The sequence below is a fragment of the Coffea eugenioides genome, chromosome 5 (genome assembly GCF_003713205.1).
Source record: "Coffea eugenioides isolate CCC68of chromosome 5, Ceug_1.0, whole genome shotgun sequence".
NCBI classification, from domain to species: Eukaryota; Viridiplantae; Streptophyta; class Magnoliopsida; order Gentianales; family Rubiaceae; genus Coffea; species Coffea eugenioides.
The window spans coordinates 44,985,358-45,055,732 of NC_040039.1; the positions used below are offsets into that span (position 1 = coordinate 44,985,358).

Genomic DNA, 70,375 nt, shown 5'->3' on the forward strand with positions numbered 1-70,375 from the left:
TGAGCTTATTGAGAAAAATATATATATATGTAAAGAAACGAAAAAAAAAAAACATTACACAATGAGATCAACTAAAAACGCATTAAATTTGACAAATTTCAATTAACCTTTGTCACAACCATCTACAACCTACCTCAACTCCATTTCAATGAGTTGCAACTCACCCAAATTGGCTAGACAACTTGTCAAAAGATTGATTGTTTACCGTAAATTCAACATCTTATTAGAGATTAAGAATTAAAAGTAGCATAAAAAAAACTTAATGCAATAATGGCCTAATATCCAGTTCCTCTCAATTAGTCATAATTCATCAAATTACGCAAGTAAATCAGTGTGATGCTACTTTAATTTAACATTGACTTGAGCAAATTTAACTTGTTACTGATCCAAATTTGACTTGATATCTGTATCAACTCACTTGAAGAAGAGATTAGAACCACCCAACCAGCAGCAGGACCACAATCAGCATCACCATTGCCAGACCGTCAAATAAACCAAACCAGAACAAGAGACAAATAAAACACCACCAGTAGAATGGTGGAATATTGGGTTGGCATCATCAACAACGTTAAGGAGGAGTAAAAGGCTACTATACCAAACATGAATAGAATCCGAACTCCAAAAGTCCACCACTCGTACATATCCTAGGCTACTCATTATTAAACATATAGACTAAGGGCGGACGCCCGGTGTCCACGTCGGACGTGGTCGTCCTCCGCGTGGCGGCTGGGGATTCGTTTGATGGTGACGTGGAACGAATCCATTGGCTGGCAACTGTTCTAGATGCACCGGATCCTTCCTCTCGCCGTGGGCCTACTTTTGTCTCTTTCCTTGGCACTGTTTTCTTCTGCCCTGCAGGTGGTTGGCTGAGCTCGTCGGTCACCTCTCTGCCACTTCGTCAGTTTCCTCTGTACCGACTCCACCCACTCGAAGCTTTTCCTCCTTGGGCACTCTTCTTTGCACTCCAAGTTTTACCTCCTTCTGCACTCAATTTCACCTCTCTGCACGTATTATCACCTCTCTGCACTCAATTTCCTTCCGTTTGTTTGGTGTTGTTTTGCTGGCCAGCTTTTCTTCCCGCTTCACTGCCCTGTCTTTTATTTTTACTGTTTGCCTGCTCCCTAGTCCCGTCTCCACCCACTCCATCCCCCACTTAGCTCTTCAGCCGCTTCCCCTCACAAGATACTGTTCCTTTAACTCTCTTACACGTCTTCGCCCGCCTACTCTGACCTCTTGCATCCTGACCAATTAGGTGGCTGCCATCATCAACCATGGTGCTTCTCCTCTTGCCTGCTCCTCCTCGCCATTGCCCTCTCCGCTTCACCAGGTGATCTCTCCTGCTCTTTCGTTGCTCTGCTTCCGCCCACCTCTCCCTCTGTCGCCCCATTTGGTTTTCGATTGCTTCCTCCCCCTCCCTCCTCCTCCCCATTTTCCATTCCGGCTCTAAGCTAGCTCTGCTGCTTAAACCCCCTTGCTTGGGAATAGCTCGCCTCAGTCTTTCACTCTCGCTTTTTCAGTCTTTTTCCCAATTTTACTCTAGATTGGACCTTCAAATTTTTGTAAGAAAAGTTTTAAATTTCTGATCTCTTGTTTAGTACTTTACTTTTGCTGCTGTTAACGATCTCATTTATGCTATATATTGGATAGATAGGGATCTCGTTTTTCTTCTAACAGATTGAGGGAAAAATGGAAGAAAAGTTGACGGGAAGAAGAAAAAAAGATTTAACTTTTCAAGGTTTGAATTTTTTTGTAGTTTATTTTCCAGCCATTTTTCTAATTTTACGCTAAACTGGACCTTCAAGTTTCTGCTTCCTTCTTCTTTTTGAAAAAGCCATGAATGCTGATACTGGCAGTCAATATGATTCCTTTACTAATTTGGAGAAAGAAGGTATCGCATGTGAGTCAGGGGAAAAGGGAGTTGCTGGAGCAATATATAATTTACATCCAATGGCTGTTTCTTCCCCTTTATCAGGTCTTCCTGAGTTTTCTTACCTTGGTTGGGGTCATTGGTTTACGCTTACAGACCTTGAAGTTGCAACCAACAAATTTTCCAAGGAAAATGTTATTGGTCAGGGTGGATATGGAGTTGTTTATCGTGGCCGACTGATAAATGGCTTTCTTGTTGCTGTTAAAAAAATCCTCAACAATATGTAAGTTCTTGAATGGGTTTATATATGGTCCTTCAAGTATTTTACAGAACCTGATAAATAATTGACAACGAGCCTTTTCTCTTGTTTCTAAATGTCCAGAGGGCAAGCAGAGAAGGAATTCAGGGTTGAAGTTGAGGCTATTGGTCATGTCCGGCAAAAAAATTTAGTTCGACTTCTGGGTTACTGTATTGAAGGAGCTCACAGGTACATTACTGCTTAAACCTATCTCATCATCTTTTCATTTGTGCATTAGATTTAAATGAGATGTAGATCAGCATTTTGTTTGAACCCTTAAAATTTACCGATCAGGTAGTTAAACCTCAAGGCATTTTTTGTTTAGCAAACTAACTTTACTTTACCTCTGTTGGACTTCCTTATGAAATTCAGGTTGTTGGCATATGAATATGTAAACAATGGAAATCTAGAACAATGGCTTCATGGAGCCCTGAGCCATCATGGTTATCTTACTTGGGAGGCTCGTATGAAAGTTTAGTGGGCTCTGCACAAGCGTAAGTCCATCTATAAACTTCTTCTTGTCTTTGAAGTTATTGTTAGGTTCCATTTTAAGTTCAAACGAGATATGCTTCTTGCATTCTTGCATATTTGCACGAGGCAATTGAGCCCAAAATGATGCATTGAGATATAAAGTCAAGCAATATACTCATTGATGATGACTTCAATGCTAAACTATCTAATTTTGGTCTGGCTAAGTTGCTCGGTGCAGGAAAAGTCATATTACAACCAAAGTTATGGGTACCTTTAGGTGGGTATTTATATCAGGTATCCGATCTCAATTGAACAAAGTCTCTTTTTCCTTACTGCTTTCTGTTTACAAGCTCTCTAATTAACCCAAACTCGACTTTTCTTTTTCTGACATTCTCTGTTTCCCCCATTTTTTAACCCATATAGATATGTAGCACCTGAATATGCAAATACTGGCCTCCTAAATGAGAAGTGTGATGTTTATAGCTTTGGGGTTGTGCTTTTGGAAGCCATTACTGGAAGAGATCCTGTAGATTATGGTTGCCCTGCACCTGAGGTATGATAGATAGCAATGTTCGAACATATATACACATGTTTGTCTCTAAATATCAAAAGTTTTGGCTGAAGAATTGGCATGCTTTTACTAAGCAGTAAACTGGATTGTTTAAAATTAAAAATATTTTGATTCAGATAAAAATTGTCATGAATCATATGAAACTGCAATTCACAATCTTGAGCCGTAATCAATCACAATCTGTACTTTATCTACTTTCCCTTCCTCTGTTTTCCAATGTTTTCTTGAACCTACAGTATCCAAGTTTGATATCAAAGTTTGGAAATACACATCATGATGATTGGCTCTGAGTATAGAAGATTTTCTCAGCATTATGAAAAAGATTCGTTTCTTTACTATCTTGATTTCTAGTCATTTGCTATTTGAAATTGACCAACTACGAGGACATCCTGCCACTCATATTGAAATTGACTGTATGTTTTGATTCAGATTTTATTTGCATAATTTCTACGTTCATATTGAAGCCTGAATCTTTTTCATCTAATAATCTGGTTGCAGGGTGTTCATCCATGCGATAAGAGAAGCATCAGTCAGTATCAGTGCCTTTTTCCTGCAATAGATTTTTCACTGGCAAGTGTTTCAAATCTTTGCTACCAGTCATTTAGGGTGATATAGTGTTATCATTGGTCTTGAATCTTGATTCATGTTTAAATAGAAAGTGATGAGGATACGTTGTGGAAGGCAAATGTCAGGGAAACAAAAGAAGAAGTTGCAGTTAGAGGAATGAACTTCAAGAAATGGTAAACCACTTTATTGTTATTGCATTAGAAGTTGAACTTTAATCGCCACCACAAGCTTGTGTTCAGGTGCACATAAGCTCACACTTATCATCTGTTGAAATAGATTGTAGCAGTTTCAATTTTGAGTAAGTAACCTCTGCTCCGGGGTACTTTAATAAAGTTTTTGATTTTTGGCCATCTTGGTCCTTGTTGCTTGGTGACAAACGCATATAATAGAATGGGGCTTAGTCACATGGTTGATTGGGAGTTAACCTTGGACTATGATGCAAAGCATGGCTTCTCTCTCTCTCAACCATTGTTAATTCAAGGGAAGATTAAATACTCATATGCATATTTATGAGTCTTTATACAATATAGCTGCATATCTATGAGTCATTGTGCAATATATAGATATAGGTAGCTATAGTTATGCCTTACTGTCTATTAGATATGTATTTGGATTGGCCATGCATAAAAACATGTGAAAGGTTCGACCCATCCACATGAATCATTTAGGAAGATTCTTGTGAATGAGATTGACTCTTTTCTACATTACCTTCTCTAGAACACTCTTCCGAAAAACAAATATCATGGATGCAGGTTATTGACACGAAAAGAGAGAGAGATGGCTATTGTTACCCACAGTGGATTCTTGTTTCATATGCCATCCACATTTGGTAATGACTGTCACTCTTCAGTCAAGAAATAAATTGCTCAGCAGCAAGTTCTCATACGATTAGTATCTATCTCCAAAAACTTTAAACTCCATTTGGATGATGTGCTATTGTTATATCTGATTGTATTTTGGCAGCAAGTCTTGATCAAAGCTTGTAAGCTGTGAAGCAAATCGGATGATAGACTATTTAGCTAATGTATGGGATGCTAACAATAGGATATCTTTTATTATGATGTTATACTCCACCATTTTTTAGTTGCAGCTAGATGGTTGTTTGGGGATTTTATTCTCGTTTTGTATCTCGATATGATTGTATATTATTTTAAAGTTCCTTTTATGCAACAAAATTTACGAAAACTGCAAAAGCTAAAACTATAGCTTATTTTCGCTATTTAATAAAATTACAAAAACTTCAAAGATATTGATGCACTTTTGTCTAACTTTTCATATTTAATATCTGAATTTGAATAACTAGACATTTATGGGCAAGATTGAAAATTACACCGCGCATTGCGCGGTGGCCACCACCTAGTAAGTCATATTCACCAATCAGTCCTCAACAGGCAAGTCTCCAAATTTTTTTGAAAGTTTTGTAGATTAGAGGGATTGCATTTTTTAGGAATTTTCTTTACTATAGCAACAGGCTCGGTTCTTATTTTTCTGGTCAAACCGGGGTCAAATCCGGTCAAATTGGATTTTGACCTGGTTTGACCGAGTTTTAAATTTTCTGATTTTTAGAGTTAATTCGGATCGGACTAATGGCCGGTTTTCGATTCGATCGGCCGGTCCGGTCAAAGTTTTAAAACAGTGTTAAAAAGTGGTCAAAAACTTGGGTTGACACCAAATTTTATTCATTTGAATCTATGAAGGAGGAAAATTTAACATTTTAAAAGTGAGTAGCAAAAAAATTCATTTAACAAATGTAAAGGGCATTTTGAACGATTTCTCCTCTTTTTTTCTATATAATGTCCAAATAATAGGAATCCAAATGAATCTCTCACATTGCTAGACGCATCAAGAACGAGGCTGGCTTGATTACAAGTTTGTCCATCAAACGCATTAACTGTTCTAGTGTTTAACCACTTATTTTATTACTTCTTCAGCTTTCAAACACACACTAAACCACCAGTCCTCAAAACCACTGTTTTCATTCAGTCCAAAATTCCAGGTGGGGCTTAATGCTTTCTCCTCATTCCTTTTCACATAATTCAGCTTCATTGGTCAGGACAAATCCCAAGTGCATGGATATTATTCCAAGTTCATAATTTTTTGTAGAGTAGAAGTAGTAATATTCCCAGCAGCAAAGCTAGAAATATTTGCCTTGGAAAGCAAATCTCTAAACCAATTGCTAGACACATCAAGAGAGATGCTGACTTGTATACTCTCAATTTGGACCATTCGTCACCGATATTGCTCAGATCTGTTTCTACTTCAGGATAAGAAATTCTTATTACATTTAATGTAAATTTGTATTGTTTTGGTGTAATCATGAATATTATACCAACTTACTCATATAAGTTAACAAATTCAAATTCATATCCAAATTGTACAAATTTATATATAAAAAAATTATAAAATTTATATCAATCAGTTTGTTCTAGATAGAACTCAACTTGTAATGCTTCATTTTCATGCGGCTACAAAGTGCATCTAAACTTGCTCAAAATTAGGGGCAAAATATGACAAGCAAGCGTACACTTTCTTCGTGTCTACATCCACTGTATCCATATGCGTACTCTTTTACTTCTACAAGATTTGGTTCTTTATGTCGAGGCATATTAGATGGTTACAAAACCGCACAATGCACGAGGCTGACGGAGCTTCTTGATTTGGTAGGTGAAACTGTGGCAGTGGTTGATTCACACTGTGCAGAGTTGGCAACATGGCATGGAAGTGCATAAAAACTTTACATTGATATGTTATTCTCAAGGAAATTTTTAGATTTCACAGGAGTCTGATCCATCGCAATGGTTAAGAATCTTTCTTCTTTTTTTTAAAAAAAAAATTTCCTCCCTAAAGTATGGGATCAATTTCTTGATATCAATAGAACTTTAAGCAATTGCTATCTTCCTGCTATGAGGGATTTAGAAATTTTCATGAATTTGAATTATCAGTAACGGCTATGTTAATTAATGCCAAATACTGCTAGACTATAAAGAAAGGTCCTCCGTGAGCCTTTGGCAAGAGTCTCGTGTTTCCCCTCCCCCTTTCCCTCTATCCCATATCGATTATGAGTGGTGTGCGTGTGTACTACTTAAGGTCCTCAGTGTAGCCTGAAAGTCAGCATGCCTTTTGGGTTGGGCTGTGGGTTTCCCTTAGGCAGTTTGTGTGTGTTGTTCCCTGTTGTTTGGATAAGAAAAAATAAAGAAAGGTGAAACCCATTTCGTTTAGGAGCTATTCATTTTCTCACAATGCACCCAAAATTTGCTGTTTTAGAATTAGAGTACTCTTTTTTTTTTTCACTCAAGCTACAACATCTATTACATATTCTATCTTATTTTAAGGGAAGCAAAGAACCCAACTTGGCTATCATGCGAGGAGTTAGAGGGAAAGACTCATCAAGATCAAAGATGTGTATTATTACACGTTCTTTGAATTTTTTTAAACTACAATCGCACGAGTTCGAATACTTGATCCATAACTCAGCGGGAATTTTAAATCTCTCATCGGTGGCCAACTTACTAAAGGCAAGTCAATCTATAATATAGGGATGTAGTTAGTGACGCCAAAGTAACTGAATTAGTCTGGAAAAAAGTAAAAAGGTTTTTAGTTTGAAAATTCAACATAGATAAACAATTACCATAGCATGTGATTTGGAAAGCTTGCACTCCCAATTGTGAAGGAGAGAAGGAAATTCAACCTAACAGATAACTGCTAGAGGACCTGAGTCAAGTAGAGGGCCTTTGATCAATTAGAGAAGCCCTCGCCTGTACTGCTGTTTCCTGCGCGTAGGACCGTCTCCTACTCCGAAACAGAGACAACTAAAATGTGATAACGGAAACTCTACAATACTGCTGAAATGAATTGATATGAAGCGCAAATCTAAAGGTAGCTCCAAATAGTCAAAGTGATACTAGTTGGACTCTAGAAAAAATGTTGAGAACTAAATAGGAAAAACCAATAATATAATATGCTGCACTAAATAAAAGATTTTTAATTAATCCTTTTAGCCTTGTAGAGTTTTGTAGTGTTTTTAACTAATCCATAACGCAGTAATCATGGATTTTCGAAAGAATTAATTTCAATAAAGCCCTCCAATTGCGAATATGTGATACTTGAGTGCTCTATAAATACTTTTTTCTATATGGCCCCTCGAGTTATGATGTGTATCAATTCGACTCTCAAATGTACTACTACTTTAGTTTACACCCTTTATTTCCATTCTTATTACTTAGTTTCATTATCAGCACTTAAAGAGCTTCTAGGAGCAAACATCATTAGGGTAGCTACCCCTCGTCTAATTCCAATTTAAGGGGCCTTAGGCCTCTCCTTTGTCCTTCAAAAAATAAAAAATAGAAAAAAAAGCCTCTCCTTTGTAACCAAAAAAATACACACACACACACACAATTGGTCAGTTTCACTATCTCAAATAAGGGGAAGCATATTGAAACGACTATTGATAGATAAGGGGCCAAATTAGTAGAAAGGCTAATAATATATGAAGGCATGGATTGGTGCGGTGCAATTATAAAATCTAAAAGAGGCAGAATTTAAAGTTGACAAATTGATTGACATTTTCACATTTTGGAGGATTCATTTAGACAAAATTACCCCAAAAAAATAAAAATCCATTCTCCAAACGTAATACTCTATCATGGCCTATAAATGTATGAAATGGCAGGTATAAACCCGTAGAGTGTGTTTTGTCCATTTCTTTTTGGGTCGGATTTTTTTTTTTTTGGGGTGCCATCAACAACGTGAATGAACTCAGAAAACCCCACGATAAAATGCAAAGAAGAAAAAAGGTATCCACTCGTGGTACTGAAGTCTCCTAGTTGTCCGTACTGGAGAGTCTAGACAACTCCACTTAATCAACGAGTCCTCAAATCTCCAACTCCTTTTTCCTTTCAGTCCAAAATCAAACACCTGGTGGGTCTTCATGATTTCTCCTCAATCTTTTTCACATAATTCAGAATTACCCATCAAGACAAAGCCAAGTAGTTTGATATTTTTCAAGTTGATAATTTTGTAGAGCAGTAGTAATGATATTACCAGTAGCAAAGCTAGGAACACTTGCCTTAAAGACAATCTGCAAACCCATTGCTAGACGCATCAAGAAAGAGGCTACCTTTCACCCTCAATTTAGATTGTTCATCACCAACATTGCCCAGGTCTAGTTTCTACTTGATGATACTACATCCCTTTTTGCAGCTCAGGTTTTTTAGCTATTTAGTTCTTTTGTTTTTCTGGGTTATAATTGAAATTGAATGATACTGCAAGATATCTTGATTGTAATGTTAATGCTCAGTAAATTCTGCTGCTGTAGAATCTTGTAAGTTGGTGTAGTTAGATTTGCTTTCCCCTTCAGTATTATCTTCTGATATTTCTTAGAATTGATCTTCTGATTTGTCATGAGTCGTCTGCATTATATTTGTGGAAAATAACAAGGAGCCCAGATATTCTATGAAGGATTGATGGAATGATGTTTTGGAGAATAATTTCAAAGCTGTAACATTATTTGAAGATAAATATATAATAAAACAATTGGTAGCGTTAAAGAGGAAACAAAAAGCATCGAGAAAGAATAAGGCTATTGTATTTTTTATTTGCTTTGGATAGAAGCCATTTGGAAACCATTGTGACTGTAACAAATGTATTTACTATTTAGGCCCTAAAGGACATCACGAAATGATCTGAAACATGTCACTGCTTTGTTTTTCAATGTAGGCCCTTGCTTGAAAACAAAGATTGTAGTTATAAGAAGTGCACTCACACGTTTGCGTGATAGCTGTAAGCAAATAATGACTCAGGGAACTTGATATTGCATTATTGCAATTTGAAGCCATACCTGTATTGTGTCGAACTGTAAGGGTAAAAGGGCGTAGGAGATCTGTAAAAGCTGAATCTTTCATCAGAGTTGGTGGAAGAATCTGTGAGTAGTATATTAGAATGATGCTCTTTCTTCTCTGCTTATGGGGATTTTCTTTCCTGCATAGACTTCACAGATTCTTTTCTGTTCTTGCATCAGGCAAACCACAGATTAACAACAACTATACAGAGGCAAATTTATGGACATGCGACAGACGTTGCAATTCGCCCTCTGAATGAAGAAAAAGCTGTTCAAGCTGCTGCTGACCTGTTGGGTGAACTCTTTGTTTTTGCGGTAATACTGAATTTCTTCTCATGTATCATTTTAGATTGGGTCTCTGAGTTCATTATTCTTAAAATCCTTTGTCTTGAACTTTTTTAGCGTGTAATTGATTTTTCTACCCCGTGGTTTGACTTGCTCTCAATTTGCTCTGGTGAGGATGTCCTGCCTTTTGGTCTATTGTTGTTAATAATTGTTGTATTAACAAATAACAATAGGTATGTTTCTTTTCAGTGATATTTAGAATTTGACCATGCTTGACTAACTCTGATGGTCATTGTGGGTAGTGATCCTGTCCACTTCAAGACATAAATGCCATCTTGCTTTATATTTGAGCAATTTTGTGCGTTCTGCTTTCTTTTGTTGTATTTAACTCTTTCAACAATATAAAAGTACCAATATTTTATGCCTGAAAGGACAGAACAAAACATGCTTGTCAGACAAGAAAGATTTATATATCTTAGAAGGATCTCACTGTTCTTGAATTTTTTCCCCTTTATGTAACTTTTAAAATTGAAAATATTTGTCATTAGGCTGTCAATGATTGTTCTACAATACGCTTAAGTTGTTCTACAACAAAATTTGTTGTTCTTTGTATTTAAAGGAAGTTAATTAAGAAGTAAAAGGTTTAATTTTTTATCACTACAAATGATGGTTGCAAAGAAAAACAAAAACTGACTGAATCAAATGGAGCACTTTTCTAGGCAAGAAGGAAGTAATAAGAGAGTATACCTATGAACAAATTCTATATATGGAAGTAAAAGATTTGCACCTACAGTGCAATGCTACATATGGTTAAATGAAAAATTAACCCTCTACGGACAAACTAATAACACGAAGAACTATGAAAATTAATTGAAGGTACATTTAAAGAGGAGAAAGGACCATAATATTTTGAGGGAAAAAATCAAACGGAGGGGAGGGCAAGAAAGTATAACAAAATCTTTTGGGGAAAAGTTAGGAGATAAAATAAAATTTATATAATGTTAGAAGTAAAAATGCAGTTTGTCAGAAGTTAGGGGCTACTGCTGCTGCTGCTCCCCCATTGCCTCCGCCACTGGTGATGGATGTTGTGAGTTGTGACTCAACTATATCCATGAATCACGTGAAAGAGTGCAACTTGTAGAATCAACCAACAGATGGCACTTAATTTTCGTGACTATATGGTGAAAAGTAGGATCTCTTCTGAAGGACGACATGCTTTATACTTGTTCTCGTTTGTTTTCAAGTAAAGGTAACAAATTTTACAGTTTTAGGCCAAATTGGAAATGGTGTATTGTTGGGTGCAAGTAGTAAGATTACCGTTCGGGAAACAAATTGTAACAAGCACAGTTGTTTGGAGGTGTAAGATGAAATTATTTACTTGTGTTATTTTGTAGTGCTAAAACTGGATGTGCATACTCTTTCAAGTTATTTGTTGTGATTCTCTTTCTTTGTCTTTCTGCTTAAGACACTATCTCATGGTCCATTTCTTTTTATTAGGTAGTCGGAGTGGCTGTTCTCTTTGAAGTGCAAAGAAATGCTAGATCAGAAGCTAGAAAGGAAGAAATGCGTAAACAAGAACTAGAGGTCTGTATTTTTTGTTCATGTAGTTTCTTTTTTCTCCTTTTCTGATGCTTTTTGTCTCTATTCTCTTTAAGATTTCTCTTTCAAAATAATTAGGCGGTATGTTCAATGGGGAAAATGATTGTCTGGACTTTTATGATGACCTATTATTAAAATAGTTCTCCATTTTGCTGTGATGAGTGCTTTTCTGTTGTCATATTCTGGTATACATCACTTTCCAAAGTCACTTGTTCCCTTTGAACTGTCTACATAAAGATAGCAACCGGATCAACTGCCAAAAAATGTAGGATATGGACATTCCCCTGATGGGATCCTGTAAATGTCCTACGCTTGTGAAATTCTAATGGTTTTGTGGACATCTCATCTGGAACGCCTTTGTTAGGTCGAAAAGAACATTATAATGAATTAAATGGCACACTGTAAAGACTTGTGAATATTTAAAAATCAAGATGGGACACATATCATAAAATTGTTTGTTTGAAGGAAGGTAAAGTGGATAAGGAGAATTGAATCTTGTTCTGTTAATGACTTATTCTTATGGTAAGTTCAATGTTCTGCACTGATCAATGCCAGTTGTTATTGTTTCCTTGTTATGGTGAGTCCTGTGTTCTGCAGTGATGAATTCCATTCGTTATTTTTTCTAATCACCTCATTTTTTAAATTTACCTGTTTCAATTTCACTAGTTCATCAAAGTCCTTTTTAAGAAGTATGGGATAGGAACACTTCCAATATCCCATGATTTTTATGGCTTACATGTGTAAGGCTATGACACTTGAAGGACATCTGGTGTGATATTTCTTTTGCTAATTGTAAAGTGAACATGAGTTGTTCAACCACATCGCTTGTTAAGAGACTTGTTAAGACTTGAACATGGCTCACCATTTTATCTGTTGAATATTGTAAAGACTGCCTATATTTAATCATTCTGATATATAGCAACTTGGAGTGCTCAGAAAATAAAAGCAACTTGGAGGACCCTGTACACTTTGATTTCCTCATGGTCTCATGGTGCATGGTCATTTGTGATAAAGCATAAATGACTGTGGAGACCATATAATGCATATGCTAAGAAAGTTGGTTGCCTTTTATTTGTACGACATGCTTGTAAACTATCATCATCTAAAGGTGTATATGATACATTTTTATTCACCTACATCATCAACTCATTGCTATACTGTAGAATGCTAAATTACCATCTAGAAACATTGTGCATCTGGTACTGAAACATTCACATGTCTGCTGTGAAATTTTAAGATGGCAGATTATCGTGGGTTTGTTATCTTCTGTTGCTTTGATTATTTGTGTCTGTGCAGTATGCTAGCTAGCTAGGTAAAGCTGTACACTATAGCTAGAAGATGCTTAATCATATCATTCACAGGGAGGAAGAGAAGTGCCTGTCTATGCGACATAGTTATTGTCAAGAATTTCTTGACATTATTCTTTTTGCTTTTTTTTATTTAATACATTGTTGAGCAATAAAGCAGTAGTTATTTGGTCTTTTTTTTTTTTTTGCGGTAGAGTATCAGAGTAATGTCCGTGAAATTATCTTTTTTGCTAACTTTGTGCATGTTCTCCACTAATTTGAAATGAAACATGCTTATTACTTCAATTAGTTTTTGAGCACACAGGAAATCATGGAGGTAAACATTTTTCTGCACAGGAGACTGAGTAGAGTGGAGGTTATTTCTCTCAATGTGAATTCTCTCTGCCTTTTTTTTTTCATATGAGAAATTAATTTGTCGTCATTCATATTAGGCATTGAAGCAACGAGATGAAGATTTGTCCAAAGAAGTTGAGATTCTCAAGTACAAAGTCGTGGAACTGGAGCACCTTGTTAAAGGACGGAGGCATAATATTTTCAGCTTGAGGCAAGGTGATAGCATGAATGACAAAGTTAAAACTTGATTTATTGTCGTCTCATGGCACTAAAAACCTGTACAATGGGAGTCGAAATACTCAGAATGGAAGTTTGACCAGAGATGCAAATTTTAGGCATTTCTGAGGATCTGTAGCAGCTCTTGCCAAACTAATATGTTAAACTGGTGAAGTTCGGTACTTGCAATAGGGAGCCGAAGCAGAGTTCCTTCTCTTTTGCTCTGCTATTAGCACAAGCACATTTAGCTGTACTCTATTTTATAGCATTTTCCTAATCAACCACCATCATCAGCCATGTTCTTCCTTCCACATTGAAATCCCCAACCAAAAACCAGAACCACTCCAAGCAATGGCTAAACAAAATATCCAGAGGGTTTATTTGCAAAAAGATCAGATTTATCAAGTTATCAGACCACTACAATGTAAATTTCGGGTACCAAAAATCTTTCTAGTAGTTGTATCACTGTATTTTGCTTCTGGCGGGCAAAAATACTTGTTTATGTATTGAAGCAGATAATAAGTTCTAAGAATAAAAGAAAAAGAGAAATCAACCTCAATTATTTAAAAACAATGCACTAGGGCTATAGATCTGGAAGTTTATTATCCCCCTTTCCAAGAGCGAAGGACAAAACATAACTCTTTGTCAAACTTGAGCCCTTTGTCCTTGCACTCCTACTGAGTTGTCGGATGATCTGTTATTTTCCATGTTGCTAAACTAATTTTGATGGCTGTGGATATCGATCTGTTCCTAACCATTCGACAAATGACAACATTTGCACTAGGACTGAGAATCAGAGAGTACAACTGATTGAATTGCTGTGGAATTGAGGCATTTCTTGAAATCTTATGGCCACTTTGAGCTGAGGTGAAGCCAATGAGCATATCATTGCACTTGAAACAGGGATCCAAAGCAGAGCTCAGACTGTTGTGCGTGCGCTGCGGCATGCGTCTGTAAATTACCACAGATTAGTTCATTTTGACAAATGAGAGATCTTCTCTTGACAACTGTTTCAAGAATTATTCTTGTTCAAATGCAATCCGCTAGCCTTATTGGATCACAGTATAATTCTATTGTTTGCATACATGCCGTTATATAATTTCATCATTTGCAAAACCTCCATGTACTTGTTCAACAATCCTTATCATGTTCCTCACATAATCAGAATAAATAAAGTTGGTAACAGCTAGTCCTGAAAGCAAGACTTGGAAATTTTACAACAGGTTCAAATCTCAGAGTAATCTCAACATGGTTAGAACAGGATTCATCAAAATCCCCCAAACATTAGAATGTGGTCTCAGCTCACCGCTTTGCAACTCTTTTCCTCACTGCTGCACCATTGTCGATTCCCGCATGTGGACTCATCATTGGACGCATGCTGATTCCCATTCCAATTTCCAACACACACAGTTGTCTGCTTGCATATGACACACTGTAAAACTGTAACTCAGGTCAGGTGTCCTCATGGAAATACTTTGGTCCTAGTCCCTGCAGCATAGATAACAGGCACCATTTGCTGCTCAAGAAATAGGCAGTCATTTGCTGAATCAGGAAAAAGGAAAAATAGTAGAACAAAATCAAGCTACAAGGAGACGAAAAGAATAGCAGCAATTTGACCTTCCCACTGTTACTCTTCATCCTCCTTTCTTTCTTCATTTTCATCATATTTCCATCTTCCCCTCAAATCTCATATATAATCTTTTCTTGGTGGTAAAACCAGAGGCTTTATGTGATTGGGCAATTTATAGGCAAAAACTAGTAAATTAAATTGGTGTTTTTTCCCCCCCAATTTTCTGATTTTAACACCATATGTGATTGGGCAATTTAATGTCAATTTGACTCTGTCTGTGTATAAAAGGATTTGTCAATTTGACTCTCTATGTGGTAATTTGACACCATTTATGGTTTTGTTGGAGCAATGAAGCTGCAACAACTGTAAAAGAGCAATTGAAGGACGAGTCAGGATTTGGCAGTAATATAGTACTAGCATTTTAAGGAAGCAGTTTTTTTTTTCTTCCTTGTTCCTTCCGGGAATTATTAAAACACTAATAGAATTATAAACAAACCGAATAAGTAGAATAAAAACAGAACATTGGAAATATATTAACTTACAACTTACCAGTTAAAAACGGAACGAGTCAAACTTTGTTCGAAGGCTAGATATCAACTTCGGGAATATGTGCAATCTTGGGCCACTCTGCGCCACTTCCTTCGGTGCATCTCTCTGCTAAAAGAGGACACCTGGTGATACTTAGATAATTTAAATTGGTGAGGTGTCGCATTGCTTCTGCAGAGGGCAATTGTCTGAGGTTAGAGCAATCACCAATCACCAATTGGCGAAGATTCCGAAGGCTACCCATCCACTCTGGAAGAACTTCCAACCCCTCAAACTCCTCAATAGATAAAATTTTCAAGTTAGAGAGATGCTGAATTTGGTCTGGGAGAGACGTGATTTTTGGCCATCCACGCAATCCAAGATGCTCCAGAGAGACGAGATTGGTGATGGAGTGTGGCCACGGGAAATGATCAAGGTCAAGGATGTCAGAGAAGCCACCACCGAGTTCCAACTCACGGAGGTTGGCTAGATGGTGTAGACCCATAATTGGCCAAGAACCAGGGTCATCAGAAAAGATCCTCAACCGCCGGAGCGATGTGAGTTTCTCAAGATTATTACTCAATGAAGGATTCAACTTATCACATCCTGAGATGGTTAATTTACGTAGGGATTGGGGATTTTTCATATCTAGAGAAGCATCTAATAAAGCCGGGCAGTCATCTATGGATAAGGATTCCAGAGATGTGAGGCTATTCAAATTCCTTAGACAAGCCAGACTTCTGCATTCCCATATCCTCAACTTCGTAACAGACGTTAAGTTCTCCATATCTGGTAAAACTGCCAACTTGGGGAGCCATGAGATTCTCAGGTCCCGGAGATTAGGGAATACCTTAATTGATGAAGAAAAATCCGAGGGAACCATTGCATCTGACCACTCCTCTAGACTTTTCATGCCGCACAGCGCAAAACTCGACAGTTTCGGAAACAGAGTGACTGGTTTCCCATCTCTATTACTACAAGAAGCGCTGCGCCTTGCATTAATATCGAGACCATAGAATTCTGCCCCAATGCGCTTCACATTGTGTAAGGAGACCATCTCTAAGGACTCGAGACAAGGCAAGTCCCCTAGTGATGGTACTTGTTCACACCTAGCCAATTTCTCCAACCTGAGGTGTACCAGATTCCTTAGGAGTACCGTCACGTGATCCTTTGCCACCATCCACGACGGAAGCCTTGAACCTTTAAAACCATCAATGGCTAAACTTTTCAAGTCTGGGCGAGGTTGGAGACCTTCCATGACACTATTGATATTGTCGTCATCGCAATCTTCTTTCGTGCGATCCCATTCAAGTGTTAAACTTTGAATGCTTGATTTTTCGGACAACTTTGCTTTTGCTGCCGATTCAAAGCTGCTCACATTCTCAAGTCCAAAAATTTTTAGCTCGCCTCGGAGGTTGCGCAAGTGTTCCAGCTCCTCAAGCTGACATCCCTTGTCTTGGCTTACCCTGAAGTGGGGCAATGTCCGAAGATTAGCCAGCTGCCCGATTCCCGGGAACAAACATCTGTGCCCATCCCCAAAACCCGAGGAAAACTCGAGATGCCTCAAGTTAATTAAATTGCTAAACTTCTTAGGTATCTTTAGCAAGTAACGTACTTTCAAGGTCATCAAATTGTAGAGCTTTGTGATGGAATCTGGCAGAGCGGCGATTCGAGTTTGACTCATATCAAGATGTCTTAAATGTTTCATATTACCCACTGCATTCGGGAGATGAGTAACATCCCGTAGCAGTCTACTATTAACACAGAAAGGTATCTAGACCTTTCCAAGATGTCTTCGAGCATAATACCATCACCCACAAGATAATAAAGCGTTTGCAAATTTGGAGGAATCCCTTCGATATTCTTTAACATCTTCCCTCGACTCCGAATGACGGTCAAATGCATAACTTCGTCATCGTGACTGACTACCATGCCATTCTCTGTGTTTAAGAAACAATTAGTTGACACTTGCAATGAAAGATCATGCACAAGGTCGTGCATCCGACAGCTCTCGATTCCGTACTCAGGAGCAGCTTGCAACAAAGAACTCCGGAGCAATATGTTGAAGTAATCACTGCCTATATCCTCCATTTGCAAATGGCATCCTCCTCCCTTGGCATCATTAATCAATCCCTGGGCCATCCAAATATGTATCAAGCTTTTTTTTTTCATTTCAGCGTCCTTCGGGAAAATGGAACAACTTGCGAAGCATTGTTTCACTGACAATGAAGGTAAGTTCTCGTAACTCAGCTTCAGGACAGAAATGACTCCATTTGCAATATTGGTCGACTCGTTCCATATTTCACTCTTCTCAATCGTCAACCATTCCGAGACATCCTTTTTGGAATACAACAAACCCCCAATCACTTTGATCGCTAATGGCACACCGCCGCACTTATTCAGTATCCTTCTGCCAATGTCCACCAGATCTTGAGTCTTTCTTGCACCACCGTCTGCAAATGCTAGTTTTTCAAACAACATCCAGCTATGATCATCTGAAAGGATGTCTAGATGATGCAAACCAGATGTTTGCATTGCTGAGGCTACCTCATCACTACGTGTGGTAGCCAATATTTTGCTTCCCGGAGCACCCCCAATTGCCAACAAACGTCTCCTCATGCCATCCCATTTCTCTCGATTCTCATTCCAAACATCATCAAGTACAAGCAAGTAACTTTTTCCTTTCAGATTTTCTTGAAGCTTCCTCACCAATGCTTCCGTGTTTGTTGTGTCAGCACTCTTTCCCTCGAGGGATTGTAGCATCTCATTCAACAGCCTTTTCACTTTGAAATCATCAGACACGCATACCCATATTTTTTTATCAAAGTGCTTCACTACACTGTCATTTTTTAGCACCATCTGTGCAAGGGTTGTTTTACCCTGGCCACCCATCCCAACTATTGAGATGACGGGTAAATCCTTCTTATAGTCTGAGCTAATTAACATGCTTACAACTTGAGATACCTCAACCTCCCTTCCCACCGTTTCTGACTCGTCCACAAAAGGATCAGTCGACCGATCCTCTTTTTGATCAGCAGATGGCATGGGTAGTTGAGCTGGATAAAGCCCTATCTGATTTGCTTCTCTGTAAGCTTCCTCTAGAGATGCGCTAACATTCTTGATCTTGTTAGCCATCTCTAGACGAAAGGAAATAGGATTTGAGGAAGAAAAGAAGTTGCGTACCTTGTCGCGCTTCCGATTCTCAACCTTCTGCCGCAGAACTTCATATCCGAAATCATCCAACACGATCTCAGCATCACGTGCTATGGACCGGAGCCTTTTGAGCCAGAGCTGCACGGCTTTGCTTGTTGATTGCTTGCACTTAGCATCAAAAATCAAAGCTTCCATCATCTCTACTTTCTTCGCAAGCTTCTGAAGGTCTTTCTTTACACCCCATACCCGGCTGATCTCGTCGGCAGCAAGTGGAAGTATCTTATTCAAGATTACACCAACACAACTGAGTGCAGCTTCAGCCATTTTCAGCGGAACTCTTTCACAGAAGAAGGTAAAATGCTTTGGTTGAATAGTTGGACTATTTTTTGGCAGCTAGAGATGTTCAACATTCAACAGCTAGCGCTACAAAGTAGGGAACCCATTACTTATCTTTCGTTTTTTTCCAAAACGAAATTTCCTACCAAGTTGGAAAACTAAAAAAGTAGTGCTCCAAGCAAAGACTAGAGATGATATCCAACGACCAATCCAGGGCCACACGGCTTGTGGGTACCGTTGAAATAATTGAATGTATAGATGTTAGTTGAATGCTGAAACAGTACACGAGCTGGTTTTGGTAGGATCACCAACGACTAATTATGGTTTTTTCTTTCTTCATGGTAACATTCATGCATCTGGGTACAAGTTCTACACACTTTCAATCGAGTAATCCATTTTCAATCATCTTTTGTACATGTGACAATACTTATCTGTTCATTGCCCTAATGTTCTCATAATTCATTGCCAAAGCTGGAGAAAAGTGTTAAAAACATGAAAAAGAAAAAAAAGCTTTGTTTCTTTCTTGAACAAAGCAATATAGTAGCATATATCTTCCATTGATCCCTAGGCTCCACTGAAAGAATTATTATCTTCGAGCAGTACTTTTGTCGTTTTTTGTTTTTTTCCTTGGCTTTTGGTAGGGTCTTCACATGTTAAAGCAAAAATACTTATGATAACAATAATTAGTGAAAGCCTTGGATGCAATGTGGAACTTAAAAGAAGGGATGAGTAAAAGATTCCCCGAGAAAGGGTGTGAAAACTTAAAGAAAAGGAATGGAAAATTTTGCCGAACATTGAAATTTCAACCTCTAGATACTCATAATGGTCAATATCATTATTAAGTAGGCTCCAGTTATCAGACACGATAATGCAAATGCCTAACCATACGTCCAAATTGTAAATTCAGCACCTGTTACTCATCCATGAATACTGTATTGAAATCCAATTATTCCCATCTACTGAACTGATGAAAATAATTCAGCTTGATGAGAGAGTCGAGAAAAGAAACAAGAATGTAAATTCCCGTGGACGCATCACAACAGCATTTGGTTGTATCATTTGACAATTTCAATACCTAAAGACCCTTTTACCCATTGAGGCAGAAATATTGCGGTGACTACAAATGTTAAACATACACTACAGTCAACCGAATATTGCGAATATAATAGATACACTACTCGATGCATATTTCAAATAATTAAATTACAAGGGTCTTTCATTCATTGAATCCAAGAGAAGTTTATATGATGACTGCGAACTTAGTATTGGCAGACGCTATGAGCCGGAGATGTTTCCGTTTTTCCTCAGTACATGCAAATATTATCAGGTACAAGAAGCTAGTGTTGAACAGAGGACCAAGAGTTTGTCTCTAACCAATTGAAAGCTATAGGGCTCAGGAACGCATCAGGAATGCCAAAGGAGCTGACCAACGAAAGTGCATGCGGTCTCAGTTCCTCGCAAAGCTTTGCAACTTCTTTTCTCACTGCTGCAGCATTGTCTGCTGACAGGTAGCCATATCGGAGTCTGGTTCCAAATTCCAAGGTAACCAGGGCATAGATCGATTTCAAAAGACCTAATAGGCTCTGCAAGAAGATTCATAACCAACTAGTCATGCGCTGTAAGTTGACATTTAACCGACTGCGGAAATTGTTCATTTTCTTTGTCAACAATCAATTATCAACTAGAAGAGGAAGATCATAACAAATTTGAAGATGTTTGAAAATGGTATGGAAATTTACTTACAGTTATAAAAACTAAACAAGTTTCCATTGATTTGCAACAGATATGAGTCATTGCTGTAACCATTGAAATTTTAGACATGTGATTGAAACTCAATTTTCATTGTATGACAATCAAGGAGCATTTAGGGTTGTTTACACGCAAGTTTATTTCTGTCATCATGCTAAACTCTGAATTTCTAGAGTTAAGCAACTAATTGCGTGATTTACCATATATTTCATTCTTTTTCTATGCTTTGCTAGTGTTGATACATACGCATTATATTCTGATATTGGATTGTTAAGGAGGACAACAATCCATAGAAGGTAAAAAAAACAAAGAATGAAGGTAAAAACCGTACTTGTACTCTTGGTCTGGCCTTCTCCTTCTATATATCATATAGCCAATTACCTTGCTTAATTAGTAAAACTCCATTATGATGAAGGAAACAAATAAAGGAGATGCAATATCCAACAGAAATGGAAAATTATGTAAACACTGAATTGGAAAACCTCTCTCTTCCCTATCAAATCCAAGTGTGCTAAGTTAATCTACATGTCTAGCAATTAGTTGAGAGAAAAGCTTCATACGTACAGGAGATGCAAGTTTCTTGCATTTAAAGTAAGAGTAACGTACACTAATAATGTGTGCAAAAGTAACGATCTTGTGTCTATATCAAAAAATAAAAGGTTTTGTAACAATGGGTGGATCAATTAATTGTACTCAAAATTGTTGTTTCTGTACGCTAGAATTTGTACCTGTTCATCCATGAATTGTCCAATTGTCCACCCCTTATCCTGTGGCATCGGTTATATTGCCTATGTAACGGCTGTTCTATATCATCAATTTAACGGAAACAACTCCTATATACTTTGTCAGAGACTCATAATTTGTGTGTAGCGATTGGTGAGATAACCAAGACCAGCTCAATGCATTCTGCATTTATTCCTTCTTGTGATTAACTTTCCATTGTGGCCGTTTCAATTGATTATACACTCAATTGCATTTATTCTATAGCGGAACCAAGACAATGACCCCCTAAACGTAAAAAACCACTTCTTGAGTATAATGAGCAAATCCAAGTTGAGATTAAATAGCTGTAACCAACCTTTGACTGATTCATTGTAATTTACACTTTTTTTTTTTACTAGAAAAAAAAAATCACTTTAGTCTACAGAGATATGCTTTAACAGCATCAGCCTAGCATGCATGCTTTTATAACATGATGATCAGCCTACCAAATAGACGTAGCATTCTGAGACTTGGAAGAGAATCAGCTTAATAGCTTCTTCAATTTCTCCTTTTTCATCTGTTTTCTTTTCTTTCTCCATTGATGTGATTGCTATTCAAAAAGGGATTTCTCACGGGAATGAAAATGTATCTGCGGAAAAAGAATTTCAGAATAGGGGTAGGCTGGGAATTTGGAAAACAAGAAGGTAGGTGACTAATATTAAAAATTTTATTAGAAATAGGATACCGGAGTTGGTGGGACTATCCAATTCTGATCGAGTAGTTTACTTCGATTTGATTATGATTATTTGGCATATTGTTTCAGCTTAGATTTTGCTTAGCAGTCTTTTTGCTTTTAGTGACTATTGGCAATATGATCAGTTGAGAATTTGCTGCTTATTCAGAGCTGGAGAAGTTCAAGAAAGCGTTAGCAGCTACGTATAATCGTTTGATGAGTAAAAATGTACAAAAATCACCTTAGAGCATCAATTAGCTTAATCAAAAGGTTGCATTGGAGCAACAGTTGCTCCATGCCAACTCTTTTCAGCACAACTCAACCAAGACAGTGATTTTGATGACTTTTCTTGCTTGTTTGTAACAAGAAATGGATCCATTTCCTTCTGACACGATTTCAAAATTCCTATATAGCCTATTAATTTACAGATGAATTTCCTTAGGAGCACAGCTGAGATGCTGACTTAGTATCCTGCCAAAAAAATGATTCCTCAATGCGAACATTTAGTACATGAACTCTGTAGATATGAACTCCGATTGGTAAGCCTAATGATGAGCCAGATTGAGGGTTATGCTAGTAAGGCACAGTTGCAGTCACTGTCCTGTGCCTTGGATCCGTGAGAACCGTATTTACATTGATAAAGCCTGCTTCTCTCATTACTCTTTCAAGATCTGTCAAATAATACTCATCCAGGAATGGTTCAGTACTCTTCATTAGCGTAAATAGCACCGGTGATAATTCCTGAAACATGTATAATGACAATCTAGTTCAGCAGCTTGGCTAGGAAAACCACATTATACAAGTCATCTTGAGAATTTTTGCAGAGCAGGAGGTGGTTGGGAACAGAAACACCTATGAACTAATCCTTTCATGGTCAAAGTTATATGAATCCAAGATGTTGCTCTGTATTATATATCTGTATTGCATATATTACAATGTTGTTTCCTATTTCAACATGTGCAGAAATTTTGAACATGTAGTGCTATTAGTTTGCCCCATGGCACAAACTGTAGGCAGAGAAAAGGAATAGGAGAAGAAAACTTGCCTGAAGAATCTTTGATTTTGGCTGCAAAAAGCAAACAAGAGTTTATCAGATTGAAATGATCCTTTGGTAGATATACAATTCAAAACCTCAAGAGTTATATTATTTACCGAGTTGTCTGTGATTGCAAAAGTTCCTCCAGGTCGAAGCAGTCGAAAGGCTTCTCTCACCATAATTTTTATCGCTCTTTCAGGGCATTCATGGAACTGTAACAGCTCAAATGATTGAGACTCTGAATCATAGCATTATTATTTCAAAGAGTTACCGGAAAAAAGAGCATGGCACGCACTTAAAAATCTAAAGGTGCAACCATGGGCAATGGTACTAGAGCAGCTGCCTAGGCAAAACTTGTGGAGGCTCATACACCAAAGAATGTTTCTGTCAATTTTCATGCAACATGCTTCTTGCGTGAAAATTGAGCAAGTGAAGATGCTATTCTTCATTTGGTACTTTATCCATGACATTGTAAGGTGGGCGGATTACATCTCAAACTTCTAAAAGTAGAAAGAGCCGCAACATGTTATAAAAGAGTTTTCTCCTAAAATGTTCAGTTTTAGGAAGAAGAACATGACTCTCTGATGATGATTTAGTACTCATTCCAACAGAAAATGTATGACATGCTTGCATTCTGTCAGGAATTTTTGACATACCACATAAGCAATAGAAAGAATGTCAAATGATTTGGAAGGTAAGCCTGTACTTTCACCATTAGCATGGACCCAACAGATAGGATTCATTCTTGGGTTGCTTTTCTTTTCTTTATATTGAGCAACAGCAAGAAAATATGGTGACAGATCCAGGCCCTGCAGAAAATGCAGCAATAAGATTTTAGAGCACTGGAAAGTGTACCAGAGCGTAGATGTACTTCAACTGAAGTACTGTTTGAAGTCCAATTGCAAAATCTTTTAGCTAGATCTCTTTATTTTGAGACGTGCTCTACTTTTCAGCCTTTATTTCTTGTAACATGAAGAGGTTACTTAAGTAGATGCTGCATTGATTTTGTAGGTTACCATTGCATATTAGATCATTTCACTTGGGGAGTGGAGAAACTAGCTAGAATACTTACAGTCACTCTAGCATTGGGAAATTTATCAGCAAGGCATCTTGTGCTGACACCAACTGAACATCCGATATCAAGAATTTGTCTGACAATATTTTCTTCTGAATATTTCTGATGATGTTCTTCAATTGCATTCAGCCAATTTCCACGAACTATTTGATTAGCTTCATCCAATGAAGAAGCATATGGTATTGCCCGTCTCATCATTGACATAGTTGCAGCCTCTGCCTCAGCAGCAGCCTGTTGGAGAATCTCATTATGGAATGTATCAAAATCTCTATGCTTTACCTCGAAACTGGTGAGTACTGCACTTACTGCTTCAGCATTACTACTGAAGCAACTGGTAACACAAAATCAATGATACATATTTTAGTAATAAATTCGAGAACATTAAATCAACCATTATGCACATTACCAGCCAGGAAAGATTGCCCTCATCATATGCATGGAAGGGATTGAGGTAATCTGCATAGGAACCGCAAGTATGAAACAAAATCAGTACCCAAATTAGTACACATAGGAAATGCCGGTTTATTTATTTATTTTTTCTGATGTCTTGATTCAAGGACACTTCCCTAATCTTTTAGTAGAGTCTGAGGAAAGAAAAAAGAAGAAACGTAAGCAACTTAAATTCTGGAATACAGAGTTGTAACAAGCTTCTTTTATTGTAGAATTATCAACATCAATGTTATATTGAAGTTATCATTGTTGCTGTTGAAACATAATCTCTTAATTAGATGACAGACTACAAATTCAGCTGCAAACTTTCTAACCACACAGCTGCTGCTAGTCCAATGAACGATTATTGGAGACAAGAATTTAATAGAGAACTTACAATCAGGGTAAACAAGAGAGGGATCCTCAATACTGTCCATTTCTTTGTATACGTCTGATTCCAGTATCTGTCTAGTCATTTCCCTCCATGGAATATTTGTCTTCTCAGCTGTACTGTTTCAAAATCCCACCAAAATATTCCGAAAGAAAACCGAAAACCTTTTTTACACTCCAGAATTTCAGCAGCAAAAATCACCAAAATAAAAAATGAAGCCGCATTTCTGATGTAGATTACAGTACCTTATGAGAACTTGTCTTGCGCCAAATTTCATGATAGAGAAGAGAGGTCTGAAGGAAATGAGGGCTCCAACAAGCCGAGAAAGCGGCGTTTCACCGGTCCACCGCGGCCTTTCCAGCTGTCCCTCCTCAAATGCCACCGTCGATGACCCCTGGCCACTGCTTCCGCTAGTTGATGCTGTCATTTTAACCATCATCCTACTTTTGGCACGGCTTTTTGGTGCTCTTCTTCTAAGTGAGTCATGATGGCCTCCTACATTATCAGTACTGCTGCTTCCTACGGATGTTTTGATCCATAAATTCAGATTGCTGAGCTTTGATTGAGCGCAAAAGGCCATCACTGAAGAAGTACTTCTTCTCAGAGATATCGTCCGTAGCAAGGAGAAGAAGAGGCAATCGGCAAAGGAACAAACCAAGGAACAGACGTTAATTTTCCTAAGGTGGAAATCTAATCAGCAAAATATTCTTGACCAATTATATACTGACACCTATGCATTACGTTTTCGAAATCTTCTTTATTGAGTGTCTATACTCCACAACTTTTTGTCAACTAGGAGGAAACCCGATCGCGCGGTGTAATTTTTACTTGCCCCGAACATCCAAGTTTACTTCAAATTAAAAAAATTAATTATAAAAAGTTACATAAAAATGTATCAAAATCTTTGCAATAGTTACAAAAAGAACATCAAATATACCCATTTTATTTTGTAACAAATGGATGGCTTCAAAGTTCAACTATTGTTTTACCGAATGAAATAAAAAGTAAAGTTCACGACATTGACAAAATATTCACCCAATCCAACAAGAAAACTCACGAAGAAAATGCCATTGAAGTTTGCAATATAAAACTACATCCTCAAATAAACCATCAAAAAGTCAAGAAATTTGATTTATTGATGTCCTTTAGGGATCATCATCATTACAAAGAATTAAAAAATCGCTTCATTACCAGTGGCACTGGTAACTTGCTAGGTTGACATTGCCAACCAAAATAAAGTTCCAACAAAAGCAAACTACAAATTACCTAAGAAAACAAATTAGTTTACTCTCCTTGCCACTACTGAGCTGATAAAAAAAAAAAAGAAAAGTAAATCTTGCAACCCATCAATAAGGTTGACAAATAACCAAAAACTGAAAAAACAAAAACAAGACTAACATCTCTAGAAAAAGGAAACAAGCAAAACTACAAGCCGAACAGCAAGTGTACAAGCAATTATATGTCCGAGTTGAATTCTGCAAAAAAGAAATTGAGCTTTAGGTTGTATGATTCTCAAACAGAGAAATCAAAACAATAAAAACAGAGCAAGTAAAACAAGTAAAAGAAAATAACTTTGGATCTCGAGGAAATAGGATGCCGTCTCAAATTTCCACCCTTCACTTTTTTAAAGACCAATAACAGGACAAAGAAAGCAGAAAGTTACAGCCAGTTACAATGAAAAAAATCTGTTCACACAAAAAAAAAAGGACATTAAAACATATCATCCAGGCTTACTGAAGAAAAGTAGCCTCCTTTATCTTTTCTTCCTTCATCTAACAAAGACTTAGAATAAAAAATGCTGGCAAGAGCAAATTTATTGGGGGGAAAAATGAAGACGACAAAACCTTGGATCTACACTAAACAGATTAACATTTTTTTGTTAAAAAAAAGGGCCTAAATAAAATTAACATTGAGAAAACAATTTCCAAAATCCTTTTGTACTATGCTGTAAATCTTAATATCTCAACCCATAATAAACATTTGGGATTTAGTAGAAAATAAATATAGTTAAAATTCTTATGCTACACCATCAAATCTAGCATAGCATATGTTAAATCGCAAAAAAGAAGTAAAACAATAGGAATTAAGCACTAAACACCTAAATTTTTTTCAAAATTTCACATCCAAATCACATTGATGCAATAAGACAAAACATCGTCCCTAAGCCACTTTTTGAAGTAAATAAATAGTTTGTAATCTAAACAGATAACAAAGGACCTAAAACTTACAATAGCAAACAATTAAGGACCAAAAAAACATTTAAAGTTACTTTTGCAGCATCATAGGTGAATACATGAAAGGGTTCGGACCACCTTAAGCAAATGAATCAAAATGCAATCTACTACATAAAAGGACACGTAGAACTATATAAGAAATCTGGTAATATTTGATAAGTCAAAAAGGAAAATATTTACAAGAATAAATCAGCATTTTCTGAAAACTTTTCGTACTTCCTATAACAACATAAGAAAGTTTCCAAACAATGTGATATGATAATTCAACCACATTTCCAAACAACATAGCAGATACAGGAGAACTATTATTAGAAAAAAAGGCTTTCTAAATCTAAAACCTAAACAAAGGACCTAAACCTTACAATAGCAACAATTAAGGACCAAAAATACTTTTAAAGTTACTTTTGTTGCATCATCGGTGAATACATGAAAGGATTTGGATCACCTTAAGCAAATGGATCCAAATGCAATCTACTACATAAAAGGACACGTTGAATTACATAAGAATTCTGGGAATATCTGATAAGTCAAAAAGGAAAATATTTACAAGAATAAATCAGCATTTTCTGAAAACTTTTCGTACTTCTTATAACAACACAAGAAAGTTTCCAAACAATGTGATATGATAATTTTACCACATCTCCAACCACGTAGTAGATTTAGTAGAATTATGTTATTGAAAAAAAACCTTTCTAAATCTAAAACCTGATTCTTCTATAATCATTATAAAACAACCAATAGTTGGCCACAATCTAAAACGCAAAAGAAACACTAACATGAAGTCACCAATTATCAAAAGGGATAAATCACAAAAATTAAGGTCATTAGGTATGAGCACCTTGATTACTAACTCATACTGCTACTCAGATAGCATTTTGAATATCCAGTGTTCTTTTTTGACGAGTCTATTTACTCAAAAAATGTTTATCTTTTTTTTTAGACAGTGATAAATTCCTCTTGCTTCCTACAAAAAATAATGGTAAGACAAAAAAAATTCAAAAGATTTGAGACTTGAGAAACAGAAATCAAAAGAACATTCTTATCAGCCAAAAAGAGTTAAAAAAAAACTTCAAATGAATATACCTCTATAGAACAGAAAAAAATGAAAGGTAGGTGCTATCATCTTTCTTCCTACAAAGGCAATAACATAAAAATATAAATCAGATAAAAAATATCAATGACACAAAATACTTTCTAAGAGGCAAAATATCAGAAGAATAAAGGTCTTGTTAATAAAAAAAGAAACCATGAGTCATTAAATCTAATAAACATAATCCAACAGATCAACTAAACATAATCCACCGGTTGAAGGATGAGGGACAAATCACAAAAGGGACTATAACTTCAAGCTAAACCCAAACATAAGCCAAATATTCCAAAAAAAGAAAGCATAAAATGAGCTTATTTACTTGGAATTGAAATGTGCTAAAATACAATTAAGTACATGATAGAGCAACAGACCTTCTATACATTCTTGTGCTCAGATACAAAAATATCATAATTGAGAATGTTTCCACCTCTTGAAGAGATACATTCTGATAGCTTGTAACTATTCCACCTCATCGTGCAAGAAAAATATGGAAGAAAGGGTAAAGAGTTTACAAAGAGAACCTGAAAACAAATAAGTAAAATAGATGGTTATTAAATAATTAACCAAAGACAATGAGAAATGTAGTAGCTGAAAGTAAACCAGCAAATCACACAAATCATAAGTTTGTATAAGGGCTCTCAAAGAAACGTCAAAAAAAAAGCAAACTAAATATAAATACAACTCCATGAGAACTATTAAAACTTAGACCAATAAAACCAGTAGCAAAGGTATGGAGAGATCACTGCCAACCAAAAGAAGAAAAAAAAAAAGAGATCGAAGAAATTAATTCACATGCAATAAACAAAATTTTCCAGAAAGAGAGCCCCAAATTGCAGGATACCTTAAAGCCGTCCTTGGGAGAAATATGATCAAATTTTATTCCATACAAAAGAAAACCCTATAATGATTATTTTTCATCTCTAATATAATATGCGCTCAGAAAGGAGGATGGGGGCAACAAATAAATATGGTTGGAACGAAGCTTTAGATCTATAACTTTTCTAACAAAAAAATAGTTGATACCAGTATGAACAATATTGGATTTTCTCATATTATAGTTGAAGGAAGAAACGAGTAAAGAAAAATACTATTTATCACAACCAAATAACCCAAAAAATATAAAAGGGCAAGAAATTAACTGTAATTCCTCCTTCAATGGCCTTCCTTGTGTTTTTTTTACCTGAGATAATCACAAAAAAATTCCATAAGAAAAAATAATCATAGTCTAAAAAGCCATGAGAAAAATAAACATCATGTGAGATCTCTTACCTGGCGGGTTCTGTAGAGATTGAAGATACCAGATAATAAAAAGCAAACCTTAAACTTGCACCCTGAAACAAACATGAAATTGATTAGAGAATAAAGAAAATCAGTCAAAATAAAGGAAAATTTTAAAACTAAAAAATGGCTAGATCAGCGGATCGAAAATAAATCAGATAAGAAAGATCTCCAAGGTAATTATGTCCCAATAAAGAGAAAAACAAATAACCCAAAAAAATGAAAAGGCAAGATACTAACTGTAATTCCTCCTTCAGTGGCCTTCCTTGTGTTTTTTTAAACCTGAGATAATCACAAAAAAATTCCATAACAAAAAATTATCATAGTCAAAAAAGCCATGAGAAAAATAAACATCATGTGAGATCTCTTACCTGGCGGGTTCTGTAGAGATTGAAGATACCAGATAATAAAATGCAAACCTTAAACTTGCACCCTGAAACAAACATGAAATTGCTTAGAGAATAAAGAAAATCAGTCAAAATAAGGAAAATTTTGAAACTAAAAAATGGCGAGATCAACGGATCGAAAATAAATCAGATAAGAAAGATCTCCAAGGTAATTATGTCCCAATAAAGAGAAAAATAATTGAGAGAAAATAGAAATTTTTCTGTGTAGAAAGAGGGAAAAAATCATAGGTTTATGAGGAAAAGGAATGGAGATCAGAAACAGAAAAAGAAAATCCAAATGTGAGCAGTTGAGCAAACAAGATCGACCAAATTTTCGAGGTTCTCCTATCTCAGAGTAAGGAGCAAAAAGGGCAAAAAAAGAGAGAGAATAAAAGGTGCGTTTTGAGCATCATTTTTTTCGAATAATCTTTAAAAGAGGGGAAAAATATAGAAGAAAGGGAGAATAGATGCGGTGTGTTGTTAGTCTGTTTCTTTTCTTTTTTTCAGAGAAAAAAATGGAGGAAATCCATGGAAGGAATGGAGGCGGTCAGTCATACTCTCGGATGAGACAAAAGGAAATAGAGGTGTTTTGGAAAAAGGGAGGTGAGGAGACTGGTAGAACAAGCGGCGCAAGCAGAAGCAACAAGCAAAGACTCTCAGGAACCCTACCTATTCATTAAGGCGTGAAATCTCGATTTTGTCCTCAATTCAATTCATCAGCTCAATCAACGGAGGACGACCACCAATTGGCCAATAAAATTGTGCCATGTCAGCAATTAAAACTCAATTGGAAACAATGGCATTCGCGCACAATCAGCAAACGTCCAATTCTCATGCGGGCTGGACGACATCAAATTGGAATCCCACGGGCCGGACGATCACCAATCAACCAATGCAAGGAAGCCACGTCAGCAATTGAAGCCCAATTGAAAACAACGGCATTCGCGCATGGTTTGTTTGGATTGGGTTTTATTTCCCCAAATTTATTTGCTTACATCATCATTACAATTTTCAATACACCTTTTTACCTTCCCAATTACTTTTTTATCTCACATACATCACATCACAAAAAGTGCTACAGTAAAAATATCTCTAATAATTCACAATCCAAACAGACATGTTAATGAGAGAGAAGTCCAACAAATGGGGTAAATTGTATATTCCACCTTTAAATTATAGTATCAAATTTTCATGTTGCGGCGCAAATTTTATTGTTTGTAAGACGCTCTTTTAACTTATTCCAGTTTGGTCCAACTGTTATTGGTTTTCACAAAACCTAATCACCAGATTTGTGCAAGTGAAAATGAAATTAGCTGATTTTAATTTATTAGTTAGTCTATATTCCCCTGAAAATCCCACAGCTATTGATTAAATCGAACTTTGGAAATATATATATATATATACAAGTAGTGAAGGCTATTATTGGTTTGCTATTAGATAGAATCTATCCTATCCAGAAATCCCATTGAATACATTATATAGTTTCACCTTACAATAGAGTTGGGACATTGAGAAACATGTAAACAGCAATAAAGAAAGATACACACTGTGAGGTACTGAGTCAACAAACAATCCCTTTATATGCTATGCTGCTGTTCAACATAGAACAGGATTCATCAAAATCCCCCAAACATTTGAATGTGGTCTCAGCTCACCGCTTTGCAACCCTTTTCCTCACTGCTGCACCATTGTCGATTCCCGCATGTGGACTTAGTCACTCATCATTCGACGGATCCTGATTCTCATTCAGTTGTCTGCTTGCATGTAACACTGTAAAACTGTAACGCAGGTGTCCTCATGGAAATACTTTGCATGTAAAACTGTAATATGTCGTCCCTGCAGCATAACAGGCACCAGCTCAAGAAAAAGGCAGTCATTTGCTGAATCAGGAAAAAGGAAAAATAGTAGAACAAAATCGAGCTAAGTGACCGCAGCTAAATTAATTTACGAGTCGTTCATAAAGGTGCAGGTCAAAACTCTTACCAGGCGTTTGGTTGGAGGGTTTACCCCCTCCCCGCTCTCTTCAATGGCTATTAAAATTTAAAAAAGTGTCTCGTACCCATAGATGGTGCTTCTAAGGGTATGAAACAATCACTATCAAAGACCCAAAACTCTTTGGGTAATGGCGATTACCGACCAAATTTTAAAAAAAATAACATTACAAAACTACAAGGAGACGAAAAGAATAGCAGCAATTTGACCTTCCCACTGTTACTCTTCATCCTCCTTTCTTTCTTCATTTTCATCATATTTCCATCTTCCCCTCAAATCTCATATATAATCTTTTCTTGGTGGTAAAACCAGAGGCTTTATGTGATTTGGCAATTTATAGGCAAAAACTAGTAAATTAAATTGGTGTTTTTTTCCCCCCCAATTTTCTGATTTTAACACCATATGTGATTGGGCAATTTAATGTCAATTTGACTCTGTCTGTGTATAAAAGGATTTGTCAATTTGACTCTATGTGGTAATTTGACACCATATATGGTTTTGTTGGAGCAATGAAGCTGCAACAACTGTAAAAGAGCAATTGAAGGACGAGTCAGGATTTGGCAGTAATATAGTACTAGCATTTTAAGGAAGCAGTTTTTTTTTTCTTCCTTGTTCCTTCCGGGAATTATTAAAACACTAATAGAATTATAAACAAACCGAATAAGTAGAATAAAAACAGAACATTGGAAATATATTAACTTACAACTTACCAGTTAAAAACAGAACGAGTCAAACTTTGTTCAACGGATAGATTTGAACCAAGGGAATGTGTGCAATCTTGGGCCACTCTGCGCCACTTCCTTTGGTGCATCTCTCTGCTAAAAGAGGACAGCTGTTGATATGTAGTTGATTTAAACTGGTGAGGTGTCGCATTGCTTCTGCAGAGGGCAATTGTCTGAGGTTAGAGCAATTACGAATATCCAATGCTCGAAGATTCCGAAGGCTACCCATCCACTCTGGAAGAACTTCCAACCCCTCAAACTTCCCAATATATAAAGTTCTCAAGTTAGAGAGATGCTGAATTTGGTCTGGGAGAGACGTGATTTTTGGCCATCCACTCAATACAAGATGCTCCAGCGAGACGAGATTGGTGATGGAGTGTGGCCACGGGAAATGATCAAGGTCGTCAGAGAAGCCACCACCGAGATCCAACTCACGGAGGTTGGCTAGACTGTGTAGAGCCATAATTGGCCAAGAACCAGGGTCATCAGAAACGATACTCAACTCCTCGAGCGATGTGAACTTCTCAAGATTATTACTCAATGAAGGATTCAACTTATCACATCCTGAGATGCGTAGAGCACGTAGGGATTGGGGGTTTTTCATATCCAGAGAAGCATCTAATAAAGCAGGGCAGTCATCTAAATATAAGAATTCGAGAGATATAAGGCTATTCAAATTCCTTATACAAGCAAAACTTCCGCATCTCTCTATCCGTAACACCTCAAGAGATGTCAAGTTCTCCATATCTGGTAAAAAAGCCAACTTGGGGAGCCCTTCGATTTCCAAGTACCGGAGACTAGGGAATACCTTAATTGATGAAGAAGAATCCGAGGGAACCATTGCATCTGACCACTCCTCTAGCCTTTTCATGTTCCGCAGCCCAAAACGCCTTAGTTTTGGAAACAGAGTGACTGGTTTCACCTCTCTGCTACTGGTGCTGCTACTACAAGAAGCGCTGCTCCTTGCATTAATATCGAGATGTGTAAGGAGACCATAGAATTCTGCCCCAATGCGCTTCACATTGTGTAAGGAGACCATGTCTAAGGACTCGAGACAAGGCAAGTCCCCTAGTGATGGTACTTGTTCACACTTACCCAATTTCTCCAACCTGAGGTGTACCAGATTCCTTAGGAGTACCATCAAGTGATCCTTTGCCACCATCCATGACGGAAACCTTGAACCTTTGAAACCATTAATGGCTAAACTTTTCAAGTCTGGGTGAGGTTGGAGACCTTCCATGACACTGTTGATATTGTTGTCGTCGCAATCTTCATTTGTGTCATCCCATGAAAGTGTTAAACTTTGAATGCTTGATTTTTCGGACAACTTTGCTTTTGCTGCCGATTCAAAGCTGCTCACATTCTCAAGTCCAAAAATTTTTAGCTCGCCTCGGAGGTTGCGCAAGTGTTCCAGCTCCTCAAGCTGACATCCCTTGTCTTGGCTTACCACGAAGTAGGGCAACGTCCGAAGATTAGCCAGCTGCCCAATCCCAGGGATCAAACATGAGGGCCGACCCAAAAAAGCCGTGGAAAACTCGAGATGCCTCAAGTTAATTAAATTGCTAAACTTCTTAGGTATCTCTTCCAAGCGACTTACTTTCAAAGTCATCAAATTGTAGAGCTTTGTGATCGAATCTGGCAGAGCGGCGATTTGAGTTTGACTCATATCAAGATGTCTTAAATGTTTCATATTACCCACTGCATTGGGGAGATGAGTAACATCCCAGCAGTCTACTTTTAATACAGAAAGGTATTTAGACCTTTCCAAGATGTCTTCGAGCATAATACCATCATCCCCAATATAATAAAGCGTTTGCAAATTTGGAGGAATCCCTTCGATATTCTTTAACATCTTTCCTCGACTCAGAACAACGGTCAAATGCATAACTTCATCTTCATGACTGACTACCATGCCATCCTCCGTGTTTAAGAAACAATTATTTGACACTTGCAATGAAAGATCATGCACAAGGTCATGCATCCGGCAGCCCTTGATTCCGTAAATGGAATTCTTATAACCAGCTTGCAACAAAGAACTCCGAAGCAATACGTTGAAGCAGTCGCTGCCTATATCCTCCATTTGCAAATGACCTCCTCCCTTGGCATCATTAATCAATCCCTGGGCCATCCAAATCTGTATCAAGCTTTCTTTTCTCATGTGAGCGTCCTTCGGGAAAATGGAACAACTTGCAAAGCATTGTTTCACTGACAATGAAGGTAAGTTTTCGTAACTCAGCTTCAGGGCAGACATGACTCCACCTTCAGTGTTGGTAGACTCATTCCATATTTCACTGTTCTCAAGCTTCAACCATTCCGAGGCATCCTTTTTGGAATACAACAAACCCCCAATCACTTTGATCGCTAATGGCACGCCGCCACACTTTTTCAGTATCTTTCTGCCAATGTCCACCAGATCTTGAGTCTTTGTTGCGCCACCGTCTGCAAATGCTAGTTTTTCAAACAGCATCCAGCTATGATTATCTGAGAGGATTTGTAGATGATGCAAACGAGATGTTTGCATTGCTGAGGCTACCATCACTACGTGTGGTAGCCAATATTTTGCTTCCCGGAGCACCCCCAATTGCCAACAAACGTCTCCTCATGCCATCCCATTTCTCTCGATTCTTATTCCAAACATCATCAAGCACAAGCAAGTAACTTTTACCTTTCAGATTTTCTTGAAGCTTCCTCACCAATGCTTCCGTGTTTGTCGTCTCAGCACTTTTTCCCCCGAGGGATTGTAGCATCTCATTCAACAGCCTTTCCACTTTGAAATCATCAGACACACACACCCATATTGTATTATCAAAGTGCTTCACTACTCTGTCATTTTTTAGCACCATCTGTGCAAGGGTTGTCTTACCCTGCCCACCCATCCCAACTATTGAGATGACAGGTAAATCCTTCTCATAATCTGAGCTAATTAACATGCTCACAATTTCAGATACCTCAGCCTCCCTTCCCACCGTTTGTGACTCGTCCAAAAAAGGATCAGTCGACCGATCCTGTTTGTGATCAGCAGATGTCATGGGTAGTTGAGAATGAAGCCCGATCTGATTTGCTTCTTTGTAAGCTTCCTTTAGAGATGCGCTAACATTCTTGATCTTGTTAGCCATCCCTGTACGAAAGGAAATAGGATTTGAGGAAGAAAAGAAGTTGCGTACCTTGTCGCGCTTCCGATTCTCAACCTTCTGCCGCAGAACTTCATATCCGAAGTCATCCAACACGATCTCAGCATCACGTGCTATGGACCGGAGCCTTTTGAGCCAGAGCTGCACGGCTTTGCTTGTTGATTGCTTGCACTTAGCATCAAAAATCAAAGCTTCCATCATCTCTACTTTCTTCGCAAGCTTCTGAAGGTCTTTCTCTACACCCCATACCCGGCTGATCTCGTCGGCAGCAAGTGGAAGTATCTTATTCAAGATTACACCAACACAACTGAGTGCAGCTTCAGCCATTTTCAGCGAAATTCTTTTACAGAAGAAGGTAATTAAAATGCTTTGGTTGAATAGTTGGACTATTTTTGGCAGCTAGAGATGTTCAACATTCAACAGCTAGCGCTACAAAGTAGGGAACCCATTACTTATCTTTCGTTTTTTTCCAAAACGAAATTTCCTACCAAGTTGGAAAACTAAAAAAGTAGTGCTCCAAGCAAAGACTAGAGATGATATCCAACGAACCAATCGAATCCCGATGACAAATCTGCACTGCACTGCCAGCTAAACCTGGCAGGGCCACACGGCTTGTGGGTACCATTGAAATAATTGAATGTATAGATGTTGGTTGAAAGCTGAAACAGTACACGAGCTGGTTTTGGAAGGATCACCAACGACTAATTATGGTTTTTTCTTTCTTCATGGTAACATTCATGCATCTGGGTACAAGTTCTACACACTTTCAATCGAGTAATCCATTTTCAATCATCTTTTGTACATGTGACAATTCTTATCTGTTCATTGCCCTAATGTTCTCATAATTCATTGCCAAAGCTGGAAAAAAGTGTTATAAACATAAAAAAGAAAAAAAAAAAAGCTTTGTTTCTTTCTTGAACAAAGCAATATAGTAGCATATATCTTCCATTGATCCCTAGGCTCCACTGAAAGAATTATTTGTTGGATCCTTAATCCAACATTGGACTTATATGTGAATAATTATGTATTGCAAACTGTCAATTAAGGTTAAACCCAATTAAAGTGATCAAATATAGTTTGGGTTTAATGTATCTAATAGGATGTGGGCCCTTTTATGTGTAGAAACTTATGGGCTCCTATTTCAATGATGGGCTGAAATAGGGCTCCAAAGGTAACAGGAATGTTACCTATAAATAGGGTTATGGTCCCCAGGTCACAGGTATCGTTTTAGTTGTCGTATTCCCTAATACCACAAAATACCTCTTCCCTGATATCCCATCGTCAGGAAAGATACCAGAGAGAAACTAAAGGCCTCTCTCAAAGGATCGGTGAATACCTGTTGACCTGGAAGGCCACCCCAAATCTCTAGGGATTCAAGTATCAAGTTTATCAATATGGATTCAGGTACGCTTCCGCTATTTTATCGTTTATTTATTTCTTAATAATCGCCATATAGATCTTGGGTTCAATAGGTGATGGTTTTCACCAATGGTTAAATTTAGATAACCACCCTAACAAGTGGTATCAGAGCCTATATGGTTGATTATTAGGAAATAATTTGGATTTCATAATTTATGTTAATATATATACATATGGTTACACACACATATATGTGCCTCTTGAATTCGGCTGTGGATGTATGCATATTTTTTAATTTGTGTTGAAACATGAACCGAAGCGGCACATAGAATCCAGTGCTTTAGTTATGTTATCGGTAAAGTTTTTTTACTTGTTAATGTTTTTAGTTTCTGGTTTCGTGGGTCTGGCCAAATCACAATATGAATCCAGCATCCGTGATGAATTGTCTGGTCATAATTGATATGTTGCCTTCTTATGACTTCGGGCCCCATGGTAACAAAGCTTTGGTTTGTTTGGTATTAGCTAACACGCACTTGAATGGCCATCACTTTTCTGGCCACGTGAGTTCTTGTAGTCCACCTGAATGCTTCTTGTATCAATCATGTTATCTTCACAGGTTTGGTCAACTCAGACCATGAATTCGTGGGTTCCACGAATGTAAAGAACAAGTCTTCATAAGACTTTCTTGGTCAAATGCTATTCGGTCTTGATTATTTGCATATGTTAGTGCTCATGGCAGTAGTTCATCCACGAATTATACTATGATGATTTGGTTTGGCTAATTTAATATTTATTATATTGATTCAATTTGTCAATAATTGGTTTCTTTGGCCTGTTTCATTATTTATAAATATGTATGTATATATATTAAGAAAATTAGGGTTTATTTACTTTAAGTGAACCCTAATAAAGTTAAATAGGACATTTAAGCCCTATAAAATCCATATGTATGGCCCATTAAATGTGTAATTTTTATAAAGTACTTATGGATTTCAAGAAAAAAATTTGGGCTTGGATGTTAATTTTGGGTCAAATTATGGATATGGACCTTTGGTCCAATAAGTCATGATTTAATTTAATTAATTTGACCATGTTTGACCACGTTTTGACCAAAGTTGACCAAAGTTGACTTTGATCAAAATTTTTGTTTTATTTGGATAATTTTAAATTTGAATATTGGTATGATTATATATATTTTGGAATAAATTAATTGAAATAATATGCCACCAAAGTGACCTCTATTATGGAAATTAATTTATTTTAAAATATAATTAGTTGGGCACTAGTAATTTTATGAATATTGATCGGCCCAAAGGAAGGTCAATATTTAATGAAATTACATGTGTACTTGTGGTAATAAATGCGTGATAATTATTTGGATTTTACATGTGATTTATAAATTGGCCCAAAGGAAAATTTATTTTCGACATGTTATTATTATCAGCATTTATTACTGCACCAAGATATCACTCACTAGTTAATATTTTTGTCCAAAGACGAAATATTAATGGAATATCGGTATCTTGAGATGGGACTACCATTATTTAAATTTATTATTGTTTTGATTTATGTGAGCTTGTTTTAATTATGTTATGTTTTCTGTTCAGTTGCGAATGATCTTACAAATATTACTTCCAATATCAATAATATTCCTATGTTGAATGGCACAAATTTCAAGTCCTGGAAAGAAAATCTCTTGATAGTACTTGGAGTAATGGATCTCGACCTTGCGTTAAGGAATGATTCACCCCCACCTCTTACAGATCAGAGTACCTCTGATGAAAAGAGAAATAATGAGAGGTGGGAGAGATCAAATCGCTTGTGTCTGATGATCATTAAAAAGGCCGTTCCAAAAGCATTTAGGGGAACAATGTCAGAAACGACTGTAACCGCTAAAGAGTTCCTTCAGGACATTGAAAAAAGGTTTGTCAAGAACGAAAAGGCTGAAGTTAGTACGCTCTTGACACGCCTTGTTTCAATGAAATATAGTAATTTGGTTTGTTCTGAGGTTAATTTAACTTCGGTACCTAGACACACATGGTGGTTAGATTCTGGTGCAACAACTCACATCAGTGTGTCTATGCAGGGTTGCCTGAATTGCCGAAAGCCTAATGATAGTGAAAGATATATCTACGTGGGCGATGGCAAAACAGTTCAAGTTGAGGCAATTGGAGTTTTTAGATTATTGTTAAAGACCGGATTTTATTTGGATCTCAATGAGACATTTGTTGTACCGTCTTTTAGACGGAATTTAATTTCTATTTCTGCTTTGGACAAATTTGGTTATTTTTGTTCATTTGGAAATGGAAAATTTGAATTGTTTCATGATTCAAAATTGGTTGGTTCTGGTTCTTTAATGCACTACGATAATATATATTTAATTGACACAATTGTCTCATTTAATGAATCTCTGCATTTGAGTACTAGAGGAGTTAAAAGAAAATTAGCCAATGAGAATTCAGCTGCATTATGGCACAAGAGATTAGGACATATCTCCAAACGGAGAATGGAAAGACTTGTGTCAAATGAAATTCTCGACCCCTTGAATTTTACAGATTTTAATGATTGTATTAACTGTATAAAGGGGAAACAAACCAATAAAAGGAGATTTGAAGCCAATAGGTCCTTAGACGTCTTAGAACTTATACATACAGATATTTGTGGACCATTTCCTACATCTGCTTGGAATGGTCAACAATATTTTATAACGTTCATAGACGATTTTTCAAGATATGGCTACATATATCTCATTTCTGAAAAGTCACAGTCACTGGACGTGTTCAAAAATTTTAAGGCCGAAGTTGAGAATCAACTCAACAAAAGAATTAAAAGCGTCAGATCTGACCGTGGTGGTGAGTACTATGGTAGATATGACGGTTCAGGTGAACAACGTCCAGGACCATTTGCTAAATACCTAGAGGAATGCGGTATCGTTCCACAGTACACTATGCCGGGTTCACCCACTATGAATGGTGTAGCTGAAAGACGAAATAGAACGCTTAAAGACATGGTAAGGAGTATGATATGTCATTCCACCTTACCAGAGTCACTCTGGGGAGAAGCACTTAAGACTGCAGCATATATTCTTAACAGAGTTCCAACTAAAGCAACTATCAAAACCCCTTATGAGCTTTGGACAGGGAAAAAGCCCAGTTTAAAGCATCTGCATGTTTGGGGGTGTCCAGCTGAGGCAAGGCCTTACAGGCCAAATGAAAAGAAACTGGATTCAAGAACGATTAGTTGTTATTTTATTGGATATTCTGAAAGATCCAGAGGTTACAAGTTTTATGATCCCACAGCCAAATCAATTTTTGAGACAGGAAATGCCCGGTTCTTTGAGGATGTCGAGTTTGGGGGAGAACATACAGTAAGGGACATTGTCTTTAAAGAGGAATATATTAATATTCCCACAGGTGTCATTACTCTTGCTCAGGACCCTATTCCTGAATTTGATCATGATACAACAAATCAAGACAATGTCGAAGAGCAAACTGTTATAGAAGAACAAACTCTTCCTCTTCAAGAACCAGTGCCATTAAGAAGATCCACTAGAGAAAGGAGAAGTGCAGTGCCAGATGATTACATTGTTTTTCTCCAAGAACATGAGGATGACTCTGGATTGATGGAAGATGATCCAATCAACTTCCGTCAAGCCATGGAAAGTTCAAATTCTCAAAAGTGGATCGATGCCATGAATGAGGAGATTAAATCCATGAAGGACAATGATGTTTGGGATCTTGTCCCATTGCCAGAAGGTGCGAAACCCATTGGTTGTAAATGGATATTTAAAATCAAAAGGGATTCGAAAGGCAATGTGGAAAGATTCAAAGCTCGTCTTGTCGCTAAGGGATTTACACAAAAAGAAGGTATCGACTATAAAGAAACCTTCTCTCCAGTCTCTTCAAAGGACTCCTTTAGAGTTATTATGGCATTAGTGGCACATTTTGATCTTGAGTTACATCAGATGGATGTAAAGACAGCGTTTCTCAATGGTAACATTGATGAGACGATTTATATGGTGCAACCAGAAAACTTTGTATCAGGAGATCCAAAGAATATGGTTTGCAAACTTAAAAAATCCATCTATGGGCTCAAACAAGCGTCTCGACAATGGTATTTCAAATTTCATCAGGTGATCATCTCATTTGGTTTTGAGATGAATTTAGTGGATGATTGTATATACCATAAGTTCTGTGGGAGCAAATATATTTTTCTGGTATTGTATGTTGATGACATTTTGCTTGCCAGCAACGATATTGGTCTATTGCATGAAACCAAGAAATTTCTAACTAAGAATTTTGAGATGAAAGATCTTGGTGATGCATCTTTTGTGTTAGGCATACAGATACACCGTGATCGCTCTCGGGGTATTTTAGGACTATCACAAAAGGGCTATATCGAAAAGGTCCTTAAAAGGTATGGCATGCAAAATTGTAAACCAGGTGACACCCCTGTGGCTAAAGGAGACAAATTTAGTCTTGAGCAGTGTCCCAAGAATGCTTTTGAGGAAAGAGAGATGCAAAAGATTCCTTATGCCTCAGCAGTAGGGAGTCTAATGTATGCTCAAGTATGTACGCGTCCGGATATTGCATACATTACTGGAATGTTGGGTAGATATTTGAGTAATCCTGGATTAGATCATTGGAAAGCAACCAAACGGGTCTTACAGTATCTACAGAAAACAAAAGACTACATGCTCACGTATCGGAAGTCAGATGAGTTGGAGATCATTGGGTATACTGATTCCGATTATGCTGGATGCAAAGATACTATGAAGTCAACGTCAGGCTATGTCTACTTGTTGGCTGGAGGTGCCATATCCTGGAAGAGTGCTAAACAGTCCCTCATAGCATCTTCCACTATGGCTGCAGAGTTTATAGCTTGTTATGAGGCATCCAATCAGGGAATTTGGCTGCGAAATTTCGTCACAGGATTACGTGTAGTGGATGGCATTGAAAGACCACTCAAATTATTCTGTGACAATAAGTCAGCAGTCTTATATTCCAATAACAATAGGAGCTCGACCAAATCTAAACATATAGATATCAAGTTCCTGACTGTTAAAGAAAGAGTGCAGAATGGACAGTTATCAATAGAGCACATCGGGACAAACTCCATGGTTGCGGATCCGCTTACTAAGGGATTGCCACCCAAAATGTTTCATGAGCATACTGCTCATATGGGTGTCGTGTTAAATGATGTATAGTTTTTGTGGGAGTTTGTTATTTTAAATGCTCTTATGATATTTTTCAGTTATTAAGGATTTAAGGATATTTTATGCATAAATAAAGTTTGGATTTATTTGCACTCTAATTTTGGTATGGTTTGATCTCATAAAATTTAAGGTGGACCAGTTGGAAATAGGCATGTTTTGGTCACATTACATGAAATTTTCATGCTACACATCCACATCATAATTCATGTCATTCAATTGCATTGATATATGTGACCATTGATGGGTCGAGTTACGAAATTGTAACAAAGGCCGCTTTGATCCTATATTGGTGTAATTGATGGACCGAATTGGTTGCAGATACATTGTGATAATGACAGTAAAGTTGAGCTCATACGGTTAATTGCAAAATATAATTATAAGGTTACACATATAGTCCAAGTGGGAGATTGTTGGATCCTTAATCCAACATTGGACTTATATGTGAATAATTATGTATTGCAAACTGTCAATTAAGGTTAAACCCAATTAAAGTGATCAAATAAGGTTGGGTTTAATGTATCTAATAGGATGTGGGCCCTTTTATGTGTAGAAACTTATGGGCTCCTATTTCAATGATGGGCTGAAATAGGGCTCCAAAGGTAACAGGAATGTTACCTATAAATAGGGTTATGGTCCCCAGGTCACAGGTATCGTTTTAGTTGTCGTATTTCGTAATACCACAAAATACCCTTCCCTCATATCCCATCGTCAGGAAAGATACCAGAGAGAAACTAAAGGCCTCTCTCAAAGGATCGGTGAATACCTGTTGACCTGGAAGGCCACCCCAAATCTCTAGGGATTCAAGTATCAAGTTTATCAATATGGATTCAGGTACGCTTCCGCAATTTTCTTGTTAATTTATTTCTTAATAATCGCCATATAGATCTTGGGTTCAATAGGTGATGGTTTTCACCAATGGTTAAATTTAGATAACCACTCTAACATTATTATCTTCGAGCAGTACTTTTGTCGTTTTTTTGTTTTTTTCCTTGGCTTTTGGTAGGGTCTTCACATGTTAAAGCAAAAATACGTATGATAACAATAATTAGTGAAAGCCTTGGATGCAATGTGGAACTTAAAAGAAGGGATGAGTAAAAGATTCCCCGAGAAAGGGTGTGAAAACTTAAAGAAAAGGAATGGAAAATTTTGCCGAACATTGAAATTTCAACCTCTAGATACTCATAATGGTCAATATCTATTATTAAGTAGGCTCCAGTAGCTTTTTGTGGGGCTTGAGCATGCCAAATAAACTTAAACACTTTATTTGGAAATGTCTGCAAGGAATATTGCCAACTAATGCAGTGGTGAAAGGAAAATGTGGTAAGGGGGATCATGTGTGCAAGTGCTGTGGCGATAGCTCTGAGACATTAGAGCATATGTTGTTTCTGTGCTGTAATGCTAGAGCAATCTGGAAGGCGGCGCCATTGAGGTGGGATGGTTTGGAGGAGTTTAGGAATAATTTCTGGCACTGGTGGGAAGAGCTTAGGGGGGCAGTGACTCGAGAGCAAGGAAGGGAACACATAACTCTCACGGTAAACATCTTGTGGCAGATTTGGAAATCCAGGAACAATAAACAGTTCAACAATAGGAGCAGTGAGCCTATAGTGGTGGTTAATAAGGCATTAGTGGATTGGAACGAGTTCCAACTGGCACAAGAGGGGGGGGCAAAACATGACAATTTGGCAATGGGAGAGCAGGTGAGGGGCAGGAGGTGGGAAGCACCGCAAGCTGGCTGGATTAAGCTCAATACGGATGCAGCTTTGGACCAAAAGAGCAACAAGGCTGCAGGGTGGGGTGTAGTTGCCAGAAATAGCTTAGGGGAATTGGTAGGCGTATGGGCAAGACCAATTGATGGTTGTGCTGAGGCACAGGTGGAGGAAGCTTTAGCAATACGAGAAGCTGTGGTCATAGCTAAACGAATGGGATGGAGGAAAGTGGTGCTGGAATCGGATTGTAAGATAGTTGTGGACAAAATCAATGCAAGGGAGGAGGCAGTCAGTATAGCTACAATTCAGTGGGATATCTGGAGGTTGATGAAAGATTTTGACAAATGTTGCTGTTCCTTTACTAGAAGGAGCAACAACTATGTAAGTCATTACTTAGCAAAGTTTGCTATAACACTTCTTGATGTAGCTGAATGGAAGCTTAGCTTCCCAGCGTGGTTGCTTGAGTTAGCTCAAGCTGATGTACAGGAGCAGTTGCTCTGACTCGGTATTTGGCTTTGTTTAATGCAATGTTATCGTTTGGAAAAAAAAAAAAAAAAAAAAAAAGTAGGCTCCAGTTATCAGACAAGATAATGCAAATGCCTAACCATACGTCCAAATTGTGGTCTCCACCAATACATCTTCATAAAGCAACTACTGACTCACGGCACCACCCATGAATACTCAGCACCTGTAAGTTGACATTTAACCGACTGCGGAAATTGTTCATTTTATTTGTCAACAATCAATTATCAACTAGAAGAGGAAGATCATAACAAATTTCCATCCACGAACCTGCAACATGAACTCAAGATATGGGGATAAGCTCTGGAGAAATATCCTTCTCTTAGGTTTCTTACGTATTTTCTCTAATTTAGATCCATAACAACACACTCTGCTCCTCATGTTTTTCATATACAAAGGGTCACCCTGGAAATTTATCAGCAATTGGTATCATTATCTGCTTCTACTTGTCCAAAAAATCCCTAGAAAATTTATCAGCAATGGGTATCATTAGTTGCTTCTAACTTCTGGTCCTGCAAGATCTATACCAAAGAGTCAGATAACAGAGAAGTCTGTAGCCCACGATGAAAGCCAACATCACAACTAAGTTACTCTATTTTTGTGACTCTTCTATGCCAAGATTTCTCAAGAATGCATCACCATACATCAAACATCCTGCTTCAACACCTTCTACACATTTCCCTCGGCCTTTGTATCCTCCAAACTCATTTACTAGAAGACATTCAAGAGGATACTTCATCAAGCTCAAATAGTGCATGAAGAGCCAACACTTGGGTATTTCTTTGTTAGATATGAAGTACCCCGAGAAAAAAGAAGAATGCACCCATGATGCCTGCAATCAAAGACATTCCTGATGTGAAATTCGGTGCCAGAGCACTGAAGCAGCTGCAAAAGAATTTGCCATTGAGAGAACCATCCAAGCCACCAGACAGAAATAAAGGAATCCATCGATTTTGCGTCTCAGTCCAACTAGCCAGTGAAGTGGAGTAGTAAAGAGAGGAGATAGGGTGTCTGCTATAGCATATGAAGATATTCTGTAGGATCCTCTTGAGGAATTGGAGTAAGAGAGGTTTTTTTCTTGAATATTGGACAAAATGGAAGTTCTGATAACATGATCAGTAATATCCTGTTTTACTTCACCTTTTTCAACATCAGATTTTTCCATGGACGGGCTTTCTGAAACATCAATTGCATATTCAAGAATATTGACATGCTGAGGAATGGCAACGGCCAGTGGACTTGAGCCTCTCTTCCAGGCAATCCAGGGAACCATCATGAAGAACGATACCACCAGATAACATAATGACTTTATCAAATAACTCAAGAATTCGAAAGCCAGGTCGATGGATGCTTATCACGATTGTTTCACAAATGACAAGTCCTCAATAAATAAATTAATTTGTGGATAGTCAACTGTGCATCACTTTATGTCTAGTAACAATTCTTCACTTTATGCCAGTGCGCTATTGAATAAAAAAAAAATTTTTTTTTTTGGGGACAATCACTAATCTAACCTATATTAAGGGATATTCTCGGCAAATGATATCGTCAAAGCACACATTTTCGTTCTACAGCAAACCTCGTGTGCAATGACAACTATAGCTTTTGCCACTCAAAAACTGATCATCATTTTTAAAAGGATAAAAGTGTTATTTCATGAATATTGTGCAGTGGCATTATCACAAGTCTAAGTGTATTAGGCTGGTAATTGTGAGACTCCTAATTGACTCTCAAAACATGCTCTTTTCCTTTCTCGGCATAAGAGGCTTCTGGTTTCTTTGAAAAAAAAAATACACATAAAAACCCAAACTTTTGTGGATTAGACATGAAAAAGTTCTAATGACGACATTTTCACTAACTCGTGCAATTAATTAAGTTAAACAACGCAACCAAAAATAGTTAAATTGATACAACATTTTCGGCGGGACTTCTTCTTCAGCAAAGATGCGGCTGATGGAGTTGACTTGTGCATCAAACCCATCACTATTTAAGGTTCAAAAATCTACTTTGTTCCACAAGCGTCAGCTCTCAACTGGCTCATACAAGTTCATTTCTGCACTCGACCTCAATTTGTAAGAATGAATATTTTAGAAATGGTTCAGACATTTCTTCTCTTAAATTAATCAAATATTGGCTTCTCCCCTTTGTCATCAGTCATAAGTATAATCTAGACGTAAATTGTGCATGGTTGGAGAACTTTTTTTAGTACAGTAAATTTTCTATTGAAGCAGGATGTTTGAAAATGATATGTTAACAATCTTGGCATTGAAATTTACTTACAGTTATGAAAACTAAATAAGTTTCCATTGCTTTGCAACAGATATGATTCATTGCTGTAACCGTTGAAATTTTAGACATGTGATTGAAACTGAATTTTCATTGGTGAAGTAACCTATGACTTGTGGTGGTTAATAACGTATTCAATGTATGACAATCAAGGAGCATTTAGGGTTGTTTACACGCAAGTTTATTTCTGTCATCATGCTAAACTCTGAATTTCTAGAGTTAAGCAACTAATTGCGTGATTTACCATATATTTCATTCTTTTTCTATGCTTTGCTAGTGTTGATACACACGCATTATATTCTGATATTGGATTGTTAAGGAGGACAACAATCCATAGAAGGTAAAAAAAACAAAGAATGAAGGTAAAAACCGTACTTGTACTCTTGGTCTGGCCTTCTCCTTCTATATATCATATAGCCAATTACCTTGCTTAATTAGTAAAACTCCATTATGATGAAGGAAACAAATAAAGGAGATGCAATATCCAACAGAAATGGAAAATTATGTAAACACTGAATTGGAAAACCTCTCTCTTCCCTATCAAATCCAAGTGTGCTAAGTTAATCGTTGAGAGAAAAGCTTCATACGTACAGGACATGCAAGTTTCTTGCATTGAAAGTAAGAGTAACGTACACTAATAATGTGTGCAAAAGTAACGATCTTGTTTCTATATCAATAAATAAATAAATAAATAAATAAAAGGTTTTGTATTAATGGGTGGATCAATTAATTGTACACAAAATTGTTGTTTCTGTACACTATAATTTGTACCTGTTCATCCCTGAATTGATTCTAAACATCTCCATCATCCCTTGCATCATCTTCTTCATAAGACTTGCCTGCAAGCAAACAGTATACTTTTAAAGGAAACTAAAGACAATGTGGTAGGAAGATACTTAAAAATGGTAAAAAGATCAATCATCGTCATGGGAATCAATTTTCTTTGCAATTAATGATCGTCAATTAGAAATTAACTTTCTATATTATTCTTTGAGATCTTGATATGCTCATACAATCTTACCACAAAACTCATCATACGCTCCCCTTTTTGTTTCTTTTTTAACTAAACAAATAAAGTTTCAAATTTATTAAAGAATAAGTTTAAAAAAAAAAAAAAAAACAGAATCTTCATAACTTTCCAATTTAGTTTACATGATGATGACCGTCAATTAGAAACCTTTGGCAAGGAACAACAAACCATTGAACAAACGTTAATTTTCCTAAGGTGGAAATCTAATCAGCAAAATATTCTTGACCAATTATATACTGACACCTATGCATTACGTTTTCCAAATCTTCTTTATTGAGTGCCTGTCTATACTCCACAACTTTTTGTCAAATGAGAGAGAAGTCCAACAAATGGGGTAAATTGTATATTCCACCTTTAAATTATAGTATCAAATTTTCATGTTGCGGCGCAAATTTTATTGTTTGTAAGACGCTCTTTTAACTTATTCCAGTTTGGTCCAACTGTTATTGGTTTTCACAAAACCTAATCACCAGATTTGTGCAAGTGAAAATGAAATTAGCTGATTTTAATTTATTAGTTACTCTATATTCCCCTGAAAATTCCACAGTAGTGCAAGTCCATGAATGAAATTTGTTTGGGTAAAGCCATGTCTGCTATAGTAATTGTTCAATCTAAGTTCATTAAATCGAACTTTGGAAATATATATATATATATATATATATATATATACAAGTAGTGAAGGCTATTATTGGTTTGCTATTAGACAGAGTCTATCCAGAAATTCTGCACCCTCCAAGTAGTACTAGGTCATAAATTTTTCAATCCCATTGAATACATTATTATATAGTTTCACCTTACAACAGAGCTGGACATTGAGAAACATGTAAACAGCAATAAAGATGCCGTTCAACATAGTTGGTTAGAACAGGATTCATCAAAATCCCCCAAACATTAGAATGTGGTCTCAGCTCACCGCTTTGCAACTCTTTTCCTCACTGCTGCACCATTGTCGATTCCCGCATGTGGACTCATCATTGGACGCATGCCGATTCCCATTCCAATTTCCAACACACACAGTTGTCTGCTTGCATATGACACTGTAAAACTGTAACTCAGGTGTCTGTCCTCATGGAAATACTTTGGTCCTAGTCCCTGCAGCATAGATAACAGGCACCATTACAAAACTACAAGGAGACGAAAAGAATAGCAGCAATTTGACCTTCCCACTGTTACTCTTCATCCTCCTTTCTTTCTTCATTTTCATCATATTTCCATCTTCCCCTCAAATCTCATATATAATCTTTTCTTGGTGGTAAAACCAGAGGCTTTATGTGATTTGGCAATTTATAGGCAAAAACTAGTAAATTAAATTGGTGTTTTTTTCCCCCCCAATTTTCTGATTTTAACACCATATGTGATTGGGCAATTTAATGTCAATTTGACTCTGTCTGTGTATAAAAGGATTTGTCAATTTGACTCTATGTGGTAATTTGACACCATATATGGTTTTGTTGGAGCAATGAAGCTGCAACAACTGTAAAAGAGCAATTGAAGGACGAGTCAGGATTTGGCAGTAATATAGTACTAGCATTTTAAGGAAGCAGTTTTTTTTTTCTTCCTTGTTCCTTCCGGGAATTATTAAAACACTAATAGAATTATAAACAAACCGAATAAGTAGAATAAAAACAGAACATTGGAAATATATTAACTTACAACTTACCAGTTAAAAACAGAACGAGTCAAACTTTGTTCAACGGATAGATTTGAACCAAGGGAATGTGTGCAATCTTGGGCCACTCTGCGCCACTTCCTTTGGTGCATCTCTCTGCTAAAAGAGGACAGCTGTTGATATGTAGTTGATTTAAACTGGTGAGGTGTCGCATTGCTTCTGCAGAGGGCAATTGTCTGAGGTTAGAGCAATTACGAATATCCAATGCTCGAAGATTCCGAAGGCTACCCATCCACTCTGGAAGAACTTCCAACCCCTCAAACTTCCCAATATATAAAGTTCTCAAGTTAGAGAGATGCTGAATTTGGTCTGGGAGAGACGTGATTTTTGGCCATCCACTCAATACAAGATGCTCCAGCGAGACGAGATTGGTGATGGAGTGTGGCCACGGGAAATGATCAAGGTCGTCAGAGAAGCCACCACCGAGATCCAACTCACGGAGGTTGGCTAGACTGTGTAGAGCCATAATTGGCCAAGAACCAGGGTCATCAGAAACGATACTCAACTCCTCGAGCGATGTGAACTTCTCAAGATTATTACTCAATGAAGGATTCAACTTATCACATCCTGAGATGCGTAGAGCACGTAGGGATTGGGGGTTTTTCATATCCAGAGAAGCATCTAATAAAGCAGGGCAGTCATCTAAATATAAGAATTCGAGAGATATAAGGCTATTCAAATTCCTTATACAAGCAAAACTTCCGCATCTCTCTATCCGTAACACCTCAAGAGATGTCAAGTTCTCCATATCTGGTAAAAAAGCCAACTTGGGGAGCCCTTCGATTTCCAAGTACCGGAGACTAGGGAATACCTTAATTGATGAAGAAGAATCCGAGGGAACCATTGCATCTGACCACTCCTCTAGCCTTTTCATGTTCCGCAGCCCAAAACGCCTTAGTTTTGGAAACAGAGTGACTGGTTTCACCTCTCTGCTACTGGTGCTGCTACTACAAGAAGCGCTGCTCCTTGCATTAATATCGAGATGTGTAAGGAGACCATAGAATTCTGCCCCAATGCGCTTCACATTGTGTAAGGAGACCATGTCTAAGGACTCGAGACAAGGCAAGTCCCCTAGTGATGGTACTTGTTCACACTTACCCAATTTCTCCAACCTGAGGTGTACCAGATTCCTTAGGAGTACCATCAAGTGATCCTTTGCCACCATCCACGACGGAAACCTTGAACCTTTGAAACCATTAATGGCTAAACTTTTCAAGTCTGGGCGAGGTTGGAGACCTTCCATGACACTATTGATATTGTCGTCATCGCAATCTTCATTTGTATCATCCCATTCAAGTGTTAAACTTTGAATGCTTGATTTTTCGGACAACTTTGCTTTTGCTGCCGATTCAAAGCTGCTCACATTCTCAAGTCCAAAAATTTTTAGCTCGCCTCGGAGGTTGCGCAAGTGTTCCAGCTCCTCAAGCTGACATCCCTTGTCTTGGCTTACCACGAAGTAGGGCAACGTCCGAAGATTAGCCAGCTGCCCAATCCCAGGGATCAAATATGGGGGCCGATCCCCAAAAACCCATGGAAAACTCGAGATGCCTCAAGTTAATTAAATTGCTAAACTTCTTAGGTATCTCTTCCAAGCGACTTACTTTCAAAGTCATCAAATTGTAGAGCTTTGTGATGGAATCTGGCAGAGCGGTGATTCGAGTTTGACTCATATCAAGATGTCTTAAATGTTTCATATTACCCACTGCATTCGGGAGATGAGTACCCAGCAGTCTACTACTTTTAATACAGAAAGGTATTTAGACCTTTCCAAGATGTCTTCGAGCATAATACCATCATCCCCAATATAATAAAGCGTTTGCAAATTTGGAGGAATCCCTTCGATATTCTTTAACATCTTCCCTCGACTCCGAATGACGGTCAAATGCATAACTTCGTCATCGTGACTGACTACCATGCCATTCTCTGTGTTTAAGAAACAATTATTTGACACTTGCAATGAAAGATCATGCACAAGGTCGTGCATCCGGCAGCTCTTGATTCCGTAAATGAAATTTTTATAACCAGCTTGCAACAAAGAACTCCGAAGCAATATGTTGAAGTAGTCACTGCCTATATCCTCCATTTGCAAATGGCCTCCTCCCTTGGCATCATTAATCAATCCCTGGGCCATCCAAATCCGTATCAAGCTTTTTTTTTCATGTCAGCGTCCTTCGGGAAAATGGAACAACTTGCAAAGCATTGTTTCACTGACAATGAAGGTAAGTTCTCGTAACTCAGCTTCAGGACAGAAATGACTCCACCTTCAGTGTTGGTTGACTCGTTCCATATTTCACTCTTCTCAAGCTTCAACCATTCCGAGGCATCCTTTTTGGAATACAACAAACCCCCAATCACTTTGATCGCTAATGGCACGCCGCCGCACTTATTCAGTATCCTTCTGCCAATGTCCACCAGATCTTGAGTCTTTCTTGCACCACCGTCTGCAAATGCTAGTTTTTCAAGCAACATCCAGCTATGATCATCTGAAAGGATGTCTAGATGATGCAAACCAGATGTTTGCATTGCTGAGGCTACCTCATCACTACGTGTGGTAGCCAATATTTTGCTTCCCGGAGCACCCCCAATTGCCAACAAACGTCTCCTCATGCCATCCCATTTCTCTCGATTCTCATTCCAAACATCATCAAGTACAAGCAAGTAACTTTTTCCTTTCAGATTTTCTTGAAGCTTCCTCACCAATGCTTCCGTGTTTGTTGTGTCAGCACTCTTTCCCTCGAGGGATTGTAGCATCTCATTCAACAGCCTTTTCACTTTGAAATCATCAGACACGCATACCCATATTTTTTTATCAAAGTGCTTCACTACACTGTCATTTTTTAGCACCATCTGTGCAAGGGTTGTCTTACCCCGCCACCCATCCCAACTATTGAGATGACAGGTAAATCCTTCTTATAGTCTGAGCTAATTAACATGCTTACAACTTGAGACACCTCAACCTCCCTTCCCACCGTTTGTGACTCGTCCACAAAAGGATCAGTCGACCGATCCTCTTTGTGATCAGCAGATGTCATGGGTAGTTGAGCTGGATGAAGCCCTATCAGATTTGCTTCTCTGTAAGCTTCGTCTAGAGATGCGCTAACATTCTTGATCTTGTTAGCCATCTCTCTACGAAAGGAAATAGGATTTGAGGAAGAAAAGAAGTTGCGTACCTTGTCGCGCTTCCGATTCTCAACCTTCTGCCGCAGAACTTCATATCCGAAGTCATCCAACACGATCTCAGCATCACGTGCTATGGACCGGAGCCTTTTGAGCCAGAGCTGCACGGCTTTGCCTGTTGATTGCTTGCACTTAGCATCAAAAATCAAAGCTTCCATCATCTCTACTTTCTTGGCAAGCTTCTGAAGGTCTTTCTTTACACCCCATACCCGGCTGATCTCGTCGGCAGCAAGTGGAAGTATCTTATTCAAGATCACACTAACACAACCGAGTGCAGCTTCAGCCATTTTCAGTGAAACTCTTTTACAGAAGAAGGAAAAATGCTTTGGTTGAATAGTTGGACTATTTTTGGCAGCCAGAGATGTTCAACATTCAAAAGCTTGCGTTACAAAGCACTGAATCCATTACTTATCTTTCGTTTTTTCCAAAACGAAATTTCCTACCAAGTTGGAAAACTAAAAAAGTAGTGCTCCAGGCGAAGACTAGAGATGATATCCAACGACCAATTCAGGGCCACACGGCTTGTGGGTACCATTGAAATAATTGAATGTATAGGTGCTGGTTGAAAGCTGAAACAGTACACAATAATGGTTTTTTCTTTTTTCATGGTAACATTCATGCATCTGGTATAAGTTCTACACACTTTCAATCGAGTAATCCATTTTCAATCATCTTTTGTACATGTGACAATACTTATCTGTTCATTGCCCTAATGTTCTCATAATTCATTGCCAAAGCTGGAGAAAAGTGTTAAAAACATAAAAAAGAAAAAAAGCTTTGTTTCATTCTTGAACAAAGCAATATAGTAGCATATATCTTCCATTGATCCCTAGGCTCCACTGAAAGAATTATTATCTTCGAGCCGTACTTTTTTTGTTTTTTGTTTTTGTTTTTTTCATTGGCTTTTGGTAGGGTCTTCACAAAAGCCTTGGATGCAATGTGGAATGGAAAATTTTGAATTTTGCCGATCATTGAAATTTCAACCTCTAGATACTCATAATGGTCAATATCTATTATTAAGTAGGCTCCAGTTATCAGACAAGATAATGCAAATGCCTAAGCATACGTCCAAATTGTGGTCTCCACCAAATTGTGACTACAAATGTTAAACATACACTACAGTCAACCTAATATTGCGAATATAATAGATACACTACTCGATGCATATTTCAAATAGTGGCAGACGCTATGAGCCGGAGATGTTTCGATTTTTCCTCAGTACATGCAAATATTATCAGGTACAAGAAGCTAGTGTTGAACAGAGGACCAAGAGTTTGTCTCTAACCAGTTGAAGGCTATAGGGCTCAGGAACGCATCAGGAATGCCAAAGGAGCTAACTAACGAAAGTGCATGCGGTCTCAGTTCCCCGCAAAACTTTGCAACTTCTTTTCTCACTGCTGCAGCATTGTCTACTGACAGGAAGCCGTATCGGAGAAACGCAGAGTCTTCTTCCAAGGTAACGAGGGCATACATGGATCTCAAAAGACCTAATATACTCTGCAAGAAGATTCACAATCGATTAACCATGCGCTGTAAGTTGACATTTAACCGACTGCGGAAATTGTTCATTTTATTTGTCAACAATCAATTATCAACTAGAAGAGGAAGATCATAACAAATTTCCATCCACGAACCTGCAACATGAACTCAAGATATGAGGATAAGCTCTGGAGAAATATCCTTCTCTTAGGTTTCTTACGTATTTTCTCTAATTTAAAGCCATAACAACACACTCTGCTCCTCATGTTTTTCATATACAAAGGGTCACCCTGGAAATTTATCAGCAATTGGTATCATTAGTTGCTTCTACTTGTCCAAAAAATCCCTAGAAAATTTATCAGCAATGGGTATCATTAGTTGCTTCTAACTTCTGGTCCTGCAAGATCTATACCAAAGAGTCAGATAACAGAGAAGTCTGTAGCCCACGATGAAAGCCAACATCACAACTAAGTTACTCTATTTTTGTGACTCTTCTATGTCTAGATTTCTCAAGAATGCATCACCATACATCAAACATCCTGCTTCAACACCTTCTACACATTTCCCTCGGCCTTTGTATCCTCCATACTTATTTAGTAGAAGACATTCAAGAGGATACTTCATCAAGCTCAAATAGTGCATGAAGAGCCAACACTTGGGTATTTCTTTGTTAGATATGAAGTACCCCGAGAAAAAAGAAGAATGCACCCATGATGGCCTGCAATCAAAGACATTCCTGATATGAAATTCGGTGCCAGAGCACTGAAGCAGCTGCAAAAGAATTTGCCATTGAGAGAACCATCCAAGCCACCGGACAGAAATAAAGGAACCATCGATTTTGCGTCTCAGTCCAACTAGCCAGTGAAGTGTAGTAGTAAAGAGAGGAGATAGTTGCAAAAGGAAGGCAACAAACACTAGGGTGTCTGCTATAGCATATGAAGATATTCTGTAGGATCCTCTTGAGGTCTCTCCCATCAAAATTATCCTCTCTTGCAAGAATATTGGGAGAGCTCCTGTAGTAAACGAGGAATTGGAGTAAGAGACGTTCTTTTCTTGAATATTGGACAAAATGGAAGTTCTGATAACATGTTCTACTTCACCTTTTTCAACATCAGATTTTTCCAATGACAGGCTTTCTGAAACATCAATTGCATATTCAAGAATATTGACATGCTGAGGAATGCAATGGCCGGTGGACTTGAGCCTCTCTTCCAGGCAATCCAGGGGACCATCATGAAGAACGATATCAGCAGATAGCAGAATGACTTTATCAAATAACTCAAGAATTTGAAAACCAGGTCGATGGATGCTTATCACGATTGTTTCACACATGACAAGTCCTCAATAAATAAATTAATTTGTGGATAGCAAACTGTGTATCACATTATGTCTAGTAACAATTCTTTCTTTTAAGTTCTTGTATTAAGGAAGAAAGTGTCTTCTTTTCTGGAGGAGGAATGGGTTCGGTGGTATGAGAAAGGGAGTGTAACTGAGACTCTGAGAGGTCACGCGAATTCAAGATCTCCTACTAATATTTTTTTTTTTTAAAAAAAGGTGTCTTAATTTCTTCACCATAATATATTGATAGAACAAATCATTCTACAACCCTGGCACTGAAAGAAATTAATCAAGTTTGCAAACCACAACATAAAGCGTAAACCAAGGGCTGCCTAATCTGGCCATTCAATGATAATGTTGTTTTAATATGAAAATAAATGACACAGGCAGTACATAGATCAGAATCCGAATTTTTTCCGCTTATCGAATTCCACAACTTCTTCTATATCTCATCTGTGTTGTGTTCTTACTATTCTAGGCTGATACCTGATAACACAGAAACAGACCATTGGCGGAAGGGAACGAAGGAGATAAATAGGCATATATAGGATATGCACCCTTCAACATCAGGTTTCTTAATTAGTATAGAATTTAAGCCTCCCTCCATATTATGTACGCACTAAATTTATAATTTTAAGTTTAAGTCCAAAATAAGGGTTTTGTAACACTGATTTCTCTCTCGAATATGCTGTCATACATTTCTGCACGAGTTTTTCAAAGTTTACAGCTAAGTGCATATTGTATGGGTGAAATTTCAGAAAATCTTGCTCAAGTGAAAAGATATTAATTCCAGCTAAAATCCTTTTGGCTCAATTCTGGTATGAGTATGACCCCTTGAGGCGGAAATATTTTGCTGTGTATTTGGATTTGATTAGTTGCCAACCATCCGAGTTGACATTATTCAACTGGCAAATCAACACTACAAACAGGCACAGAGGCTTGAGATGCATTCCAATTTCCTCGTGCATGGGGATAGCATGCAACTAATTCATTTGGATGATATAATACATAAGGTCGTCAGTTTGACTAGATTAACTTCAAAACGCCTACTCCAAGTAAAACGCAGAAGACAGCAGAAATGATATGTTTCTTGTTTATTCAGAAGTTCAGAATGCCAGTGCATTAGTGAATTAAAAAAAAAAATTTGATGAATATTTTGCAGTGGCATTATCACAAGTCTAAGTGTATTAGGCTGGTAATTGTGAGACTCCTTATTGTCTCTCAAAACATGCTCTTTTTCTTTATCGGTATAAGAGGCTTGTGGTTTCTTTGAAAAAAAGAACTATACAAATAAAAAACCAAACTTTTATAGATTAGACATGAAAAAGTTCTAATGATGACATTTCACTAACTCGTATGATTAATTAAGTTAAACAACGCTACCAAAAATAGTTAAATTGATAAAATATATGTTTACACCAACTTTTGGCATTTGTTTTCAAGCTTTTCTTGTTTCCTTTCTTTTTATAATGAATTTTAAACTCTGCGAATTTTTCAATTGTGCTGACCTCTTGAATCTTGATACAACATTTTCGGCGGGACTTCTTCTTCAGCGAAGATGCGGCTGATGGAGTTGACTTGTGCATCTAACCCATCACTTTTTATGGTTCAAAAATCTACTTTGTTCCACAAGCGTCAGCTCTCAACTTGTCAATTTGGCTCATACAAGTTCATTTCTGGACTCAGACCTCAATTTGTAAGAATGAATATTTTAGAAATGGTTCAGAAATTTCTTCTCTTCAATTAATCAAATGTTGGCTTCACCCCTTTGTCATCAGGCATATAATCTAGACGTAAATTTTGCATGGTTGGAGAAATTTTTTTAGTACAGTAAATTTTCTATTGAAGCAGGATGTTTGAAACTGCAAGGTCCACTTGAAGATGTTTGAAAATGATATGTTAACAATCTTGGCATTGAAATTTACTTACAGTTATGAAAACTAAATAAGTTTCCATTGCTTTGCAACAGATATGATTCATTGCCGTAACCATTGAAATTTTAGACATGTGATTGAAACTGAATTTTTCATTGGTGAAGTAACCCATGACTTGTGGTGGTTAATAACGTATTCAATGTATGACAATCAAGGAGCATTTAGGGTTGTTTACGCGCAAGCTTATTTCTGTCATCATGCTAAACTTTGAATATCCAGAGTTAACCCTTAGGGGCGGGGTGCACAAGCACAGGGAGATTAGTCTGGTACTCCCTGTGTTAAAAAAAAAAAAAAAGAAAATATCTAAATTTAACATGATTGTAAGCAAGTGTTTGGATTGTAAATTATTTGAGATAATTTTGTGAAAAAATACTGTAGCACTTTTTTGATATGATATATGTGAAACAAAAAGGTGATTGAAAAATGTGTTGATGATGCAAGCAAGTCAGTGTGTGTAAATAAGGTGTAAATAATGTGCATGATTGCGTGATTTACCATATATTTCATGTTTTTTCTATGTTTTGCTAGTGTTGATATATACGCATTATATTCTGATTTTGGATGGTTAAGGAGGACAACAATTCATAGAAGGTAAAAAAAAAAGACAAAGAATGAAGGTAAAATACCGTACTCTTGGTCTGGCCTTCTCCTTCTATATATCAGAAAGCCAATTACCTTGCTTAATTAGTAAAACTCCATTATGATGAAGGAAACAAATAAAGGAGATGCAATATCCAACAGAAATGGAAAATTATGTAAACACTGAATTGGAAAACCTCTCTCTCCCCTATCAAATCCAAGTGTGCTAATTTGCTAAAAAAAAAAATTCAAGTGTTCTAAGTTAATCTAAATGTCTAGCAATTAGTTGAGAGAAAAGCTTCATACGTACAGGACATGCAAGTTTCTTGCATCTAAAGTAAGAGTAACGTACACTAATAATGTGTGCAAAAGTAACGATCTTGTGTCTATATCAAAAAAAAAAACACTAAAAGGTTTTGTAATAATGGGTGGATCAATTAATTGTACACAAAATTGTTGTTTCTGTACACTAGAATTTATACATGTTCATCCATGAATTGTCCAATCTTCCACCCCTTATCCTGTGGCATCGGTTATACTGCCTATGTAACGGCTGTTCTATATCATCAATTTAACGGAAACAACTCCTATTTCTTTGTCAGAGACTCATAATTCATTCTGCATTTATTCCTTCTTGTGATTAACTTTCTATTGTGGCCGTTTCAATTGATTATACACTCAATTGCATTTCATCTATAGTGGAACCAAGACAATAACCCCCTCAACGTAAAAAACCACTTCTTGAGTATAATGAGCAAATCCAAGTTGAGATTAAATAGCTGTAACCAACCTTTGACTGATTCATTGTAATTTACACTTTAATTTTTTTACTAGAAAAAAATCACTTTAGTCTACAGAGATATGCTTTAACAGCATCAGCCTAGCATGCATGCTTTTATAACATCATGATGATGATCAGCTGCTTGGACGCTGAGGTGTATAAAGAGGGGCAAGTTTGGTGGAGTTAGTTCGTCCTCCTCCACACTTCATCCTATTCTTTCTCTCCACATGGATTTACCGACTGTGACACCAATTTCTGGTCATCAACAAGTTCTTTATAGTATAAAAACTAAAAATCTTTCTTATAAAATATCAACAACCAGCTACGATCAGCTCGGTTGTGGCGTTAACCAGAAGCCTAGGTGTATTTTGAAGAATGTGAACTGCGAAGCCAAACCGAGGGAGATAACAGCCATTGCTGGCTCCAGTGGAGCAGGAAAAACCACATTGTTGGAAATTCTTGGCGGAGTCATTGTTCCGAGTAGAGTCAGCGGTCATGTTCTCGTGAATGATCAGCCTCTGAATGTGACACACTTCCGGAGAATGTCTGGTTATGTGACACAAGATGAAGCTCTATTCCCACTTCTTACTGTTGAAGAGACTATAAGGTATAGTGCACGTCTCAGGCTGCGTGTAGGGCGTGAGGTGGCCAAAAAAAGAGTTCAAGAGCTGTTGAAGGAGCTTGGACTGGACCATGTTGCTGATGTGAGAATTGGCAGTGAATCCGGCAGAGGAATTTCTGGTGGCGAGAAGCGTCGAGTATCAATTGGGGTTGATTTAGTTCATGATCCTGCTGTAGTTTTGATTGATGAACCAACATCAGGACTTGACTCTGCCTCTGCTCTTCATGTGATGTTGCTGCTTAAATCCATGGCTAAGAATCAAGGCAAAACCATCTTGTTAAGCATCCATCAACCCGGCTACCGGATTCTTGAGTTATTTGACAAGGCCATTCTATTGTCCAATGGCATTTGTCTTCATGATGGAACCCTGCATTGCCTAGAGGAGAGGCTCGTTTCCACAGGCCATTTCATCCCTCATCATGTCAATGTGCTTGAATTTGCCATTGAGGTCTCAGACAGCCTGCATGTGGAAGAAACTGATATCGAAACTGGTGAATCAGAACATAACACTAACCTTGACAGCAATTCGCCTGTTATTTCCAATGTGGAGGAAAAGCACATATCTTACTCAAATTCCATGTTCAAGGAGATATTAATACTGACTCAGAGATTCTCCGAAAACATCTTCAGAACCAAGCAGCTTTTTGCTGCAAGGACGATTCAAGCTTTGGTTGCAGGGATCCTAATAGGGACAATATTCCTAAACGCATATAATAATCCAAAGAGATCGGACGTACAAACTCAATTTGGATTCTTCGCATTCAGTCTGACGTTTTTGTTGTCATCCACGACAGAAGCTTTGCCAATTTTCTTGCAAGAGCGGAGAATCTTGATGAGAGAGACCTCAAGAGGAGCCTATAGATTATCTTCTTACATCATAGCAAACACTATAGTGTTTCTTCCCTTCCTTCTGTTAGTGGCTCTTCTATACACACACCAGTTTACTGGCTAGTTGGATTGAGACGAGATATTGATGGATTTCTGTATTTCTCTCTGGTGGCTTGGATGGTTGTCTTGATGTCAAATTCTTTCGTAGCATGTTTTAGCGCTCTAGTACCAAATTTCATCTCAGGAATGTCCTTGATTGCAGGCATTATTGGGGCGTTCTTCCTCTTTTCAGGCTACTTTATACCCAAGGAAAATACGCCCAAGTGTTGGATTTTTATGCACTACTTGAGCTTGTTCAAATATCCTTTTGAGAGCTTTCTGATAAATCAGTTTGGAGGGGACAAGGGGCGAAGGAAATGCTTGGCAAGTGTTGGAAGAGTATGCATACTGCACGGTAATGAGTTCTTGAGGAGGCAAGGCATAGAGGAATCACAGAAATGGAATAACTTAATTATAATGTTGGCTTTCATTTTGGGCTACAGGCTTCTCTGTTTCTTGATTCTGTGGTGCAGATCTTACAGGAGCAGAAACTAAAAGCAGCATCTGAGCATTCAAATTATTAATAACCTGTTAGTTTCTTGATCATTACCTGTGTGAATACCTCAAATATCATCACTGCTGATTCCTTCTTTCTGGATATCCTGCTGTATCGTTATTCAGCAAAGAAGAGAAAAAAGAGGTCCTAGGATTTTAGCAGCTTGTTAAAGTGAAAATATTCTTTTGAACAAAATCCAGCAATTCTTGAGAACTCACCTTTTAGCGCTGAGTTTATTGTTACTGGAGTTGGCATGAATGTCTCATAAGATGGTACTGGAAATACATTTACAGCAATCTACTTAACAAATTGCGTTTTCAAAACTTTGGCATATCCATCATCCCTTTTTGGCATTTGTTTTTCCTTAAATTATCTGGAATTCTGATTACTTAATACAGAAACTAGATCCATGTGTTATTATTACCTCGATCATCCCCTGTGAGTGCAAAGTGGGACAAAACTTAGTTTAGGGGGCAAATTCAAAAGCCAGATATGGTTTTGTCCTTCCAGCATAATTCTGAAAAATCTAAGAATGGCTCGTGGTGGTTTTAAAGAGCCGATAAAGAATTGCTTGGAAATCTTCTTTTGGGGAATTAGTTTCTTAACATCTTAAGTTGACCTCCTCTCTTTGTGTACGTCAAAAACTAAAAACAAAAATAAAGATTTACATATATATATTTATATATATATATATTATTAAAAGATCATTTTCTCTAACTTGTCTTTTATTTCCATTTAAGGGCAACTTAATGTTTAATTAATAACACATTTATCGTAAGATCTCTAAAAACTAATAACCTTGAGACCACACAAATTCTATTAATTTAAAGAGATATTAATAATTGATAAATTAATAATTTATTAATTTATCAAGTGTACTTACAATTCAAAGAAACACTCATTTAATCAACTAAAATTTCATTTTATTTTATAAAAATATGAATTATTTTATTAAGAAAAGGAGGCTAAAAGTCTTTTGAATATAAACCGATCCATATTTACTTGATTTGCCAGTATAATTTTATTCTATTAATGTACATAACTAATATCATTTTTCTATTATCAAAAGGTCAAAAAGAGTTAGAAATACTAAATTATTTTATTCTATTTTTCTGTTATTTTACATTTCATTAAATGCATCTAACGAATCAGATTAACAATGTTATGTATATAAATATCTATATAAATGACAAGAAAGTGTTATTCTAATAAATAAATACAAAGTTTTCTTACATATCTCATTGTTAAACTATGGTTTCTCAATTAAAAAGTGTTCATAAATGACTGATCAAATGCATAAAGCATCATATGAGTATAGTATACGTAATTTTAGTGAATTATCAATTTATAATATGAACGAGACCAGACAGTTAGGCAAAGTTTTGAAAAAATTATTATCAAAATTATTAATTTAGCTCTTTAGTCCAAGTCGGGATCCGAAAAATTATTATTTAACAGAGGTTATTAACTTATCGAGTATTAATTTATAGAGATTTTACCGTATTTCTTTCATTGTTACAATTATTATGTTTCTCGTTTGTAAGAATTACAAATAGTTCTTTAACCAGTTATGTAACATTAGCCAAGTTTCAAACTAAATCTTAGAATTAGAACAATGATTTGGGATCATTTTCAATTGCTTTCTTCATAGATTTGTCATGCAAGAGTTCCACATTATTTAACAGAAGTGAAGTCAATATGCAAAAATCATATACTTAAGACGATAACAGTACCAACTCTCTGAAGAAAGGACAATTGACTGGAATTTTTATAAAATGCAAGCAAGCAGCAAGATATGATTATTAGCTGCAAGTTGTTTAGCCTCCCTTCCCCATCGTACATTTGTATCTTTTAATTCACTAGTTACATGCAATAACTCGTGCAACACCATAATTAGTTTATACATGCAAATTGAAGGATGATAATAACGTCACAGATGAGCCTAGCAATTCTGCACTGGATTTGCCATCAACCATACATGCAATGGTCTAGTAGCAGGGATAACAATGCATTATAATTAGAATTCTCCCACAGGTACTGTACTGACCCCTGCAGTCCGGTATGGCCAATCTTAAATTAGCCTTTTTAGCTTTCAAAGCCTGAGAGAGGACAAAATCAACTGTGTGGCTTTATACATATTTAACTACTAGACTGATAATTGAACCATTTCCGTGGAACAAAACCTTAGATTATACTTAAAAGTCCAAGAGAAGCGAGCTAGCTAACAATTTTCCAGAACACAAAAGAGATCAACTGTGTGTTTGCTCATGTTAGCCTCTTATTGTAATCCCTGAATCCAAAATTCTCTACTTTACCACAATCAGTAAAACGAGTTCGGAGATTTCCAAGGTAATAGAAAATCCATCCTTTCTAACAAGCTCAAGAAGAACGGGGGAAGATTCTCTTGCATGGTTTGAGTTGATAATCGTGGGAAGTTCAGAAGCACAGGAGCGTGGATCAAATAATTTGTTAGTTATTCCCATCAAAATATAGAATAGACTGATTACTTCAGATATTTTATGAGTTGCATAAGAGTAGATGAACGTGATCGAAGCTTCCATGCACTGGATTAGCACATTCTAGGCACCCGCCATGCACTATCATGGGCATCTGAGACCATGATACAAACACTGAAAAGCCATCATAGTGGGTGTATATTAATGCCCCTCCTATCCTAGAAGAATATTATCCTTTAAAGTTATAAATTTCTGATGCCATCATTGTGTTTCCATATGGTAAATATGCTAGTATATTTTCAGTTCCTAATTTACATCAAAGCATAGTAGAGCTTTTTCTTAAACTCCAATTTCTGTGTTTTTCCCTTCTTAAAGCAATAAAGAACAAAGAGGACGTGACTTCAATCCAATTTCCTAATTTATCAGTAGTGCCAAGGCAGAGGACATGACTTCATATGATAAGAGTAAATAAATAAATAGGAATATTTCTTATGATTCATGATTTCGTTCTATATATTGCAAGAAATACAACAGATTCATACACGTACAACAGATGGCATATGCAATGGCATATACATCTCTTTCTGTGCCTAAAGCAGAAGAAGTATATGCTAGTGCATATGTCATCAATCCCCATATCCCTATATCTTGCACCTGATCGACTGGATAATGGAAAACTTACAATAGCAGAAACAAAAAACACAACCCAACCTATCTGTAAACGTCACCTTGTCACCATAAGTTTTCTAAGGAAGATGAACTTGAAGCATTAAAGAGAGAAACTCTGCGTCTCTTGTTTGAGAGAGCATTTCTTGACAAGAACTCTTCTGATGCATAAAATTTATCAAGTACGGACCTCAAAGCCTGACGAACTGAATTTACAAGGAGCTCGCGTCCCTCAGAATTCTCAAGATTCTGTTGGTCACAACCAGTCATCTCAAACACATTCACCATCCTACTTCCTAAGGTCGCAATTTCAGCACTCACTGTTTTCAGAGGAAGGGTTTCAAGAGCTTGTCTCAAATCAGAGAAAAGCTCATGCTTATAATCGCAACAAAGAAATGCCCTGATCGTATACGAAGCTTCTCCAGCTGCATCTGCTTGGTGTTCTTCTACTCTTACTTCATCGGTGTCTGTTGGCACAAGCATACCCTTAGTAGCTTCAGTTGCCTTCTTTCTCAATTCCTTCACATGATTAATTACTTCAGCAAGTAATGCTGCCTTGTCCATCTGGTAATCAACAAAACAATAGCTAATCTAGCATTTCTATAATTCATGTAACATGAAGCAAATTTGACCAATCTAATATCATGTAACATGTAATAGTAGCATGACCTATAGAATGAGAAGCCAGTTGACAACTGTATAAGTTTCATGATAAAAGTCAAACGCACCATAGCATATTTGAAGTGTAAATCAACAAAGTGCACCAACAATGGGTTTCTAGAATCTTCAACCATGTGTAGAAATTTTAGAAGCTAAGAATTATCTAGCCATATGAAGAAACTCTAAATTGCAAAAGATAGTTTTGAAAACTATTTCATGAATTAACGACACACGGAACTTGAATCCCAAATTACTTTACAAGTTTTGTTCGAAGATCAAACAATACAGTAAGCTTGATCCCAACTTAATCCTACAAGAGCTGTGCAGTAAAAGCTTCTGAGCGTGAGTTTGAAACCACCGCTCCATACAGAAGCACTGCAAACCGTTTTCAGCTGCCAATTAAAATAGTGCAAAATAGCATTTGTTACGCCACAGAAAAGAGGAGATCAATAACAGAACTTCCGCTAACACCAGATCAATCATTGAACCACGGGCTGGTGTAAATAAGTCCGTGTTCCCTTGCATAAAACGAGTGATGCTCACAAAAATAGCAAGCTTAATAACTTGTAGTATAAAGAAAACAAAGCATAAAAACATCACCAAGAGTATATCCAAAATCATCCAGACAACTCTTGCAAACGTATTCCTTGGAGTGGCACTTATAAACAACAGTACATACATGGTCCATCCCTTATCCATAAGGAACATGACTATATCGAGTTCAGAATAATCCATTATTGTGAATTAACACTCAAACATCAGATCAAAAGATTGACATGAATTAACAAACATATGGAAGCAGTTCTTAACAGAAAACAGAACAAAAGCAAAAGTGGAAAATCTTTACCTTACTTGTTCCGGGAATTAGACTCCTGAGAGAAGTCAAATGACCATTAATTCTCTCCCTTCTTCGCCTCTCAGCTTCACTATGATTCCTCAAAGCAACCAATGCCTTTTCTGCATTAACCCCTTTTTGCCCTGGCCTTACCAGAGCCCTCACTAGCTCTCCTTTTTCATTATCCAAAATCAGTGAAGAAGATGAGCCCGACCCATTTTTCACCGTCCCTTGATACCCATAATTCTCAGGAAACCCATTGAAAGAATTAAAAAATTCCATCTTTTTCACCCTCCCCAAAAAATCCCTTCAAAATTTACAGTAACAACGCAAAAATGAAGCTATTTTCTGTCAGAAAAAGCGTGAGCCAGGTGGACGGTTTGTTGGAGATGACCACACAGAAAACATAGGGTGAGAGAATTTCAGAATTCTTGAACTGAGCTTTACTTTTTCAGCTGTCTTATTGACTTCCATCCGTTAAAGTGGGAAACTTTGGGGACAGAAAAGTATTTTCAACATGAACAAGACACTGGTAGTACTAAGTTTTGTGGTTGGTTTGAGGCATTTGCTGGAGATTCAAGGGAGAACCCAGATAGAGAGAAGGTAGAAAATGAAGGCGAGAATGGAGGTATAGTGGTGGCTGGGGTGGCCGGAAGAAGGTGGCGGGGATGGAGGGGTGGCTGGTTGTTTGGCTGGTTTAGCAGCCAACAGTGGGATTGGAAGTGAGTAATTGCTGCATTCACACCCAGTATTTAAACCCTAAGCTAGGTTGATTAGCCATCACTTTGGAGGGAGTTTTTGGAGTTTTTCTTTTAGTTTAATACCTCTAGAAATTGACTCCCCCATTTTTTGTCTATTTTCTGGAGTTTGGGATGATTTCACTAATCTTTTCTACAATTTTTTTAATTTCAGGGTTTTAAAATTTTTATTAAAAGGGGAAAAAGGTGGCAAGAATCTAAACATGGATTCTAAGACCAGAAAAAATGCTACTCAAATAAACCACTGTTTGGATAGAATATTATTTGAAATAATTATTTTAGCATTTTTTGTGATGTGATATATGTGAAATAAAAAAGTGATTGAAAATGTAAAAAGGTGAGTAGAAAAATGTGTTTATAATACAAGCGAAATTTTTTTTAACAAAAATTTGATATCCAAATTTTTTTTTAATCTTTGCCCTTCAGAGCCTTAAGTCTCTTCTCTTTGTTTAATTCACTGTTGTATTGAGTTTGAGATAATATGAAAGAAAATAAAATACTATAATGGTTTTGAAAGGAGGCGGCTAATCAGTAATCACCAAACTCATATAAACTTTTGCCATTTACTGTTAAGAAGAAAAGGACAGTTTCACAAGAACTTGACCAACTTGCCCCAGAAAGCAAAATGAAGTCATGGTCCTTATAGTACAGAAATTTTAAACAAATATTTCTCCTTATAAAAAATATATATTTACCATTAGTAAACTCATTACTGAATTTCTTACTTGCAGCTCATCAGAATTCAGACCTGCAGCCAATGACTGTGATGCATGCATGCAATCAAGAGAATTACAGAAATTTTCTCAATTGAAGTAAAATGGTAAAATGATGTTAGATGTGATGAGTGCATTGTTTTACGGGTAGCTCTCAGACAAAGTCTGAAAGATTTGGTGATGGATTTGGTTGTTTATGCTGAATATGAATTGATTTCTCCAAATGCATTATCCATGTAATCGGTTTTTCCACTAGTGTTGGACTTTACTTGTACATCTTTTGGTGGATTTGGAGTCAATATCCATACGTGTTTTGACATTTTAATGCTGTATTAACTGTACATATATAACTTATCAGATCTTGTTCACTTATATTGATTGAATTGCACTAGGAGTTTTGAGAAAAAGAAAAGTGAAAAAATTGGTTTGCTGTATATGAAGTTCTTCTGGAATTTTACATGACCAAATTATTGGTTTAATGTAACTACGTACGACAAAAGACGTTTGGTTTAGTTTAGATGGCTCACATAGGAAAGAATCGCTAACACAAATTGGCTCAATTAATAATAAGAATGGATCATTTCTTCATAAAAGGTCGTGTGTTCGAATTTCATTATTAATGTAAATACTGTATTAGTGAACGATCTGTAAAAATCTGTGTTGGTATAGTTGGCAAAAACGGACTATTTTCTCACAAAAAGTCCTATATTCGAATTTCGTTGTCGATATGAGAACTGCATTTGTGTAATATCCGTAAAAAATCATTGTCAGCGACCTATAATTCCCAAGACATGTCCTGACCCGTAGCAGTGGGCGAAGTTGAACCTACCCAAACTTTTTATTCCAAATTAAAAAAAAAAAAACATAGGAAAGAAGCTGCTGAAGTTGCCCGGTTATGATTCCAGATTTGCATTTGGCATTTTCTCATTTCATAAAAGAAGTGGTGACTTAAGTTTCTTAAAGTCATCAATTAGCACTTTCTGCCCAACACTTAGGAAATTACATATAAATCCAAGAAACTTCTTCAAAATCTAATAAAGGGTGCGAGGTGCCATTAATCTAATCATTTTTCTTTAGCACTTTGGAGACCATTGTATGATTATTCAACGTGGACATCCATTAATTGTTTGTCTTCTAGGATATACTTTTTGAACCTTGTGCTGCTCTTTGTAAACTCCTTTTGGAAGTCCTGTTTGGCCGCATATAGTCCGTGGAAAATTTTATACTAAACACGTCAGAAATTTCGGGGTCAAGAAAGGTAGGCCATCAGCCTAAGTTGTGGTAGGGGCCCCTGGAGAGTAAGTAACCAGCTCATCGCCACTTTGATTGAGCCAATCACTCCCTTACCTACTTTGACTACTTAACTGATAAAGACACGTTAGTTTGAGCTCAAATATTGCAAATCCTCAGCCATTTACTTGTACGCTTACTAATTCACTGGTCTTTGGAGGCTTTTTATTTGTCTTGGATCTGCCCTTCAGCTTGATTCTGTCTTCTTCTTTGCCTTTATTTGCCTTTATTGCTTATCCATTTGATTAGTAAAAGGTGATTATGTGTACAAGATCTACCTCTAGCACTATCTCAAAAGTGTGCAGATTGTTTTCGTAGCTTGTATGCACATATCCTTAGTTTATGAACTCAAATTATAGTGAGGAAAAACTGTATTTAGCTCCTAATTGAACAATTTTTGACACTCCCTCTACAAAAAAAAAAAAGGCAAAAATATTCGTCTCAAGACCAAATAATTGTGATATATGTGAGACAAAAAAAATAATTAAAAAAATAAAAAGGACATTAAAATGCATATTTACCACGGAATCAAATAATTTTTGGCGAACAAGAACCCATCCAAACACACACATTCACGCGGCTCCTTTTGTTTTTAGAGCAACTTTATACCTTTAGTCTTTGAAAACAAATTCATTTTGGCTTTAGCTAAGATATTTGTGATCTCTTCAACTTTATGATCACTAAAGCTTGATTTGTCCTGACTTTGCTTTTCCTCCCTACCAACGTGATTCAGAATAACAGCAAGAGAAGCAGCACAGAGGCACAAGCTCATAGGTCATGGTGTAGTTTAAAAATGTATAGTGGAAATCTAAGAGAACATCTTCTTGATTAGTACAAAAAGACTAAGTATTTTCTAAAGAATTTAGAAGAATTAAGAAAGTGGCCCATCAGAGACTTGGTGCCAAACAGACCCCAAAAACTTTGAACAAATAAAATAAGCTAGGCAAATAAGTGGGCTAGCAAAATTTTAAGGTTAGTCATCTAACTTTACCATCCACTGGCCCTTCTGATTAAAGAAAATTTGAAGAAACTGAGTACCCAGGTGTATATGCATGTGTGTACCTGTTTGGTTGAGGCAAAAGATGATTTAGAAGATCATGACTGCATGCTCATGCAAAATTTTATATAAATAAATTGGAATGACAATAGCATCAACTAATCACATAATAATTCACAGTAGTCAACTCATCATTTGTGAACTTCAGCAAATTGAAGTCAACTTACCACAGTTCCTAAATAGTTGGCCCTCTTGGGATGCAAAATTTGGTCAATTTAAATAAATTTTAAAAAATGATATTTAAATTCAATTAGCAAAATTTGCAAGAAAGAACGTTGTTGTGCTATGAAAAAAGGAAAAAAGAAAAAAAAAGAGCTCTTGATCATTTTAATTTAGGAATTCAATGACGCTGGAATTAGTTATAACTTGATATAATCCGAAGGTATTAATCTTGTTTTCAAAGTTTCACCTCAACCATAATTTTCTTTAATCTTCTGTTTATCAACTCAGTGACTATAATTGGGGTTTCCCTTTGGTTAATAATAATTGGAAATTAAAAAAAAAAGCTTTAAAAACAGAGAACCAACGTTGGATTCCTAGTGATTAGTTACGGTTTAGTTGGATAATCCCATTAAACAAAAAGCATTATTAGAATTGATAGCCAAATGGGATCAGATTTCTGTTTTACTAATGATTAAGTAAGGCGTTATTAGCAAACAGCAGCAATAACCTGCAAAATTACCTGCCCACCATAATATATTTTTGGAGTCAACTCTGGCCCTGAGAAGACAATAAACCATTTCCCTTCATCTGCTTCTTTAATATTATTTCAAGTCAAGTTGCTGACTCTGTTCAAATCACCTAAATTTTGGATCCAAAGATGCTATTTTGTTGCTTTGCAGGGCAAAACCTTAGGTAGAAATTATAAGATCCACGCCTTCCATGATTGTCAACATGTTCATAAAATTGGATACTTCTTTTCCCCCAAAATTAGATAC

General features: G+C 37.1%; 8 protein-coding genes, 2 long non-coding RNA genes and 2 pseudogenes across 11 annotated transcripts; 3 read left to right on the top strand and 9 right to left on the bottom strand.

Moving 5' to 3' along the window:
- The first annotated feature begins 1,833 nt into the window (after window positions 1-1,833).
- Window positions 1,834-3,822, top strand: LOC113771822 (annotated as a pseudogene).
- Window positions 3,823-8,608: 4,786 nt separating this feature from the next.
- Window positions 8,609-13,661, top strand: LOC113772249 (OPA3-like protein). Its single transcript, XM_027316842.1, has 4 exons — window positions 8,609-8,933; window positions 9,791-9,925; window positions 11,393-11,479; window positions 13,233-13,661. The coding sequence occupies exons 1-4, from the start codon at window positions 8,805-8,807 to the stop codon at window positions 13,380-13,382; spliced, it is 501 nt and encodes a 166-aa protein (XP_027172643.1). The 5' UTR covers window positions 8,609-8,804; the 3' UTR covers window positions 13,383-13,661.
- Window positions 13,662-14,345: 684 nt separating this feature from the next.
- LOC113772251 lies at window positions 14,346-15,079 on the bottom strand. The gene is made up of 2 exons (XR_003468508.1): window positions 14,968-15,079; window positions 14,346-14,838 (listed from the first exon to the last, which is right to left on the bottom strand). It is a non-coding gene; the product is annotated as an uncharacterized LOC113772251 (long non-coding RNA).
- A 427-nt stretch (window positions 15,080-15,506) lies between these two features.
- LOC113771823 (putative disease resistance protein RGA3) lies at window positions 15,507-17,153 on the bottom strand. The gene has a single exon (XM_027316379.1). It carries the CDS (start codon window positions 17,151-17,153, stop codon window positions 15,507-15,509), a length of 1,647 nt encoding a protein of 548 aa, XP_027172180.1.
- On the bottom strand, window positions 17,150-18,922 carry LOC113771824 (putative disease resistance protein RGA3). The gene has a single exon (XM_027316380.1). The coding sequence runs from the start codon at window positions 18,920-18,922 to the stop codon at window positions 17,150-17,152; it is 1,773 nt and encodes a 590-aa protein (XP_027172181.1).
- Window positions 18,923-22,360: 3,438 nt separating this feature from the next.
- On the bottom strand, window positions 22,361-25,698 carry LOC113772248. The gene is made up of 8 exons (XM_027316841.1): window positions 25,295-25,698; window positions 25,056-25,168; window positions 24,636-24,685; window positions 24,227-24,460; window positions 23,811-23,963; window positions 23,271-23,366; window positions 23,164-23,184; window positions 22,361-22,859 (listed from the first exon to the last, which is right to left on the bottom strand). Exons 1-8 carry the CDS (start codon window positions 25,627-25,629, stop codon window positions 22,692-22,694), a joined length of 1,170 nt encoding a protein of 389 aa, XP_027172642.1. The 5' UTR covers window positions 25,630-25,698; the 3' UTR covers window positions 22,361-22,691.
- Window positions 25,699-26,334: 636 nt separating this feature from the next.
- On the bottom strand, window positions 26,335-30,088 carry LOC113772250. The gene is made up of 7 exons (XR_003468507.1): window positions 30,023-30,088; window positions 29,892-29,933; window positions 29,643-29,704; window positions 29,513-29,553; window positions 28,745-28,894; window positions 28,367-28,414; window positions 26,335-26,524 (listed from the first exon to the last, which is right to left on the bottom strand). It is a non-coding gene; the product is annotated as an uncharacterized LOC113772250 (long non-coding RNA).
- A 1,416-nt stretch (window positions 30,089-31,504) lies between these two features.
- Window positions 31,505-35,290, bottom strand: LOC113772247 (putative disease resistance protein RGA3). Its single transcript, XM_027316840.1, has 2 exons — window positions 32,740-35,290; window positions 31,505-31,873 (listed from the first exon to the last, which is right to left on the bottom strand). Exon 1 carries the CDS (start codon window positions 35,285-35,287, stop codon window positions 32,759-32,761), a length of 2,529 nt encoding a protein of 842 aa, XP_027172641.1. The 5' UTR covers window positions 35,288-35,290; the 3' UTR covers window positions 31,505-31,873; window positions 32,740-32,758.
- A 13,455-nt stretch (window positions 35,291-48,745) lies between these two features.
- LOC113772025 (putative disease resistance protein RGA3) lies at window positions 48,746-51,371 on the bottom strand. 2 transcript variants are annotated; one of them, XR_003468461.1, is made up of 2 exons: window positions 49,160-49,271; window positions 48,746-49,092 (listed from the first exon to the last, which is right to left on the bottom strand). XR_003468461.1 is itself a non-coding variant. In XM_027316562.1 (2 exons), exon 1 carries the CDS (start codon window positions 50,910-50,912, stop codon window positions 49,680-49,682), a length of 1,233 nt encoding a protein of 410 aa, XP_027172363.1. In that variant the 5' UTR covers window positions 50,913-51,371; the 3' UTR covers window positions 48,746-49,092; window positions 49,661-49,679. The 2 variants fall into 2 exon arrangements, 1 of the variants encoding a protein (XP_027172363.1); XM_027316562.1 differs by lacking the exon at window positions 49,160-49,271 and adding an exon at window positions 49,661-51,371.
- A 440-nt stretch (window positions 51,372-51,811) lies between these two features.
- On the bottom strand, window positions 51,812-53,246 carry LOC113771825 (putative disease resistance protein RGA3). The gene is made up of 3 exons (XM_027316381.1): window positions 52,840-53,246; window positions 52,537-52,677; window positions 51,812-52,486 (listed from the first exon to the last, which is right to left on the bottom strand). The coding sequence occupies exons 1-3, from the start codon at window positions 53,131-53,133 to the stop codon at window positions 51,812-51,814; spliced, it is 1,110 nt and encodes a 369-aa protein (XP_027172182.1). The 5' UTR covers window positions 53,134-53,246.
- Window positions 53,247-59,184: 5,938 nt separating this feature from the next.
- On the top strand, window positions 59,185-61,001 carry LOC113769976 (annotated as a pseudogene).
- A 2,946-nt stretch (window positions 61,002-63,947) lies between these two features.
- Window positions 63,948-66,324, bottom strand: LOC113770816 (transcription factor bHLH30-like). Its single transcript, XM_027315404.1, has 2 exons — window positions 65,632-66,324; window positions 63,948-64,688 (listed from the first exon to the last, which is right to left on the bottom strand). The coding sequence occupies exons 1-2, from the start codon at window positions 65,899-65,901 to the stop codon at window positions 64,191-64,193; spliced, it is 768 nt and encodes a 255-aa protein (XP_027171205.1). The 5' UTR covers window positions 65,902-66,324; the 3' UTR covers window positions 63,948-64,190.
- Window positions 66,325-70,375: the final 4,051 nt, after the last annotated feature.

Coding starts and splice junctions, on each gene's coding strand:
- LOC113770816 (XM_027315404.1), bottom strand. CDS start 65,901: ATGGAATTTTTTAATTCTTTCAATGGGTTTCCTGAGAATTATGGGTAT. Junction 64,689..65,631: donor TAATTCCCGGAACAAGTAAG/GTAAAGATTTTC, acceptor GTTGATTACCAG/ATGGACAAGGCAGCATTACT.
- LOC113772247 (XM_027316840.1), bottom strand. CDS start 35,287: ATGGTAGCCTCAGCAATGCAAACATCTCGTTTGCATCATCTACAAATC.
- LOC113771824 (XM_027316380.1), bottom strand. CDS start 18,922: ATGGCTGAAGCTGCACTCAGTTGTGTTGGTGTAATCTTGAATAAGATA.
- LOC113771825 (XM_027316381.1), bottom strand. CDS start 53,133: ATGGCTGAAGCTGCACTCGGTTGTGTTAGTGTGATCTTGAATAAGATA. Junction 52,678..52,839: donor AGAATCGGAAGCGCGACAAG/GTACGCAACTTC, acceptor GATCACAAAGAG/GATCGGTCGACTGATCCTTT. Junction 52,487..52,536: donor TAGTTGGGATGGGTGGCGGG/GTAAGACAACCC, acceptor AGTGTAGTGAAG/CACTTTGATAAAAAAATATG.
- LOC113771823 (XM_027316379.1), bottom strand. CDS start 17,153: ATGAAACATTTAAGACATCTTGATATGAGTCAAACTCGAATCGCCGCT.
- LOC113772248 (XM_027316841.1), bottom strand. CDS start 25,629: ATGGCCTTTTGCGCTCAATCAAAGCTCAGCAATCTGAATTTATGGATC. Junction 25,169..25,294: donor GCAAGACAAGTTCTCATAAG/GTACTGTAATCT, acceptor ATTTTGAAACAG/TACAGCTGAGAAGACAAATA. Junction 23,185..23,270: donor TTGCAATCACAGACAACTCG/GTAAATAATATA, acceptor TGCTTTTTGCAG/CCAAAATCAAAGATTCTTCA.
- LOC113772025 (XM_027316562.1), bottom strand. CDS start 50,912: ATGGAAGGTCTCCAACCTCGCCCAGACTTGAAAAGTTTAGCCATTAAT.
- LOC113772249 (XM_027316842.1), top strand. CDS start 8,805: ATGATATTACCAGTAGCAAAGCTAGGAACACTTGCCTTAAAGACAATC. Junction 8,934..9,790: donor TCATCACCAACATTGCCCAG/GTCTAGTTTCTA, acceptor TTCTTGCATCAG/GCAAACCACAGATTAACAAC. Junction 11,480..13,232: donor TGCGTAAACAAGAACTAGAG/GTCTGTATTTTT, acceptor CATTCATATTAG/GCATTGAAGCAACGAGATGA.